Source organism: Helianthus annuus, chromosome 16 (genome assembly GCF_002127325.2).
Source record: "Helianthus annuus cultivar XRQ/B chromosome 16, HanXRQr2.0-SUNRISE, whole genome shotgun sequence".
Lineage (NCBI taxonomy): Eukaryota > Viridiplantae > Streptophyta > Magnoliopsida > Asterales > Asteraceae > Helianthus > Helianthus annuus.
In genome coordinates this window covers 13,555,845-13,627,933 of record NC_035448.2, presented here as the reverse complement: position 1 = coordinate 13,627,933, position 72,089 = coordinate 13,555,845, and the positions used below count along the sequence as shown (strand labels likewise).

The 72,089-nt window shown below is 36.0% G+C and overlaps 2 protein-coding genes and 3 long non-coding RNA genes across 55 annotated transcripts; 2 read left to right on the top strand and 3 right to left on the bottom strand.

Moving 5' to 3' along the window:
• Positions 1-4,317: 4,317 nt before the first annotated feature.
• LOC110916949 (formin-like protein 20) lies at positions 4,318-7,365 on the bottom strand. Its single transcript, XM_022161589.2, has 4 exons — positions 6,936-7,365; positions 6,153-6,853; positions 5,857-6,072; positions 4,318-5,775 (listed from the first exon to the last, which is right to left on the bottom strand). The coding sequence occupies exons 1-4, from the start codon at positions 7,006-7,008 to the stop codon at positions 4,546-4,548; spliced, it is 2,220 nt and encodes a 739-aa protein (XP_022017281.1). The 5' UTR covers positions 7,009-7,365; the 3' UTR covers positions 4,318-4,545.
• A 12,020-nt stretch (positions 7,366-19,385) lies between these two features.
• Positions 19,386-27,062, top strand: LOC110915779. Of its 50 annotated transcripts, none has more exons than XR_004884870.1 (17): positions 19,386-19,812; positions 20,013-20,109; positions 20,417-20,506; positions 20,624-20,897; positions 21,883-22,456; positions 22,562-22,630; positions 22,740-22,890; positions 23,180-23,258; positions 23,906-24,083; positions 24,849-24,909; positions 25,120-25,241; positions 25,340-25,568; positions 25,660-25,814; positions 26,163-26,236; positions 26,334-26,389; positions 26,539-26,740; positions 26,840-27,062. It is a non-coding gene; the product is annotated as an uncharacterized LOC110915779 (long non-coding RNA). The 50 variants fall into 50 exon arrangements; XR_004884872.1 differs by having other exon boundaries at positions 19,407-19,639; positions 19,748-19,812; positions 22,826-22,890; positions 26,539-27,062; XR_004884880.1 differs by having other exon boundaries at positions 20,028-20,109; positions 21,883-22,004; positions 22,120-22,151; ... (1 more) ...; positions 23,906-25,241; positions 26,539-27,062.
• A 25,109-nt stretch (positions 27,063-52,171) lies between these two features.
• LOC118488454 (putative formin-like protein 15b) lies at positions 52,172-53,420 on the bottom strand. Of its 2 annotated transcripts, XM_035986070.1 has the most exons (6): positions 53,339-53,420; positions 53,193-53,264; positions 52,989-53,105; positions 52,798-52,866; positions 52,655-52,721; positions 52,179-52,581 (listed from the first exon to the last, which is right to left on the bottom strand). In XM_035986070.1, the coding sequence occupies exons 1-6, from the start codon at positions 53,414-53,416 to the stop codon at positions 52,517-52,519; spliced, it is 468 nt and encodes a 155-aa protein (XP_035841963.1). In that variant the 5' UTR covers positions 53,417-53,420; the 3' UTR covers positions 52,179-52,516. The 2 variants fall into 2 exon arrangements, with proteins under 2 accessions (XP_035841962.1, XP_035841963.1); XM_035986069.1 differs by having other exon boundaries at positions 52,172-52,721.
• A 99-nt stretch (positions 53,421-53,519) lies between these two features.
• LOC118488456 lies at positions 53,520-55,655 on the bottom strand. Its single transcript, XR_004884833.1, has 3 exons — positions 55,573-55,655; positions 54,127-54,177; positions 53,520-53,589 (listed from the first exon to the last, which is right to left on the bottom strand). It is a non-coding gene; the product is annotated as an uncharacterized LOC118488456 (long non-coding RNA).
• Positions 55,656-69,899: 14,244 nt separating this feature from the next.
• Positions 69,900-70,324, top strand: LOC118488455. Its single transcript, XR_004884832.1, has 2 exons — positions 69,900-69,960; positions 70,036-70,324. It is a non-coding gene; the product is annotated as an uncharacterized LOC118488455 (long non-coding RNA).
• Positions 70,325-72,089: the final 1,765 nt, after the last annotated feature.

Below are 72,089 nucleotides of genomic sequence, written 5' to 3'. Positions count from 1 at the left end.
ACCAAAATGGACATAACTAAAAATTTATAAAGTTGGTGCATTAAAAAGTTTCTTATTTTGAGAGGTTAAAATAGTCATTTTTCCCTAAAAGCTTGTAGCTCCTTCTAAACGCTACTAGTAGTAGCGTTCAACCAAAAGCTTCATGCTCCTAACCTAAAAGCTTAAAGCTCCTTCAAACAAACAAGACTTTTTATTAAGTAGAAGCTTTTTCTTAAAAGCTTAAAGCTAGAAGCTCTTAAAAGCTCCTAAAAGCTCCATGCCAAACATACCCTTTATCGATTAAGAAACCCAATGGAGCATGGAGGTTATAGGCTACCAAGCTTTGAATGACATCAACGTTCTAATCATTTAGTGATAGATATAACATTTTTCTTGAGAACTCTAATTGTTTATTTACGTGCTTCAGCCGTGTGTCAAATATGTACTAAAAAAGAGTACGTGACCTCTACTAGCAAGTGGAGTTGAAGCGCTAAGGGCGTAAACAATCTAGAGTTTTCAGTATTTTCTATAAAGTCAAACTTTGATTCGTTTACTTAAGATTTGAATATATAGATGTATACTTTGCTATCATTGGGGTTGGTGGTCTAGTGGCAAGGCAAAGCCTTTTAACACATTTAAGTATGAGGTATTGGTTTCAAGTTTCACAACTAGTAAGAAATTCGCTGGTAAAAAAAAGATGTATACGTTGCTTTGCTTTTCTTGTAATATTTTGTATTCGTAGATGGGACAATATGCACAAAGTCAACCCTTCATGTGTGTGTCTGCGCAAGTTGACATTTCCTTACACATGATTAATAAAAACGATGCTTAAATCCAGCTATTTAGGGCAGGCGTTCCATGATGAAAAGTATCACGCGTGAAAACACCACCGTCACCCTCGACTATCACTCGTCGATTTTGTAACGCGTGAGAATTATCACGCCGTGAAGAATGGTAGGTGTTGTTTAATTTGTTGGGTTGGGAGGGTTTATTGTTTGTTGTTGTGAGTGATGACCATTTCCACTAAAAAAAGTTGTGAGTAATGAAATAATGGTTGATAAAATGGCTGAACTTGATTGGATGTTGTGAGTGATGAGTGAGTGATCACTGATCACCACCCCCTCCCCCCTTATAGCCTAAATTATTTGTGCATGGTTATCAAATCTCTATTACTAACCTAAGACATCGAATTTTGGTTCTTTTAACCAACAATGTTGGAAGCAATCTCATGTGCAGAACTTGTAGGTTACCTAATGAAATTGTGATATGAGGGTAGGTTACCTGATGAAATTGCGATGTGAGGGGAAAGTTAAGGCTCTATGTGTGCCATAATGCCAATTAGATGCTGTGATTAGTTATATGCACCTCTTTAATTTGGTAATATTTTGTTAAATTTCATCGGTATTCTAATATCATCACCTTTGCCATTAAAAAAAAATTGTCCTTATTAGTTCTTGGATATAAAACTAATAACAAGATATCACAAGCAGTCTCTCGTGAAAGGAGATGTTAATTTACCCGTTGAAGGTGGGACATGATGCCCAAAGTCAACGCCTAGATGCCATTATCATGTGATTGAATCCTTAAACAAATAGTTTATATCTACTTGTTATCTATACTCTAAACTAGTTAATAATAAGTGGTTCACTGGTTGTAATCTCTAGCTGTATTTGACTTCGGACGGTAATTAGAAAATGAATACTTATTAGTTATTCTTGATGGTGGCTTTATTTAATTACGGGCAATACCGTATGAAATGGTCTTTAAACCGTTGAATCTACATCACAAACTTTTGACAGGTAATTAGTTGTACCAGAATCTCATAGGTCTTTGGTTTATGGTCCTACCCCACTTATTTTTTTTTTTTTTTTTTTTAAGTTCATCAAGTTTTTGTAACATTTAGGGGATGTTTGGTAGCTTCTTAATGACCATTCAGATGCTACATCTTAATGGTTTAAAACCTCTGAATGAATAAGAGGTAACCTCAAGTCTGAATGGTTAAGAGGTAACCTCTGAATGGTAAATCATCACATGTCACATTCTTCTACCTTCTCATTGGTCAAATTCTTAATGGTTCCATTAAGAGGTAGCCTCTTAATGACCATTCAGAGGTTACCAAACACCCCCTTAATAAGATATAAAATAAAATCGTTAATATTAAAAAACAAACATTACATGACTTAAAAAAAACATAACCTAAAAAATTAAAAATCATAAGAATTCCATTTTTTCGCGATCTTTTCTTTTATTTTATGTAAAACCGGTCGGTCTTCAACCTGATACGAGTTGATATCGGTTGTCATTATCTCCCATTCTTTATATTCGTTCCTTTCTTGCTTCAATTGAACTCGTTCGTCCACTTCACGTTCCTTCGCTTTTACCTTTTGGGCTGTGACCTCGGTGTATGCTTTGAACTGGGCCATAAACTAGTCCATTTTGGAACCGCTCCCCGTTGCGGCTTGTTTTTTTGCAGCCGGTGCCTTTTTGGCTTTGTCCTGCTCGGGGGACGTGCCTCCTCTCGAACTTCGTACTCTTCTTCGTCAAATTCGTGCTCATCGTTTATATTTATTTGTCATCGTGCGTCTGAGCCCCCTGCACTATAACTTCCGGTCTCCGAGGTGTTTGTTCGTTTAGCAATTGCAATCTCGTTTGGAATCGACGCCCGCTTGTTATTGGTTCGCAAAACCTCCCATGCTCGTACGTGTGGGAAAACGACCCGATGCGTATCTTCGTATTTTCGCATCGCCTCATTAAAAACATCTTCGTCACTCATCCCACTACGACAATTACTAGTATATAAATTATTATATATCGTGGCAAATCGGTTCACGACCGGATGCATCTTTCGCCACTTTGAAGAGATGGAATCAAGATCGTTATAATGACCTTGTTCCATAATCGCAAGGAACTTTGATAATATTTCTTTCCAAAACCCATCACTGGTTTGGTTGTTATCTATATTTTTAGAATGTAACAAAAGTATATATTAAAAAATGTAAAATTTATATATTTTAGTAAAAAAATTTATATATTTTATCCACGCCTTCGCTAACGTTGCCTACTCGATCTTTGTCCACGGCTTCACACCCATGAGAAAGATCACTTTAATTGAATCTCTTTCCCTCTCCCAAATTTTGAGACCATCAATATCAATATCAAAAGACAATTTTTTTTTCAAAAAAAGAAAAAAAAATCAATATCAAAAGACAAATCATGTTATCGATTATCTAGTGGTCTAGTGATATAGTTTTTGTCCCTTAGTGGTGTGCGTGGGAGTTCAAATTATTACCGATAAAGATTGCTCTCCTAGAAATGGAGGTGCATAGAAAAACCGGTTTTAAAATTGGAACCGGTTTAAGGAGCTCGTTGTAAAAACTGGTTTGGAACCGTTAAAAGTCAAACCAACTTGTCAGGAATTTGGTTAAAATAGAAGGTGGTTTAGAACTGAATCAATGTTTTTACACTTAGACCATTGGGTATGGGGAGGATAGTCTCCAAAGGGACTATCCTCCACATAAGCGCCACGTAAGCATGCCAGCATGGGAGGAGGACCCTCCCTTGGAGACTATCCAAGGGTGTGGTGGATGCTCCTCCTCTATTTTTTTATTATTATTTATTTGATTTAATTAATTAATGAAAACAAAGTAAATAAAAATAAAAAAGTTACATTTAAATAAAACCTAAAAAAAAAACCTAAAGTTACATTTAAATAAAAAAAACACACCTAAACAAAACCTAGAGTTACATTTAAATTAAAAAAAAAAACACACTTAAAAAAAGCCTAAAGTTATATTTAAAAAAAACTACACTCCCCCACTCCATTTTTTCCTAATTTTTCCTTCATCATTTGTAAAATGAGACGGTCTTCCGGTGGACGAAAACGGGTGTGAACTTGAGTTGGGATTATTTGGGTTGTAGGGATCCATAATTTTTTTAAGGTTGGGAGAGGTTTTTTTTTATAAAAATGGGAGAAAAGTGGGAGTAGTTTGGTAAAAAAAAGTAGAGTGAAAAGGGGTTTAATTTATAGTGGTGGGGTGAATTTTTTTTTTTTTTTTAAATGGTTGCATGTTACCGTTGAGGGCCCACCCCATTCAAAAAGCTTGGCCCGTCTCCAATGTTACAATTCCGACGCAAGTGCCATGCCGGGCCCCAAGGGGGCGGTGTGCGACGTGGCTGGGGGGGGGGGGGGGGGGGGCTCTGCCGATTCCCATACCCAATGGTCTTACAAAACCAGTGTGGAATCTGAACCGGTTTTGACTTCTGTTGACTGGAACAGGTTTGTTTACCAAGAAAAATTTAAGCTAGAGACTTGGGCTCCCAACTAACTTTTTATACATATAGAATAAAATGTTGCAGCTTTTTTATTCTATATGTATCATATAAAACTGAACATTTTGTATCCTTTCATGATTTTTGAATTCAATCAGATTCTTGAAGTTTGAATTCGTTCTGCTGGTGTTACTTTTTGTATAGAGATCTATAAAAAAAAAAAAAAAAACAAAAAATAACACACTATGGAAAACTAGCGAATTACTGTTTCGCCTCAAGTCCATCTGTTGATATTTTTTATATGGCGGCTTCTGATCGAAATTCAAATTCCAATGCAGTCTCCAGCTTTTCTACAACATCTGCCATCTTTGGCCGTTCTTCACGAGATTTGTGCAAACACTGAAATGCGATGCATGAAAAAGTTTCCAAAGAAGTTGAGTCCATCGGTCTCGTCAGACCTTGGAAGACAATCTCATGTAATCGCTTTTGTTTGTAGGCTTTTTTCCACATAGGCACCAAAACATCTACCTGGCCGTTGCTATTATTAAAGCACAATTTTCCACATAAGACTTCGAATAAGACAACGCCAAAAGAGTATACGTCTGATTCTTTCGATAGGGTGAATGAATTCAAATATTGTGGGTCACAATACCCAGGGGTACCTACAATACTGCGGGTAATAACAACTGTGTGGCGCTGATTAGCTGGTCCTAATCTAGACAGTCCCATGTCCGAAACTTTAGCATTCCAATTGTCATCCAGGAGAATGTTTGCACTTTTTATATCCCGGTGAAGAACTCTTTGCTTTGTGCCCTTGTCATCATGAAGAAAACTTAGTCCTCTTGCAGCATCAACGCAAATCTTGATACGTTGCCCCCACGTAAGAAGATTGGAACTTAAATGACGATCAAGGCTTCCATTAGAGGCATACTCATACACAAGTATCTTTTCACCACCCTCGTCACAATATCCCAATAAAGAGATGAGATTCGCGTGCTTATAATCAGAAAGCATCATGATCTCCTTCAAGAACTCAGGCTCTCCCTGCCCATACTTTGGATCTAGACGCTTGAAAGCACACATGCTTTTTCCATTGGAGTGAGAAACTTCTCCTCGATACACCCTCCCAAATCCACCACTTCCAATTAATTTGTTTACACCAAAGTTGTCAGTGGCTGATTTTATATCTTCTAGTTGGATTTTAAGATGTTCAAACTCCTTCAGGAAGGGCCCCATTATTTGAGGAAATGGAGCTGCATATGTTGCAGGTGGGTGTGGGGGTGGAGATTGTGGAGGTGGGGGTGGGGGTGGGGGAGGAGATTGTGGAGATTGGTTTGCAACACCATCCAAACCAACCTCTAATTCATCAGATTCTTTTCTACTCAACTTCTTCCCTGCACTGTCTTCTTCCTCTTGGTTACTTATTACCCCTGCCAAGTTTTTTCTACTAAAAAGCTCTTCTACCTCGAAATACTCTTCATGCGTAGTGATCATAGATGGTAGTTCATCAACATTCGAAAAACATACCTGGTACAAGCATAAGTATGCATTCAACTTCTAGTGTTTACAAAGTAAGGATATATTCAGTGTGAAAAAAGAACAGCATACCTCTGCTCTAAAGTTCTTTGGTATCAGATCTCTTGCATCCCATATAATATCAACTTCGTCATGATTCAAAATAAGTACACCGTTTCTCACAAATGTTGTGTGAAACATTACTCTAAATATCCTTTCCTGACTAACGTGATCCAAATGCGCGCATTCAAGAACCACGTCTCCTTGTACACAGTGATGAATATCAATTTCCACCAGCTCACACTCTTCCTATAATCACAAGGGGGTGTTGAGTTTTGAAACTAATTAAAGTAAGATATATCTCTTAACTGCTTGGTAGAAAAACTTACTGATTGATAGTAGCGGTCTTGTTCTTCGGTTTTGGAGGATGTAAACAAAAGCTTAGATCCCTTATTGGCTGTTGTTGAAGATGAATCCTGACCATAGATTCGAATTACAGGTCTACAACCCTTTTCACCAAACAAAGGAAGGGATTTAAGTTTGATATGATCCAAAGTCAATGGTGTGTCTGAGGGCGACCAATCAGAACCTAGATTTCTCCGGGATATGTACTGAAGATACCTCAGTTGAGACGGTTGTGGATTGAAAGGTGTTAAAAGACGAAGCTCTCTAGGAGCTTGCTTATACACCATTTCAAGAGTCTTTTGCTCACCGCTATACTCTTTTCTGAATAAGAGAAGAGCAGCAAGCATAAATGCAAGCACGGGCCACGCGCCCATTTCACAATGCATGAGAAGCACGTTTTGCTGATCCGCTAAAGAGAGCCAGCTTTCACTAGATCTCAAAAAGTGATGGATCATTTCCAATGGTAACACCGGGCACCCTCCATACTGCCGAGGGTATTGCATTATCGTCATGTCGTATTGCGATAATATGTCTGATATTCGAGTCCTTCTGTCACCTTCTCTAAAGTTAAAAACCATGAAAGATGAATCAGGATAGTAGTCTTGTAGCTCGGCCACAATGCCACCCATGTAAACCTTGTACTCATCTTCTTCAAGTACGTCAGTCGAGAAACAGCAATCGAAAACTGCAAACGATTTTCGACAAGATCATCAGCTTTAAACAGAGATCAAAGCAAATTTATAACCTAAACATTAGTGGATACGTACCGTAAACCCTCTCGGAGATCTCAAACAGCCGATCCGGCGGTTTCCGGTAAAAGAACCGCTTAAACAGCGCCATTAAATCGCGCTGCTACACTCCAAACCGTAAATGCCGACTGTATAAACCCTAGATCGATTATTCCTCTTTCAAATCAACACCTACAAGTGTTTAATTTGAATCCAAAGAGTTTGAATTGGAAGTTGAATTGACGAACGTGATGAATTAGATCTTGAATGGCGATGACGTAAGGTTGAGAAATTGAGTGGAGTTAGGGTTTGTAGGAAGTTAGAATAGGTGAAGTAATGGAGATGAAAACATGATGAAAAGCCATGTGGTTGTTCTGCACATTTTATGATTTGGTTCACATGTGAGTTGAAAAAGGAAGGAAGGAAGAAGAATCGTAGAGAGAGATGAACCTTTTTCGAACAAGTGACATGCGATTAGGAAGGATATACACGTGGAATCTGAAGAGTGCAAATGGATATCATGGAGAGTATTCACATCCATACCATCATAATTTTTACCCTACAATCACTTTTAAAATATATTAGTTTAAGATCATGTGAATTTCGCAGGTAACTTAACACAAACATATAATATCTACTGATATTGTAACCCGTGTATGAACTATACCCGCTTGCAGGAACCCCCAATATTTCCGTTTCAATATTAGCAGCCTGATAAATTCATATATATCTAATTAGTGTCAATCAAATTATAGTTTTAAACCAGAAACTATAAAAAGATTATTAAAGCACCAAACAAAAGTTTAGAATGAAAAGGTAACATAAAACATGTCGGAATTAAATCACAACATACCACTATATTAAGTTCCCGTGTGTTGCACAGGTGGATCAACAACAAAATATATCATTTAACAATGTTTACATAAACCTTTTAACGAAATGAACGTTGAACTACTAATGTGACTATAAAACTTTACTGAATTGAAATAAATAAATACGACAAAAATAAAAGAAATGTTCCAATACTGACAAAAACAAATACGAAATAATCACAAGTGCTGCTTTAAACTTATCGTTTCAATTTATTCTTCACCAACAAATAACTCATAGCTTTGATTTCTTCCACAACTTTCACCAAAGACGCCACTTGAATAAAATCGTGTAACCCAAAAAAATCATGTGACCTGAAAGCATGGTCTAAGAAATTAATTCTTTTGTTTCAACAACAGTGACTATCAATTTTATTGTTTAATCGGTTTGATGAGGGTTGTGCTTATATTTCAAAGCATTTGCGGAAAGTATTATACGGAGACTAGGCCATTGCTTCCGCAAAATCAGAAGTCCCGGGGTAATACCCCAGATATCACTGAGTATAAAGACCTAGTATCTCAGAAAGAGGGACCTTTCAAACAAGATTTCAGGGGTTACCTATATATTCAAGAAGTTGTTACCCACAGAATAAGCAAGTTTGAAAATTTAGGTTTATATCTCGTCACAATTTACTAAATGTGTAAAAACCTACTGACATATCATTTTAATTTTTCAAATCTTTAGCATGTTGTGACAGTCCACTGATGTACTATCATTTCCTTTTTTTCACAACAAAACTCTTTTTATATTTTATCATGTTTTTGTATTTTTCAAATTTTCTAATGTTTTTGAATTTTCTGAAATTTTCTTACTCCCCCTAAAATGCAAACACATTAAAGAAAATTGAAAACAAACTATACAAATAAAGTGACAACCGATATCGAATCGCATTAATTCGCAATCCATTATGCATAAACAATCAGAATTCCCCCTCTCAACAAACTATTTTCTCATTTAGATTTCAAAACACTTAAGTTTGTTTTAAACTAAATGATTTTTCTGGAAAATAAGTTTGTTTTTACCACTTGTATGTTCACTTTGTAAGTTAGGGGTATGGTTCATCATATTGTTCATCAATCACTTGAAATGAAGATTACATCAAGTTCAACTCAATGACCTTGACGAATCCTTTGTATCACTTGTAAAAACATCCATAATATCTAACCATATGTAGGGATAAACCTCTACACAAATCGTTTTACCAACCAAGATGCCGATTCCTGCTTCTCAGTTACCAACCTGGAAGCTCCGGCGTAGTCCTTTAGCCTGTAAAATTTAAACTCATTCAAAATTTTTCAAACAATCTATTCAAAAACTAGAATGATGCCGATTCCTGATCCACGATTACAAACTTGGGATCTCTGGCGTACTCAGATGTTCAAGGGAAAAGAATTTCCACCCAAGTCTGACCAACCTTTGGTGTTTTTAGCTCTTTAAGCTCTTGTTCTGTTGGGTTAAAAGTTTCTTTTTTAGTTGCATAGAAATCTTTAACCCCTTTATCTTTCCCATTAAGCATTTTTCCAAAAATTTTCTTAACATTCCCATTGAATGTTTTCTCGACATCAAACTCATTTTTCTCGGAGTAAAACTCATCCGAGATCTCAATTTTTCCAACTTTCTTTTTAACTTCTTCAAATTTCGGTGATGGAAATTCATCATCATTTACTGAATTTTTTATCTCAACTTGTGGCTTTTCTGGCTTTGTGGAACCAGAATCATCACCGACTTTCTCACTAACCTTTTTAACAACCCACACTTGATTGTCTTTTGCTTTCTTTTCGTAAGCATTCTTTTTAGAACACTCACCAACCTCATAAGTTGAATTTTCAAAGATTTTAAGTTTATTGGTTGGTGGTTCAATATTAACAACATTTTCTTTCAATTTCTCAGAAACTCCCTGTTTTGTCTTGGCATTTTTCGGACAATTCCATGCAATGTGACCAGCTTCATTGCATTTGAAACAGGTGCGAGTTTCTCTTGGATGAAACACTCCAGTTCCATTCATTTTCTTCTCAGCAAGAAACATCTGATTTGATTGTCTCCAGAATGGTTTCTTCTGTTCATCCTCAGCACTTCCACCTGAAACAAATTCTGTTTTTGTTTAATTTTTCTCATTTTTATAATTTTCTGTGGAATAAAGCCTAAACCTTTCTTTTTGTAGCTACGATTTTGGTTTGGTTTCTTTTGAAAACCAGAACCAGAATTGTAACCCTTTTTCCTGTTTAAACGTTGTTGAACTCTTGAAGTGTGTTTTTTAGGTTTTCCAGTAAGATTTAAATCTTTTATTTCAGAAATATTAATTTCTGTCATTTTGAAAACCTTTTTGATCATGTCAAAACAAACACTTCTTATTGGAAACTCTTTGTCAGAGAATAATTTGTTCGAAACATTTAAAGTGTATGCAACTTCAAATGTTTCATCATCCAAATTTGCTTTTGATAACAAAAATTCTTTACTATAGGACCGTTTAACCGACGACTTTGGACTGTTGACTGACAAATCTGACCCTCCAGACTCAGACGTTGACTCGGACTCCTCATCAGTATCCAACACCTGATCGACCACCTTTTTGATTAACTCAGACTCATGATCAGTGTCAGACGAGGTAAACATAACGTCAATGTTTTCTGGTAATTCATCAGTTGTGTCGGTTTTTAGCTTTATATTGACTGCTTTTTCAAGTTGCTCCTCGTTTGGTTTTCTAGGAGAATACCCTCCCCAGATCGGAGGCGGACACTTGTTATAGCTAACAGTCGGTTTCTTACCACTATCTTTCTTCTTTGGCTCTTCATCCTTGAATGCTTCGAAACCTGCAACAGTTGGATAGATTCTATCAATGAGATAATCAGAACTAGAATAACTCTGTAATAAACGTCTGATTCTCTCATTCTCAATCTTTTCAGTTTCCAACTCTTGCTTCCACTTAGCACTCTCTTCGATGTAGAAATTGATAGCTTTCTGCTTTGACATCATTACAACATTCATCGTCGTCAAAGCATTCTCTCTTTCAGAGTTTGTCTTTTGAAGACCATTCACTGTTCGGTTCAAAACGTCATAAGATTCCTTAACATAGTTGAGATTGAACAGTAACCGCTCCTTTTTCTTCTCATATTCAGCTATCATCTCATCTTTAGTTGCACATGCTTTGCATGGTTCAAGACACTTTGTACAAGGCTTGATGACTTCAACAATCTTTTCAATTTCAACTATCTTTTTAGCTTCAATGATCTTTTCAGCTTCGATCACTTTCTCTGGTTCATTTGCAATCTCAACACTTTCCTCAGCAACACTTTCAGTCTTCATTTCCTGTTGTTCTTTGACAGCTCGTTTCTTCTTCAGTTTCTCCAAGCGATATGCGAAATAGAAATGGAAACTTTCAGGAGAAAGATGAGATTTTGCAATATTAATATGTTTCTCTTCCTCATCATCACTGCTATCATTTGTTGGTGATTGATCAAACTCTACAGATTTGTCAGAATTGTCATCCAAAGAACCAGTATCAGATGGAGTTTTATCAAATACAATTTCCTTTTCTGAACTATCATCACTTTGTACACTCTCATCTGAACTCTGTGAGTTTTCATCAACACTTTCTGATCTTTCATCAGATGCAACAGACTCTTTCTCCACATTTTTCACTATCTCACCAATAGACTTCATCCATGTGACAAACATGTCTGGTTCTTTAACAATCTTAGCAATGAATGCTTTGAACTCTCATTTTTCATCAATAAACATATCCCAGCTAAAGCCTTCAGGTAGTCTTTCATCATCTTGATCGACTGAGCATGCTTTGCTTTCAGGTGATATGTAATTGTTCCAATTAAAATCCACCTAACACGCTCTTTTGAATCCTCGATTCTTCTACCATGAGCCACCTGTGGTTCTTGCTATTGTTGCTGACCAACTTGCTGATAAATGGCTTTCCGGTAGTAATCGTCTTTTCCGAATGGATTCTGAGCTCCACTAGATTCCCTGTTCTTGCATTCCCGTTTGAAATGGCCTTTTTCCCTGCATCGAAAACAAGTAACTTTACATTTATCAAAACCTAAAGTAGACACATGTGCATCAAGAAAGTCATTTCTCCCAGTAATCAGCTTGAATTTTTCAGCACGCCTAAGAACACTAGCTAGACACCATTTGATATCCATTAATTCCATTTCTTCGGCGTCTATCTGATCGTAGTCCTCCTTTGTGAGCATAGGATTTCCGATACGACCTGCAAGTAGACCTTCATACGAGAGAAGCACAGATCCAAGTAATGCCATGTGATCTTTCGCGACTTCTTCCGAAAAATTTTGACCTTCTAGAAGATTCAATGCAATGTTGCACTGGATCACATAACCATTTCCAGTTTTTGTGATATGAGAATGAAAACTTGTAGTTGACTCTTTCGGATTAACACTCGGAAATGATGAGAATCCACTACTGCTTTTAGTTGAACTCTGATCAACCTTTTCTATAGAATCCCCAGCACTAAATGCAGTTTGGATTTTCGGACTTCTCTCAGCTTCTGGAACTAGAACACTGCCTTTGTAATACATCTTTACATCCTGTTGACCACTTGGACTATTTATCCTCGCGATCTTTTGCTATTCCAAATCCTGACTCTCAATCTTCTCAATAAACTGAGAAATCGTTAATCCATCATACACTCCGGTATTTTTCAAAATCATCAAATAGGTTCCCCACTCTTTCTGCGGTAACGCATCAGCTAATTTGTATACCCATTCTTCACGATCTTTTGGAATACTCAGCATTGACATGGATTGCACCAAGTGGCAGTATCGTTCAATCAGCTTCTTTGTGTCTACGCCTGGTAGACTACTGAACAGATCAAATTCTTTCTTGAGCATCGCTTTCTTGCTCTTAATCATGTTCTCACTACCCTCAAATTACACACGAAGAGCATCCCAAATCGATTTCGATGTTTTGTCATGCTGAAGCAGTATGAATATGTCTTCTTTAATTGCCTGCTGTAATAGACTGATCATCATTTTTTCAGCTTTGTACATATTTCGTTCTTGATCGGTAAACACTGATAACTCTTTGATAACCTGCAAAACTGTGCGTGGTAACATATATTTCTTTAGAATACGTTCCCACGATCTAAGATGATTTGCCTGCACCCAGTTCTCGAATCTGTCTTTCCACCCGTAGTATTCTTCGATACTCATCAGTTTCGGGGGTTTTTGTGTTGTTCCTGTCTCATTTTCTAAATTCATGGCTTGAGCAATGGAAGCCGGAGCAGTAGCGAACGCGTTGTAGAACTCTTCACTCATGATTACGTATCTCGTTTTTCAAAAACAGGTACTTTCGAGCGAAATTAACAGATAAATCCTCAGGAGCGAAATCCCTGATGGCAGATAGGAGCGAAATCACAACAATCAATTTGGAGCGAAATCTGATTTGGCAACTTGGACCGAAATTAGCACAAAGGTTTGGAGCGGAATCATTGAAGTTGCACCCTGGAGCGAAATCAGGATATTTGCAAGAGCGAAATCAGAAACTTGTAACTCTGGAGCGAAATTAGAAGGAACCTTGGAGCGAAATCAATAATTTTGCAGCTTGGAGCGAAATCACCCTGATATCTCGAGCGAAATCAGAAAGATCCATTTCGAGCGAAATCAATTCGGAGGTCAATTTTGTCCATTTTTAAGTCGAATTTAGATGTCAAACTTTCAGGGATTTGTTAATGTCCAATTATAGATAGTCTGTGAAATTTTGAACTGTTTTTGACCGTGAAATCTTTCTGAAATGATGAAAGAAGGTGTAGAAGAAAGAAATCTCAATGAAAGTTGGCTGTAAACTGCAGAACTACTCCAACTGGCTCTGATACCACTTGTAAGGATCGGTTCGGCGGACCCAAATGAGTCGTTCAGAGAGGTTCTGATCTATTTCAGGTGCGGAAAACAAGAAATAGACTTAGTAACAGCTTGTTCTTCACTTAATTAACTGATTGTATTGATTTGACGTTGATTACAATCGATTCTCACACCGGCAGCACTTCGGCATGGATTACAAGACAATTCATACTGATTTCGCTCCTGAGAACCCTATATATAGGGTTCTGATTTCGCCCGAGATGACATAAGACATTTGGAGCGAAATCTGAATGATGTGATTTCGCTCGAAAACACATAAAGACACTTTGGAGCGAAACCAGCTTTCTGTGAGCGAAATCAGACATCTAACACACTAAGACTTCCTATTTTCTCATAAAACGTGCCCTGATCTATACAATGAAATCTAAGACTCGATACAAGACGAAGTCGACAGATGTAGTGCACTAACACATCTGCTTTTGGCCACCTTTTTGTAAATTACTTTGTGGGTCAAAATATTTTACCAAAACCTCAAATGTTTTAAATAAACACTTAACCGCAATTGAGTATTTATGATTCTACAATTATTGGCGGTATGTTGGGGTTTTGTATACATTACTGAAAGACGTTACCATTGGACAAAGAGTTAGCCAATGAGTAATATGACCCACAAGTCAGGTGTTGACAGTACTAAATGAGTAATTGAGTAGATATAAACAAATGTAATTACTGATGCCCTCAATACTGTAAAGTTGTAAAACTGTTTTGATTAAACTGGGATGCACTCGCCAGTATTTCTTGCTGATAAAACCTTTTTAAACGCGTTTCAGGTAACTTAATGTGAAGCTAATAGAATCCAGCTGGAGAGCACTGAAGGCTTGGAAAAGTGGCTATAAAAGTTATCTAAATAAAAAGGAGATTTGTTTTTAATAAACAAGGGTTTATCCCTATAAATTCTATTGTAATGGAAACTTTGATTTATCCCATTTATTTGTTATAAAAAGTTTGGTGTTTTAACTTTGATAAAATATTTCCTAACTACGATCCCGAGGTCTCATTTCTGCTGTCAAATTAATAAAACACCGATACCACCTACTCTGCGCGCTCTTGCGGCGCTTGCCTCCCGGGGCAGGGGGTCGGGGGCTGCGACAAGTTTCTTTGCCACCTTGTGTTGATGCACTTTATGTCTGTAACTTGTATTTAATTTGATATTTATTTGTTTCGGTCATTGTGTAAACGTTTAACAATGTTTTGTGTTTGATTTTGTAAGAGTTGACCAAAGTCAAACGATATCCTCCTGTCGTTTGACTTGGCCGACTTGGCCAATCCTATGTAAACGACATGCACCAAACAACATGGAGGTGTTCTTTGGAAGTTGCAAACGACAAGTATATATGTATGTCGTTTGATTGTTATCAAACGACATCAAGGTGCCGTTTAGTTATAGACCAAACGAGATTTGTATTTGTATGTCGGTTGGTCATTGTTGGTATCGTTTGACACTGTTGGGTTTCAGTATATATACCTAGCAGTTGTCATTTAGAAGGTAACACCTATTATACAGTTTGAGAGCATCATTGTAAGCTAAGGGTGAGCACATTAACCACCATAACCAATAACCGACATAACCAAACCACTATTAACCTAACCGATAATCAACATAACCAATGGTTATGAAACTTTGTTTAACTGACCAATCGGTTATGGTGACGGTTATTAAGCTTTGGTTAACTGATCTAACAGAAACCAAACTGAACTTGTAATGTTAAGTGTATATAATGGATTTATGTTTTATATTAACCATATAGAAGTTTTTTTTATTAAGATAAAAGTATGTTGGTGACAAAATAATCTTGATGTGGATCCCTTTATATTGTAGAAAAATTGAGGTGTTATGGTTGTATTTTTTTTTTGTTGAAAATTATCTTATTAAAGATAATATCTCATCGGTAGTTTAACCAAAAACTATAGTCTTAGTTATCATATTAAAAAACACCCAAGTTAAATCCAAACCATGGACACCCCTATTTATTTCAAAGTTTGACTTATTAAATAACCAAAATTAACCAAAACCAAACCATATCCGACTTCATAACTGATTAGCCATAACCGAAGTTTGGTTATGGCTACGGTTAAGGAATTCCATAACCGGGCTGGCAATTATGGTTGTGGTTAATGGTAAAACCGAACCAAACCGACCCATGCACACCCCTATTGGAAACTTTGTGTTGAAAATCTGCAGAAATCAATATACGAGAACATTTGAGTATATCCATTTTGTTTATTGATATTATATTGCTTTAGTTTGGTGTGTTTACTTGGATTCCGCCCTTGTTTACACATTTACAACAAGAATCTCATTGTTCAAGATCAAAAACTGGATCTACAAGTGGTATCAGAGCATTAGGCTTGATTTCTTGTTGCAAACCAAGCATTTTTGGTGATTTGAGAGGTTTTTGAGTGATTATTGAAGAGTTATCGGACAAAAAACCTTAAAACTTGTTAAAAACTAAAAAACTAATTAAAGGGACCGTTAAATGGTGTTGTTTGAGGTTAATGGTGATTGCAAACTAGTTAAAAATGATGGAGACAATAAAAAACATGGTTTTTGTTGAGTTCAGAGCATAAAAACCATTTCACCATTATTTCCGGTGACCAAGCTCGCCGGAATACTCGTCGTGAAAAGTACAAGTATGTTTTGGAAGGTGATTGGTGTAGCAACACGTTTGAAATTATGCAAAAAGTTGTACTTTTTGTCTGCTTGTCGGCGCAAATGACATACACCTGCCAGTGAGGTATCGTTTGAACTTAAAACCAAACCACACATGCTTACATTTAACAATCTTCTCAAGTGACACCGCATTCCAACCAAACGACACACCCTGTGTCGCTTGGATAACATTCAAACTACAATACTCCTTGTTTTTTATTGTTCTCAAATGATACCATGTATCGTTTGCCTTGGAGTGTCGTTTGACCTCCAAGGGGTGTTTTTGGAATTTTAGGTTTGAAAATCTGGGTGTTGTTAGACCAGATTAGGTGTTTTTTTGACTTTGTCTTGTCTTTTGAACTTAGGAAATTTTCACAGTTTAAAAGATTGGACAAAATAGGTACGAATCCATGGATTGGGGAAATAACTTAAACCAAAGTAATCCTCCACAACAACAAAACATGCGTCTGTCGCAGCTTATTTACAATCGCTTATACCTTCAAATTATTCTCAACCACAAGTAAATCCGTCCAACACATCATGGGTTTAATCGCTCATACCCTCATAATCCACAATGATTTCTGCAAACCAGTGGTCGTTTGTTGCAAATCAAAACCAAACTATTCGAAACCTATTGATAAGTGAGAAAGAGATAGGTTGCAGCAACCGTCCTCCTAACCTTTTTCATCTATACGATTATTCAGGTTGGGCTGGTAGAATCAAAACTCACATTCTTGGACAAAATACCGACTTTTGACCTTGCTTTGTTTTTCCCTTTACCCAAGCACTTGAAGAAGCAGGATCGATATGTACCAAATGCAACATATAAATTGTATCAAATAAGTATATCATCAACCCTATTGTGTACTAATGTTGGAAAATGTGTGTTTCTTTGTATACTTTTGTTTTTCAGGACTGAAAGAGCTTAAATGAACAAAATGAGCAAATTAACAGCAAAAACTAGCACAAATACAAAAGAAGAGAAGTTAATACTTCATTCCGACCCTCCGAGCTTCACCCCAAGACCAAAAACAATAAATCAGAAGAAAAGCACGGGGTCGTGCTATCAAGGCATGGCGTCGTGCCCCACTCCAAATTCCATGAAGAAAAAGACAAAAAGAAGCAGACAAGAGACACAGGATCGTGTCCCATGGACACGGGCCGGGATCAACTCCCAGATATGCAAAATCTTCGATAGTACAACAAGTACAAGGCCAACAGGCCGTGTGCGCATACGGACTGACACAACTCATTAAATGAAGACAAAGAAGAAGGAGACACAGGGCAGTGCCCTCTAGGCGTGGGGCCATGGGAGGCGTCTGTTTCCAACCATAAATAGAGGTGCTTGGTTCAATCGCAATCCATCCCTTGGCAAACTGATGAATGTCGTGAGTATCATACAAAAACCTAAATAAATTAGATAGCTAGAGTAAGTAGGGTATCGAATCAGAGGAGTATGGCGCAAAGTGTTTGTTGATTAAGTATTAAAAGTCTAATTGCAGAAATGTAAAATCAATTGTTTGAGCGTTTGACTAAATTAAGAATTACTAACGAAAGTCTGTAACAATGAGGAACAAAATGGTTCCTCCGGATTTGAGAGTCAAAGTGAATTTCAATTATGCGTTCAATTGTAACAATCACATAGACATAAATAAATACAATTACTAGCATTAAATAAACTCTTGTTTTGGACCTTAAGATTTGGTTAGACTTGTTTTAAATATTTTTAATTTTATTTGGGATGAGTTTTCTAAAACCGGTTGGAGCCTTGCTCGTGATAAAATGTTATGCGCGAGCCAGAAGCTTTATAACAGTGGACCTTTGGCGTTGGGGTTTCCTTGGAATTGGTGACCGTTCGGATCACGAGCGTTGTCTGCAACCGCGGGTATGGGTGGTCTTTTGCCTATGAGTATACCCGGATGACCGGCCTTTGTTGGACGTTAAAAAACCAACTAAAATATCAAATATAAAGAGGGTTCAAATTCTATATGGTAGATTAGTTTGTGATTAAAAAAATACAATTATGTCACACTCCATTCTAAGACGGGGTGGTGTGACTGATAGATACACACTTAGTTAGGGGAAGTAAATGCATAATTTTTTTTATAATAACTCCAATTTCCTAGATTGCAAACATGTCTCTAAGTAATAGAATACATCTTAAAACGAAGTTAACTATTGCTGGTGAGCTGATGAAATATTCCATATAGTCTTGTTAAATACATTTTTATTTCTAATTAACTTGATCTACGAACCCAAACACATATATATGGTCAATGTTTCTGCGTTTCTTTCAACATGTAAATGGTAGAAGATGCACAAAGTCAACCCTCCATGTGTCTGTGTTTTTTGTGTCAGTTGATTCATCCTTTTCACATGATTTTATTTAATTGATGCATGTTTGATTCCAGCTATTATAGCATAAAATATTTGTGGGTTGTTATCAGGTCTCCTTTACTAACGTAAGAGCATTCACACCTCATTTTAAGTGGGTTCTATATATTATAAAAAATAGTTTGTGAGTAAAGAAAAAAATGTTAGTGTTCTATCTGTGTTTTTAGGGAGTCACTCTTCACCTATATTAATTTTTGAATATTTTTTTCATAGCGGATATGAGTGGAGTAGAGAGAAACGATAATGATAATTGATAAGAATGTAAAACAATATTATTTAACTGATAAAAAGAAAGAAAATGTAATGATCTTTAGTGTAAGTATAAAAATAGAGATATAGGAAGGGACGTGAATGCTATTTGTGGAAGCAATCAATATAATCTTTATCTTTAACATTTGAAGGTTTCCTCTATTTTGCATCTCCAACGTAATCTCTTTGTCTTCAAAATTTAGAGTTTTTTAAATAGTTATTCCCTAAATATAGAATTTCATAATATATTATTTTTATAAATGTTTGTGACTAAATAAGTGTTTGTAAGTGAAAAAAGAGATGAAAAATGAGATTTGGCAAGTTAAACAAAATCTAGAGAAAATGATATCTATGAGATGGATTTGGGCTATGTGTCCTTTGTCTTTGGCCATCTAGGCTGATGTGGCAATATGGCTTGGGAGGGAAATCAAAATTTGCTTTGTACATTCTCGATTCCAAGTAAAAAAGAAGCGGGATCCGGCTGAGGATGGATCGGACTTTGGGTCGTTACTGGATTCGTGTCTCATATCAAACACGCTTCTTCCTTTGCACAAACCCTAATTTTGATATCCATTTGTCTGGCCGTTTCACTCCAAATCTCAACGAAGACATCAATCTTTCATCATCGCAAACCCTAATCGCGATGTTTATCAACGAAGACATCAATCTTTCTTCCTTTTATCAATCTATTTAAGGTTTTCTTTTCTTCTACAGGTTTCTTTTTCGTTAGTGTTTCCTTCTGAACCAAGATGTTTCTTCTTCCTTTTATCTGCTTTCTCTCTGTCTCTGGTAATTCAAAAAAGGATGACGGCGATTCAAGCCGATTGGTGAAGATTTCACAAAATCAATGTCAGGTTCAGATTTACAGGTATACAAGTTTTTACGATTTAATTTTTGAGTTGGTTTACATGTTGATTTTAAAATCTTAAACCTAACATTGTCACCTTATGTAATATTTGGTGTTCTTGCTTATTGAGTTAGGACTTATTAAACCCAGGTATCGTGATTTTTAAGTTTAGGGTTTTTTAGTTTCGAAATTGATTGATGCTCAATAATTATGTGATTAAGAGATCTGGTCACAAGGGGGTTCGGCTTTGTGACCTTTGCTGAGGACGATGTTGCAGATCGTGTTTCAAGAAGGTCACACGAGATTTGTGGACAACAGGTAGTTAAAACCCTAACCTTCAATTTTGGTTAACTTCAGCAATATTTTGATGGTTAAAACCCTAACCTTCAATTTTGATGGTTAAAACCCTAACCTTCAAGAAACGAAAATATTTTGATGGTTAAAACCCTAACCTTCAATTTTGGTCTCATTCACTTTATTTTGTTTTTAGTTCTTTACATATTTTATTTGTATTGATATATGCATCGTGATTGTCTTCTTTCATACGTTCTCACACTCTACATTACATACAAATAATCTTTGGTTGATTCTATACTAAATATTCGATCGTGTTGTTTAATCACAGTTAGTCGCCGGTAGTGCTACTTCTTGATTTTTGTCTTAACTTAACTTCCCGTAAGCTACCTATTGCAGCTCATCACTGATACTTTATAAGGTATAACTAATAACTAATGTTGTTTTAAACTCATATCTTAGTACCGATGCATATCTTACAAAACCACACAAATCTTGAGTAATAATCTTGAGTAATTATTTTGTGAAATCATGTCAGGTGGGCGGGTGATCAAGAATGGGAAACGTGCGCACATGAAAATAGTGTTGGGTGGATGGAGATGGCTGAGCCGGTTATGAATCTTTGTACAAAAACTATTGATGGTTCTTATATTGAAAAGAAAGAAACTAGAATGGTTTGGTACTATGAAGATGTTGACAAAGATTTTGGGTCGGAACAGGCTAAGTAACTGTTGGACTATCTTGAAAACGTACTGTCTAACGAGGCTGTTGTGGTGAAAACACGTCAATACATTGTAGATGTTAAACCACAGGTATCCCTTTAAAACATTGTTTTCCATGTTTTTGTTGAATATCTTTCACTGTCTTTGTCCCTACCCATATATTTAGGCTTTTTTGATTTCATAAGTCAACCGGGTTCTTATTAGCTTTGTTGATGGTTCGAATAAGATCTGTGTAATCATTTGGTTAAATTTAAGGTGAATTTTTTTCCATTTTGCTTTTAAACTCTTTATTATTGAAATTATGCACATAAAAGGCATAAAAGACATATAGGATAGCGTTATTGATAACTAAAACTTCAACTGCACTCTGTGGTTTTTGTTTTAACTGGTTACATATTATAAGTTTTCATTTTGTTCATAATGTTCAACTGTTTATTGAAAGTATATTGCAAAAGGACAAGTTGAATGACTAAATGGGTCGTGTTCGTGGGATTAATCTAACATGAAACCCGACCCGTTAGCCCGACTTTCTTTTATTTATTACTATTCTAAGTTTGTAAATTAACAAAAAGAAAATATACAAATGGGTTTAGAACAATTCAGTTTAAACAATGAATATTGATGTTGATTTCTCTTTATTTATTCAAATCTATTAAAAATAACTCTATAGTGATTGAAAGGGGAAAATCCATATTTTAGCGATCTTATGTTAATAAAAGACAAATTAAATGACTAAAATGGGATAAAAGTGAAAGTTGGTATTTTACATGAATAGTTATTTTTATTGTATATGTAATTTGATACATTTTCTATGCGTTTTATATACATTTTTTACATGTTGACTTACTCATTCACAGTCTATAACTTGCCATTTTTTGCTTTTTTATTTGTTTATTTTATAGGATCTACCAATTATAACGGTAGATATGCACGAATAAAGGCTCCGTGCAGTTGAAGTCATGGACTTTGAATTTTGTCGTATTGAAGGCTTTATTTTATTTTATAAGGTGTTGGTGATGGGGATTCTAAGGGACAAGGATTTCATGCTTTTAAACAGTTTGTTACTGCAATGCAGGTGGTTAATTATAAGGTTAAAGATGATGGATTGGATGTGAATGCTCTTACATCCAGTATGATTGTGTGTGGGGACCTTCCAAGACCTACAAACGTCCCCAAATTTATGTCCACGCTTTCAGGGTAGTACAAATTCGTTATTTCTTACTGATTTGTGGTTACAACTATTTTTGTTGTTCTTTCTTTGTTGTTTTGGTATTTTCATGAAGTCACAGTCCAATATTTTTTTTCTTGACAGGTAAAATTCTGAGATTCTAACAGCTTTGTTATGTATGTTAAATTCTTCAATATCGTTCACAAACTTCCCATTTTCCATCTCTTTGGAAATTGCTGATGTAAACCAAGATTTTTTAGTGTTTTCATATTTTTCGCCTTTTGTTGTTGATTCGTTTGTAGGAAAAAACCTGATTTAGGCTATAGGTTTTTTTTCACTAACTGGTGTTGATTCTATTTTAGAACAATCTGATTTTAGGGTTTGTAATAAATGTGAACCTGATAACATTGAGGCTCCATAGCTAATGAAGTGGAAGACGCAGTATACGAGTGAGTTGGAGAAGAAGGTATACCCTGGACAGGTTTGTTGAACAAATATTTATGATTTGAAGACACATAATTACAATGTAAGGAATATTTTGTAAAAGTTATTAACTTTTTATTTTTATTCTTCCTTTGTGCAATAGATTGCACAGGCTGTATATGATGTTGAAGAGGCTACATTTATTGCGGTCCACATGATTCTAGAAAACAAGGTGAATGCATGTTTGGTACTTCCTGTTTATATAATCATGTTGCATTTGACACAAATAACCCAGTCTTAATTAGCCACTTTTCTTCGGTTGTACTTTTCTTCTGTTAAAGACAAATCTCCATGACAAATTTTGGTGTCAACATGAGGAAGCGAAAACCGGCACAAAACCTCTCATATATGTACTTTGATGATTCAGGGTAGTTACTGATCAGTCGTTGAACTTTTTTTAACACCGGCACAAAACCTCTCATATATGTAAAGGTTAGTTTGTTTTGGTCTTCTGTTTTTGTAAGCGTTTGATGTTTTGTACAAGCAATGAGGAGTTTTATTTGGGTTAACATGGGTTTTTTTTTAATTTCTTGCAACCAATAGTCTGCGTATACCTTTTGTGCCAACTTTAGTATCACTAATCATCACTCAAATTTATCAAATTTAGAACCACTGCAACAATGTGTCTATTTATTCAAGAATACCTATTTTAATTTGTTTATTAATTATTCTCAAAACCATGTTGATTATAACCGGTCATTAATTAATTGTATGGTTTCAGGTAGGGTGAAAGGGTGAAAAATCCCAACTACATGGAACAAGCACTGCAAGATTGTACCAAGGATGATTATCTTATTATGGTAAATCGAATGAATAATAACGAATTTTCCTGTTGATTAACATGACAATAAGTTACTTTATTATTTTAATCACACACCCACATTAAACTAAATGGGTTACTATTAGATAATTAGTTGAATGCGCTAAGCCCTTTTAAAGTAAATAATGTTCACTTTGTTTATACTTTTATTTGTTGTAAATTAAATATTTTGTTTTAAGAAGTTGAGAGTAAGTGCCATTAATATCTTTCAAGTCCTTTTATTATTTTTGTTATTGTGCATTTTCAGTTTTGAAAGTAACATGTTGATTGTGATTAAAAATTTATGGATTTAGTCAAGTAATTTTGATAGGAGATGCTATAGAATGAAGCTGATTTTGATTTTGTTTCATATAGTTCGTTCAATTTGAGATCTACGAATCAAATGCAAATTAGAGAGGAAAAAATTAGATCAATTTTACAAATTGATCATTAAATTGACGTGTTGCATAAAAAACTCATGATTTATGTAATATGTAATTTCTTTTATATTTCTTTTTATTCATAGACCTATAAAACTATGCATTTTATATGATACTCTGTATATTGTGGATACTCTTTTCATATGTATACTCTGTATATTGTGGATACTAGATGGGATTAAACTTTGGGTTGAAATATGTAATGAAGGAAACGACGATTGCGGCGTTTGCAAGAATGACGGTTGAAGATTCAAAAAAGTTGCTTGCTCCGGAATACTACCTGTCTTGGGTTGTTTTCTCACAGAGACAGAAGTTGAGTTTTATTTATTTTTCAGTTGAACTGGCTTAATGCTCATCTTACAAAGATCATGCCCTATGTTGACGAGGTCAGTTGATTGTATTGAATGGCTAATTTTATACTTTTGTTGTGTAACGTGTATCTGATTTAAATAGTCAGCTGTGATATGACAGGCAAAAGATTTTTTTTTTTTGGATTCGGCTGCCAATTGGTGTTGTTTTATGGGGTTGGTGGGTATATATTATATTAGTTCTTTAATCCTAACTTTGTATAGGTTAACCATGTCAACCCTGTATGGACCTGTTTACGTTCGAAACCTGCTGAGCACTTGAGCCCCATCTGTTTATTTCATGTCGGGTTTGTGTCCTGTTATGTGGTTCCACTGCTCGAAGTTGTCGTACTGTCACAGTGTTGTTAAGTGTTTGGTAATTTTTGATAGTTTGAGGATGAAATGTCCTGTTATGTGGTTCCACTGCTCGAAGTTGTCGTACTGTCACAGTGTTGTTAAGTGTTTGGTAATTTTTGATAGTTTGAGGATGAAATTTTATAAACTGAGGGTAAAATCATGGCATCTAAGTAATTTTACCCTACCCTATGGTAACAAGGTTTGTTGAATCCACTATAAAACCAATTATTGCCCCCCCAAACAATCACATAATCATAATTCATAAGCAACACTTTACTGTTGTGTAGTGGCTGTCTAATTTGGATGTAAATTTTGAAAGTAATCTTGAGTATTCATGTGTTGAAACATGGTGACTTTAGTGTTTGGATGCTACTTTTAGTGTAAATTCCTTTTGAGAACTGATTATTTTGGAATTCTGCTATTATGTGATTTTGGATTGTCCTATAGGGCAGCATCCGATCTTATAAAGGTTAATGTGGAGCCAATTCTTGAGCAATATAGACCAATGGTATTGTCTTCTCTGTCGTTTTCCAAGTTTACTCTTGGCACGGTCGCACCACAATTTACAGTTAAGGCTAGATGATGTTTTCACCGGTTGCCTATTCACAATTTTTAAATCTTTTATTTCAATTCACTGGTTATAGTGGCTAGGTAGTTTGATATTCTATTTTAAGATGATTTTACATATTCTTTGAATTCTAATTGGTTATGTTTTTAGGAGTTTCTATAATTGAAGGTGCAGATGAAGGAATAACTATGGAATTAGAGATGAATTGGGATGGGAACCCAAGTATAATACTTGATATCAAAACCATACTTGGAGTTGGATTGCCTGTGCAGGTACAGTTCGAGTATACCCTCATTTTTTATTAAATTATTTAATAAATAACAAACTTATAGCCTATTTTTAATGTTTTATAACTGGTTAAATGGGTCAGAGGCGTCTTGGAAGCAAAGCTGGATCTAGGTGGGCCTGCTGGTGTTTATAAATGGAGTAGGATTGTTGATCCGAAAGTGAATTGCTTCGTTTGGTATGTCTCGAGCGGTTGCATACCTACGACTATCGTTTGTAAGGAATGTGGCTAAACTTACGCTAAGATACACACAAAGTGCATAATCCTGAATTTATGCCCTAAACATGATTTGGGGTTGTTACATGTTAAAAAGGTAAAAAAAAAAAGAACACTTTTCATATGTGTACTCTGTATATTGTGGACACTAGATGTTATTAAACTTTGGGTTAAAATATGTAATGAAGGCAACGGCGATTGCGACTTTTGCGACAATGACGGTTGAAGATTCGAAAAAGTTGCTTGCTCCGGAATACTACCTGAATTGGGATGGGAACCCGAGTATAATGCTTGATATCAAAACCAGACTTGGAGTTGGATTGCCTGTGCAGGTACAGTTTAGGTAGGTATCTTTTTGCTATTATTAATCAAATTTTTTGTAATTTATATATAAAGTTAGTGCACTTTTACTAATCTTAAATTGATTTTTATTCAACACTTCAGTATGACGGTTTGGTTCTTAGCTATCATTTTCATGTCTTTTTTATCTTTGGAATGATTTTTCTATATAATTTCGTAGTTGCCATCTCGATTGTAATGAAAAATTAAAGTAGAATGTCTACTTTCAGTATGTTATATATGCAACTTAAAACTTTGCAAGAAGGAAAAAGTAAGCATTTTCTTGAAATTTATAAGTTAATTACGTATATATTTGTGCTAAAATATTGAAGTGTTTGTTGTATAACCGGAGATGAAGCTGCATGACCTGCTGAGCGAGGGCGATAAAGACTCGGAGTTGGATTCATCTGATCATGTAATCCAAAGGTATTAGTACAGCCTTTTCCAGAACATTGTGTATATTGACATGTTAAATAGTCGTAAATTGGTGGAGAGTCATTCTGAATGAATTTTTAATGCATAGATCCTGCTAATGGTTCGTAAACGGGTCAAAATAACAAGTTGTAGACACTTTGGCAGGTTAAAATTTTAACTCTTTAACAGTTTTATATCTTTTTTTAAATAGGTTGGTTTGTTGCCAACGGTTAGCCAGGTGACAGATCAACCCTGACCCGTTTAGTGCCAAATCTAACCCATTTATTTTGTGTCATGCTTTTTGTTTGCAAAAGGTGTGGTGTGGTTGAAGACACGTAGAAAAAAATGAAGCTGTGTATGCAGTTTTCTTAATGACGATTCTCAAGATGTGTAGAAACGAAAAGGTTTTAAGGGTATTAGGGCGACGCCGTGTAGAATGGTTGAAGATATCAACGAAGCCTCTTACCGGTGGATGATCAAAAGATCTAAGGTGGCGGGAATTGATCCGGGGAACAGGTACAATTTTGCTGATGGACTTTGATTACAACGATATTTATCAAAGAATCCACCGGTAGTAATTAAGTGACAATACTTGCAAATATTCTTTTTTGAAAGAGCGAAGACCGGATATTAAAGAACTTGGATAAAGTGACAATTGTGGAGGACCCTAATCCGAGCTTGCGTCTAATCTATCAACTATTTCTCCACCAAATTCCTGTATCAACACCGTTCAATAATATAATTTATTGTAAGACCACACGTGTACCTATATATTTATAATTTTTTATTGTAGTATCATTTTTTATACGTTTATATTGAAAAGGTATTTCATAACAAAGTTTATCTCAATGGCAGTAGATATTATATGTTTGTGTTAAGTCACTGTATCGCACTCATCTTATGCGGCTTTGCGTCGTTCTTCCATCACATGCCCTTTCAACAACAAACAAAAAATTTTCATGTTATCCGATTCTTTTCCTTCCAACCTCTCTTAAGAAATGTGTTTGTTAGCTGTTTTATACGAGACTAGGAGTTATATTTTATGTTATTCGTAACCCAGTATTAAAATCCAATTTGATTATGCATATCAAAATATATCGTGTTTGTGTGTTTCAAAGGTTGGTGACGGTGGTGGTGTTAAAGCCTTGGAGAGAATTCATGATAGTTTTTTAGTTTTTGGTACATGTTAAGTGTTATAATAAAGAACAGACACAACATTAATAAAGTTCTAATAATCTGTTATAATATATAAAAGTTTCTTTTTGTGTCGTGGGTCATTCAGCGAGGCAAGTTTCTGTCCCCGGTTCTTCCCCAAAGTTTCTGACCCTACTCGCAACCCTAATTAATGACTACAACTTTCAATTTAAAACAATTATAAAACAATTTTCTTCGCAACCCTAATGACTATAACTTTCATTCCAAAACAATTATAAAACAAGTTTTTGACATAATTCAATTAATATAAAGTAAATTTTCCTACCCGCGAATTTCGCGGGTGATAACCTAGTTAAGTTACATTATAGATGGTGATGGAGATTTTATTGGCCAGCTCACACAAACAAAATATAGTATGAAGTTAATTTTGAAAAGAGATGTTGGTTGTCCAAATGCCAAATATATTTGGCGCTTATAATAAGTCAAAACAGTTGAATTGGATGCGATTATTTCGATCAGCAAGCAAACTGTTGTCCAAACTACCCCCACTAACTTTTCTTTTCTAAAACTTCAAAAGGAAATTAAAAAAAAATATAAATATAACGAACTGTGTATGAGTGGGTAACATATTATATGCTATGCTGTACTAGTAAGCAAGAAACATGAAATAATCAACTTACCATGGTGATATAAATATAACGAACTGTGTATGAATGGGTAACATATCAGCGATGTATGGTTTTATAACCTTAAATCTAGCGTTGATAGATTGCCAAATTCTGAGGTTTTAGGTCTTTATACTATTATTTTATTTGGGGATATCAGGGTTGTGCTTCTCCTGCATGCAGATATATGTTGACCTAGCTAGGCCCAACCAAGATATCTAAAAAGAGCTAAAAATTGCTAAAAACCAAGAAATTCAAGAAGCTCTCCTAGAGAGTCATTCAAATGTGCAAAATTGTAGGTCCCGTTTTTCCGGTGGATCGATAACGAAAACCTATCCTTGTTTATCACAAATACGGTAACGGGTGCAGAATCCCCGTGACGGTGCAAACCAAACAAAGTTAACAAGAACACGATTTAACCAATGAAACACAATCTATTGATTAAACGGGATGAGAACGATACAAACATATACAAACAATGTTTATAGACTCTCTCTCAAAGTCACAGCTCTCGTCTCTCGTCCAGTTTCACACAGAAACTATGAGAGCTATTTATACTAAAACAAACACAGATAATGACGAAACGCACAAAGGACCCGGCGAAACTCCAAAGTCGACGAAACACATTGAGTTTCGTCGACATACATGTTGAACCTAGCTGTTTCGTCGTTTGTTATGGCCCAAATTGAAAGTCAAGGCCCAGTTCAAGAGTTACGGCCTAGATGTGTGTTGATTGGCCCAAGTGATTTCTGATCATCCAATTAGGCTGACCCATCATGCATGCTATACGTACACATGAAATCACAAATATTCAGATTGTAAGCTTATTCAACCATGTGACATCATCATGATGATGTCCTGATGTGTAAACGGGATTTATTCGCGGCTCTTCGTGCTTCGCGTGTCGAACTCTGGGACGCACGACGGAGGAATGTCGTGACGTCGGGCTTGAACCGGACCTAACCGAGTCGAAACGAAGTCGAACCGAGCCGAGTCGCGTCCACACAAAGTGTATCAACAAACTCCCCCTTGGACGCTACTCGTGATGGTTCGTCTTCTGTGATGGTTCGTCTTCTGTGTCTTTCATGTCGGAGGATCTTCAAAGTCTTCACGCGTCGTAAGAAGAAAGTGTATCAACAAACTCCCCTTTTCATTTAGGAAGTGTGTTAACAAACCCCCCTTAGAATGAACTCTCCTTTAAGTCATGCTCGTGAATCTTTTGATCTTTAATTCTTCAGATCTTTGTGGTGTTGATGAGTGGTCATCGGCAACTCTATCATCATAATCTTTTGAGTGCCTCCACGTCGTGTCTTCATTCCAAAGCTTGTCATCGAACATGTTCTCCTCGCCTTTAGCATCTGCACATGCAAGAAATCTAAACGCATAATGAGAACAACTGCTTGGAATATAGTTAACATTTAAACAAATGACACACGTGTGACCATATTTCAATCAACTACTGACCGACAACAGTTTGAAAGTTTAAAAATTGATCAATTTTAATCCTTTAACTTTCAAACCCTGTTAACTTCGACTGTTTATGAAGATGCAATCGTTTTCCAGCTTACGATCAGGATTTTGGGTAGGATAGACTCGAGTTCCAACATCGGTCAACCAAAAATAAACTAGAAGCAAAATCTTTTTGGATTTTATAAAGTTTATATTAAAACACACCTAAAATCTTTTTGGAATTTTTCATTTTTAAAATGTAAAGACGGAAAACAATAAATAAATATATACAGAGATGAAGAAACTAAAAACAGTAAAAAAATATTTACAGACATTCTTTTTGCGAGTTTCGAGGGTAAGAGAATCATATCAGTGTACGGTCATGTCAAAACGCTCTTTTTGTTCTATTAGTTAACATTTAGATAAGCATCCTATAACAATTATCGGTATTGTTGTCCACATAAGCTCAACTTATCAGATGTAATCAAGGCGAGGGGATACGTTAAGGTATTATTTATACTTACCGACCGGTGTTCATCCACACACGACACATTCCCGTATCAAGGTATGCACGAGAGTTCATCTTACCGGTGAGTATACCGTTTATCATCTGTTTGACCGTATATGATGTGAGATTCTCACTTATTTTGATTTGAAAACAAGCCCTATGTGATAGAATCACTTATTGATGAGGAACTTGATTTTCGATGCATGAGGGCACATGAGCAAGTCCGTGAACAGGTCAGTACTTTCGTACAACAGAGAGACGAACTTGACTCCCAGATAAATGTGATATATTATCACTAATTTGAGGGACATGTGATTGTTGATCACTAATTGAGGTCGAATGCAATATGTACACGTATGTATAGTATCATGGAAGATCTAGACTTGCGTCCCTGTTTTTTTCGGTAAAAGATACAACCATGATACCCAGATGATAAGCAGCATAAAGACCGAATATCTCAGAACCTCGGCAATCTCTCAAACGAAATTTTGGTACTAAGACCATATGCCAATGAATGGTTCCCACCTGGTCTTCAGTCGATTAAGATTTATATCACCATGCACACTTTAAAATGATTGTGAGCCTGCCGATACATCTTATATAGAGCTGCTTATCGTTTTTCATTTTAAGTTCAGTTTAAAGAAGTTTCAACAAACCACTGATGTACTATCATTTTCTCTTTTTCTCGCCAGGAAACTCATTTTTGGTTTTCTATTGTTTTTGTGTTTTTGAAATTTTTCGATGTTTTTGGATTTTTAAAATTTGGATCTACTCCCCCTAAAATCAACAAACTAAGATAAATTTTAAAAACACAAAGGTATTTACAAAAATGATTTTCCGATGTTGGTTAACTCATGTTTTACCTCAATGTCGTTTACCAAAATTAATTTTAATCAGAAATGATGTTATCGAATTTTGGAAAAAATAAGTTGGCACGTTGGTAATCGGTGCGGACCATGACAACATTGACGAGTTTCATAGTGAAACAATCACGTGTGAGGTGATATTCGAGTTCAACGTGTAAGGTCAAAGAGTGTTGTACAAGATGATAATAATTCATAAAGTAGCTTAAAAATCGACAAGTATAGGAGATATTAGAAATTTAAAACCGTATCCTGCAACTGGTTTGTGCATTGCAAGGAATCTGAGTGCTCTCCCAAACTGGATATCCAACCGGTGTGGATTTTAAGGTCGATTTGGCAGCTACTTCAATTAATCTGAGAAATCTCTTCACAGCAACAAGAACATAAACCTTTGGGTCCGGCTGGTCTTCTACATTGCACTAGCGAAGGTCTTTGTCTTTCTCCTTCAGAAGTAGTGTGCGGTTGTTCAATCCACGCCAAGGCATCCGCACACATTTTGATCTGAATCTATCCCTGGGACCCGATCAAAGCCTTTAACAATCACACTTTGAAATGATTTTTCATTTTGTCGAAGTTATCACTTTCTTTCAACAGACAACTCTGTTTCCCCTTTCTTTTTCTCTCCATCAAAGGCAACAATTTCTTCTGTCGCCTATCTTGTGCAAGGACGCTCCACTATCAACAATCCTATGATTATCGATAGTTCCTCCTGGAACTTCCTGCACACTCACTCAGAGATTAGTTGGAGAGGGGGACCCAAGCCTTCATAGACTTGGGTTGCCCCTGAGAATCAAGAAAAGTAATTTCAATTTCTTGAAGATTTTCAAACACAGCATCTCCCCCTGAACTTTCACCCGTTTTAGGTTTCCAAGTTTGTTTTTGTTTACCAGTTTGATTCTTATAAACAGATTTTGAAACTTCTGGTTTTAATGGTTGTGAAGAACTTGGTTCCCTTTTGATCATTTTGACTTCAGATTTTAAAGCCTTTTCAACAGCTTTAATGTTTTGACGTCGTTGTTTCGTTTCTTGTTCCTTAACAGTTCTTTTATCATGTTTTGGAGAAACATGACGACGTTGTGAGTGACCTTGTTCAGAAGGGGTTCTTTCAACAAAGTTTGGTTTGGGCGAGTTTGTGCAGTCTTTAATGATGTGCCCAAACTTCCCACATTTGAAGCAAATTCTCCTTTCAACAAACTTAGGAAAATTTGATCGACTAGCAGACGTCGAACCTGTAGAACCTGAGGTACTTGCTCTTTCATCACACCCATTTGTGTGTTGGGTGTAATTGTTATCGCTATTACGTTTCAAAATCTTGACTTGTTGTACAAAATCGGTGTTTGATTTGTTTTCAAAAGTCTCAATTTTATCTGTACCCTTTGATGCTACAAATTTGACAATACTGTTTTTCTTCTGATAACGAGCTCCCTTTGTTTCAAATTTTGATTTAGAAACGTTAGGCCTTTGAGCTCGTTGAACTGGTTGTTTGCCCTTAGCAGCAATAGGTTGTTGCTTTGTCGGTGATTTTTGATTTCCGAATTGTTTCCTGATTTCAGCTTTTGGAATTGGATCACATTGTGTTACCACAACTCCGGGGATGGTCTTTCCCAAAAATTTATTCGTGTTGTCTTCAAAAACTTTATCAATCAAGGATGGATTGACATTTTTAATTGGAAAATCATTGTCCGAATAAATTTTTGCATCACAGACCAAAGTATACAACACATTATTGCTCTTAACAGCAGACACACATTCCTTGTCATCTTTGACAGGATCTATCACTTGCTTGGCAACAGGTTGCACGACAGTAGTAGGAGGATCACAAAGAATATGATTCTCAATTGGAATTTCTACTCCCTTCGTCTCATCAAGTGATTCATCCTGGTCACTTACATCTGATTCATCATCTGAAGAATCATAGTCCTCAATGGTTGGAGGACTTTGATCTGAAGCACATGATGACTTTTCTTTGTTATCAGATGAGCCCTCCGATGAATTGTCCGGTTTGAACCCTAGGCCAGTAGTAATTCCTCATAATCAAGAGGCACACTAGGTTCATACCGAGGCATATCCTCTTCATCGGGCATTTTGGTATAGTTGTGTCTCAAAGGAGGTGGACACGCCTTATACCCAACGCCTTTTCTTTTCCCTTTTTGATGTTGAACGTCAATGATGTGATCAAGCACAAATCGGGAGTTAGAATAACTCTCTAATTTTTGCTTAATAGCATCATGCTTGCATTTGGCAATGGCTAGTTCCTTTTTGGTTTCCTCAATGATGTTAATGTAATCATTAATACTAACTTGTTTATGATAAACAACTTTGTTCACTTCGGAAACACTTTTCTTTAAGGTTTCAATAACAGATTTAAATTCCTTTTCGTTTCTAACTAGAGTCATATTTGCCTCTTTACACTTTGACAGTTCAACAACCAAACTCTGATTGTGACTATGAACCATTTCCGATTCACGTTTCAAATCAGCACATTAAAGTTTCATATCAGCACAATCACTACATATACTATGAGTTTCAGATCTTACCTGACTCGAAGAGGCTGAGACATTTGCCATAATGGCAGTTTGACAAGAAAAAGATCCATCTTCAGTGAGAATCTTCTCCATTTCTTTCGATGTAGCATCAACTTTCTTGATTAAGTCAGATTTTTGACATTTCATCTCCTTGACATCATTCGACAAACTATCACCTTCAGAATCAGTTCTTTCATTCAAATTCGATTCTTCATCCGAACTGCCACTATATCCTGAACTGTCATCATTTCCCGAAGATTCACCATCATTGACATTCTTGACAATTTCAGCATAAAATGCAGTTCTTGTTTGATCACCGTTTCCCAACTATATGGTCGGACCACAATCGAAACTTGGATCGAATTGAGGTTGTGTTGTGGAAAGTTGAGGTTGAGGTTGGGGTTTAGATTGCGAAAGATAAGCACTTTGATTGAACTGTGGAAACGGAGATGAGCTTGTATTTGATACAAACGCCGTTTGAAGCTTCGGTTGCTGAATGGAACTAGAACTAGCTGAAGGACCAAAACCCGGCAAATACATTTCTGTGTTTTGAGTAGGTGCAATCCTTTTAGCTTTCCGAATTTCCTCTTCGTTCTTGTGCTCCAACTTCTGAATGAATTCATAGATATTAACATTGACAGCATCTAGAACGCTCGTATGCTTTAAAAGCTCAATGAATGGGCTCCACTTTGGAGGTAGAGCATCAACAAACCGTGCTACCATTACCTGTTGAGATGTAAGAACACCAAAATAATACATTTTACTCATCAACTGATAATAACGAGTAGTTATATCATTTAGGGTTTCATTCTCTAAGAGATGAAATGATTCGAATTTCTTCTTCAACAGATCATGACGTGTCTTTCTAGTAGCTGCATATCCTTCTCCTCTCGCTACCAAAAGCTTCTGTATGTTTTGATTTTTATTCGACACCAAAGCCTATTTACTTGCACTTATGGATGGTTGAGGAAACATATTTCTTGCCCACGCGGCTGCGGAAGTTTGATCTTGACCTGGTTGTGGGTCCATACTCCAATCCCACGGACTTGTGCAACTCATGATTGGTGTATAGTAGTGAAAAATCTGGTCACACACTTAAAATACGCAGTTATGATTGATTTTCAAGGTTTCTTTTTAAAAATGACAAGTTTCGACGAAACACTGATGTCAATGAACGACGAAAATGATTTATATGACGAAACTGAATGAATTGCGACGAAACTGATATATATATATATATATATATATATATATATATATATATATATATATATATATATATATATATATATATATATATATATATATGACGAAACAGAATGATTTGCGACGAAACTGATATATATATGACGAAACAGAATGATTTGCGACGAAACTGATATATATATATATGACGAAACAGAATGATTTGCGACGAAACTGATATATATATGACGAAACAGAATGATTGTGATGACACTGATATATATGACGAAACAGAATGATTTGCAACGAAACTGATATGTGTGAAACTAGAGGTTTCGTCACTTGTTTGGTGAGATTTTTTTTTAGAAACCTTATCCTATCTCTGCTGACACAACACACCAAAATTCAACTTACCATACTTATCTTACCAAACAATCAACCCACCATGCCTTCACAAATCATTTTCAAACACAAAATATAATTTTTAATTCACAACAATTTGCACAGTGACTTCATAAGAGATCAAAAAGTGGAAAATATGAAGAACACATATGAACTCTTTGAATGTCTGATGAATATATGAGTTTTCCGGTGACCGATAAATTTCCGAACACAAGATTTGCTTAAAACTTTCAACAAAAACCTATTAGTAACATGTAAACATGAAAAATAATAAGGTTTTTGAACAAACTTTTAGCAAAACAACAAGATAAACACTGATTTTAGTGACTTTTTCCAGAAAATATATAAATTTTTAAAGAACAAAATATGAAAAATCACCAAAAACCACTTGATAAAAACCCAAACTTGTTTGGTTTTAAACAAGGATTAGAGCCAATGCTCTGATACCAATTGTAGGTCCCATTTTTTCGGTGGACCGATAACGAAAACCTATCCTTGTTTATCACAAACACGGTAACGGGTGCGGAATCCCTGTGACGGTGCAAACCAAACAAATTTAACAAGAACACGATTTAACCAATGAAACACAATTTATTGATTAAACGGGATGAGAACGATACAAACATATACAAACAACGTTTAAAGACTCTCTCTCAAAGTCACAGCTCTCGTCTCTCGTCTAGTTTCACACAGAAACTATGAGAGCTATTTATACCAAAACAGACACAGATAATGACGAAACGCGCAAAGGACCCGTCGAAACTCCAAAGTCGACGAAACACATTGAGTTTCGTCAACATACATGTTGAAACTAGCTGTTTCGTCGTTTGTTATGGCCCAAATTGAAAGTCAAAGCCCAATTCAAGAGTTACGGCCTAGATGTGTGTTGATTGGCCCAAGTGATTTCTGATCATCCAATTAGGCTGACGCATCATGCATGTTACACGTACACATGAAATCACAAATATTCAGATTGTAAGCTATTTCAACCATGTGACATCATCATGACATCATCATGATGATGTCATGATGATGTGTAAACGGGATTTGTTCGCGGCTCTCCGTGCTTCGCGTGTCGAACTCTGGGGCGCACGACGGAGGAATGTCGTGACGTCGGGCTTGAACCGGACCTAACCGAGTCGAAACCAAGTCAAACCGAGCCGAGTCGAACCGAGCCGAGTCGCGTCCACACAAAGTGTATCAACAAAAATGCATAAAACAAACCAATCTTTGGTACTTACCTTACCCTCGTTAGATATTTGTCCCTTTGCTATATGGAAGTACTGACCTGATCACTAATTATCTAACGTTGTAAAACAAAAGGGATGAATTCAATATACTCACCTAATACGATGAAACTTTGTGCATACTTTGATCGTGGGGTATGTCCTGAAGTGGGACACACTGTTGATACATATTTGTGGACGCGACTCGACGTCACGTAATTCGGTTTAGCAACGACTTTCCTTCGTCGTGTACAAGATCGAATATCGGGCCAAGAGAACAAAGGACTTGAACATTAGTCGTTGGGCTAAACAAATCAGGAATCCAAGTGCTTTGGGCTTCAACCTTCGACGAATCAAAGGAAACAAGGGATGGGCAGATTAGTTTGGCGAATCAACATTGGGCCCAAGCCCAATAATGGGGAAACACAATAGGGTCGACGAAACAAGGATGTTTCGTCGACTATCATCCCATTTCGTCAACCATGTTTGCATTTCATCGAGATAGTTTGTGATTCGCCAAGTCAGATGTGTTTCGTTGTGTCTGTGTGTATAAATAGACTGTCACTGGTCTTAGAACAATAGAGAACACAGAGAGCACATTGTAGAGAGCACACACACACACGAGAGTTTGAGAGAGTTTGCAAAATACATTTGTAAACATTGAACTTGTAACCGAACCTTTCATACGTATTAATACAGAGGTGTTAATCGGTGAATATTGTGTGTCGTGTATTTGCGTGTTCGATCTCGGTTTGCCTTTCCGGTTGGATTCCGCACAACCAGGTTGGTTTGTACACAAGGATTAGGCGACTAGATCCTCCTAGCCGGACCTACAAGTGGTAGGCTCTTCTCCTTGTTAAAACTGAGGTGTTCTTGGTGTTTTTCGTGTTTTTAAAATTCATATTTTTCTAGAAAAACATTTTGAAATCGGGTTTAATCTTGTGCTTTTGCTTTGTGTTTTGTTAAAAACCTTGTTTAATTGATGCTTACATGTTAAAATAGGTTTTTATTAAACATTATCAAGGAAAACCGCGTTTCGAAAATGTGTCGGGTTACCGGAAAACTCATATAGTTTGGCGGAAACTCATAGTGTTCTTGCAACCTTCAAAGTGTTCTTCATAGTTTCACAGTTTTTGATCTTTGAGGACTAGAAATGAAAGTTGTTTGTGTGTTGGAAAGTGGAAAAGGATTATAATATTGTTCACCATGCTTGTTTGGTGAAAGGGGCATGTCTTAGCCGAAAGCATGTTCCTGTTGTGTCAGTAGATAGGACTGAACCAAAAAGTTTACCAACCCTCTGCCACCTTTTTGACGTAACACAACTCAACGAAACAGGATTGTAGACAAAACAAGAATTTCAGTTTCATCATTTGTATATTCGGCGAATCAAAAGTTCTGTTTCGTCAACAACTTATAAAAAAAATCAGTTTCGTCAACCTAGTTCACATATCTATTTCGTCAAAGACCAAACTAATATACTGTTTCGCCGATTTCATTAGTGGGCATGTATATTGGGCTTTTAGCTTGTTTCGTCAAATATAGAAAAGCCCAAATAACTAGCTTCTGTTTCGTCAAGCCCTGTCAAGCTTCTGTTTCGTCAAGTTTAATATCCAAAGCAAAGTCCATTTCGTCAACTATAAGTGGGCTCCTTTTTCGTCAAAGCCCAAATCAAACCAAGTTAAATTCGTTTCGTTGACACCAGGGAGCCCAAGTATATTTGTTTCATTAATTAAAAGGCCTTCTGTGTTTCGTTGAATTAAAAGCCCAAAAGGACTTCTCTTGTTTCATCGAGATCAAAAAGCCCAAAAAGGCCCAAAAAGGCATTTCGTCAATCATCACATCTTTTTTTAAAACCTGTTTCACCAACTTGGAATTTTTAAAACCTGTTTCGTCAACTTGGAATTTTTAAACAGAAGGTTTTCCAAAGGGATTTAACTGTTATTTCTCAGGTGTTCATTCATAAACATCAACGATGAATCCGAGTTGGTGGGGTACTCCGGCTCTGGATGAGGGAAAGTATAGAAATACAAGTTTATCTCCCTCATGGGCCGAATCTCCCGTGTCCACGTCTTCGCAAGCGAATGCTATAACAACCGGTCAATGGGCTTTTGTATCAAATCAGACGCCCAGTATTCAAAGCATTTTATTGAGCGAGAGCGAAACCGGAAGCTTGAATCGGCCTCCAAAGTTGATGCATTTAAATGAATATCCGGGATGGGTTGATAGATTTCATACCTACGTTCTTGGTCAAAATACAGAATTGTGGATACGTTTCACCACAGATTTCGATCAAGCGATAGAAGTTGCCGCTTCATCTACTGCTACGTTTGCAGATCTTCCTGAAGATCAAAAGAAGACGTATGATCTGGAAAAGAAAGCATACGCCATTCTCACTCAGGCGTTAAGCAAAGATATTTACCATCAGTTTGTCAGTTTCAAGACAACGAAGAAATTGTGGGACGCGTTGAAGACCAGAGGGGTAGGGAATGAAATGAAGCAACACGTCAACTGCGACATGATCTACTCAAGAAAGAATTCGACGGCTTCACATGTATGGATAAGGAATCGTTGGGAGATATGACAAGCTGGTTTTATCATTTGCTTACAAAGTTGGGTAATTTTGGAGTAGTAACAACTCCAGCAGAGGTTGTGAAAAAGTTTGCAGATGCGTTGCCACCTCAATGGAATAGCTTTTTGGAAATTCTGAAGTATAATGGAGTTTTGGCTACGACACACATCAATGACTTTGTTCAGCTCTTGGAAAACAAAGATCATGAAGAAACCTTAAAGGCGAAAAGAGTTCCTGTACCACAAAATCCTGAAATGTATTATGGAACTTCCAGTACTTCTTCTGCAAAATCCATTGTGCCATGCAATCCTGATATGTACTATGGAACTTCTAGTTCTTCGTCTGCAAGACCCGGTTCACATGCTCCACTTCAAACGGCGTTTGTCACAAGCACCGATTTGTATGGCAATCAGATACAATTTCCTGTTAAGCCAGCTCCCACCACAGACTTGTATGGAAATCCACTACAACCACCTCCTCCTGCTCAACAACAAGCGTGTTATGGAAGTACATCATCTGCTAGTCAGCAATCAAAGCCAAATACAGTACGGCTCGACACTTCAAGCTTTTCAAAGGTCAGTGTAGAAGTAGCAAAGGAACACATGGAGCTGCTAAACACTTTAGTGAGTGCGTACTGTGGGTTAGTGGAAGGTCAGATTGGCAATATTAATCTGACACAAGAAGACTATCAGCAGATCGATAAGGAGGAGATGGAGATGATGGACATCAAGTGGGCCTTCGCCAGTGCTGTGAGGAGAGCAAAGGATTTCATGGAAAGAACTGGCAGAACCAGCTTGGAAAGCAAGAAAGACACCAAGTATGGGTTCGATAAGCAGGCTGTTAAGTGCTTTAATTGTGGTGAACATGGTCATTTCAAACGTGAATGTACGAGGCCATCTCAACATGGGAACCAGAATCCTTTCAGAGGCCAAGGAAACAGGGCAAATCAAAATCAAGTAAGGAACAACGAACGCACATTGGTGCCTGTTAACAACTCAAGTCAAGCAGGACCGTCAAATGCCAACCAGGCTCTTGTGATTCAAGTAGATGAAGGTTGTGACTGGTCAATCTAGTTAAGTGGTGATGCTCCGGATGGAACAGCGTGTTTTGCTGAAGTTGTGGAGGATTTAGTTCACACCAGTGGTGGAGAATCTTCCGCCAATGGTGGTGAATCTTCTGAGGATGAAGACTCTTCTGCTTACAGCAGGATTTCAGATGAAGAATCCTCGAGTTCAGGCGATGATCATGTGGGTGAGACATCAATCGCGTCAGTTGATGCAGATATTGATGAGCTTTTGGAGGAAGCTGCAGCAGGAACTGATAGAAGATCTATTTTAGTGGATCAAGCTGCTTATTCTTCGTCTTCTCTCCATTCAGCCTTTATGGCTAATGTCGACAGTTCATCAAGTCAGGTATGTGTCGATGAACCCACTGCTATTAATTGTGATAATTGTGATAGTTTGACTGTTAAGTGTGCTGAGTTAGAAGCAAACATGTCTGAGTTGCAAGGCAAACATGATGCTTTACAAGCTAGTTTGTTTGACTTGCAAGACAAACATGTTTCATTGAAGGATAAGTGGTGTGAATTGCAAAGCAAACACGAAGCTTTGCAAGAGAAATATGATGTGACATTCATCCACAATCAGAAATTAACTGTGGATCTTTCAAAATGCACTGAAGCCAACATGTTTTACGAAAACCATGAAAAAGAGTTTAAATCGGTAATTGAGAAATTAAAGAAAGATAAAACCGAGTTAACAAAAATGGTTTCCAGAAAACAAACTGACATTAATTTGTATATATCTCGCCTTGAGATAATGCAAAAGGAGATGGATTATGTGAAAACCGAAAGTGAGGCGATCCAACTTAAGCTAGACAGTTATTTAAGCTCTAGTTATGTGTTGGATCACATCATTGACGTTCAGAAAGAAAAACGGGATGTCACATGCATAGGCTAAAAGAAATGTCCACCACTTGTGGGACACAATTATGATGCAATGCTTGACGAGGAAGACAGAACTTTCTTTGAACCATCTGTCCCTCTAGATGTTAAGGAATTTGCAACAGGACTCGGATACAAGAAAGAAGTATCATCAGATTCAGATGCATCAGCAGATACATGTGTGTCTTCTGCTGAACTGAATCAGGATCCTCCTGTCATTATTGAGGATGTTGATACTTCTGATGATGAATCTGATGATGCTATCCTAGTAAAGTCTGATGCGGTAATCAAAGATGAGGACATGCCTCTTGAGAATTACATTCTATGTGATCCTCCTGCAAAACCCGCTAAGACTGTTGCAATAGAGTCCTCGTCTGCACAAGAGTCGGAGAGTGTGAACTTGCTGTACACTCTTGTTGGTGATAATAAAATCTATTCTGACAAAGATTTTCCTATTAAGAATGTTAATCAATCTTTAATAAGCAAAGTCTTTGAAAATTCGACAAGTAAGTTTTTGGGAAAGACAGGATCACGTGTTACAGTAACACAATGTCCTCCTATTCCAAAGGCCGAAGTTCGAAAACAATTTGGCAATAAGAAATTACCAACAGTGCAAAAACAGCAAAATCACACCAAGCAAAAAGGAAAATTACCGTCTCAAGGTCAAAAGAAGAACAAAAATGTGAACTTTGTGAAATCTAAGGGAACAGACAAAATCGAAACGTTTGAAAACAAATCTAATTTAGATTTTGTTAAGAAAGCAATCGTTCATGAAAGAAATGAACCAAGCAGTTCAAAACCTAGTACCTCAGGATCACAAAGTTCATCATCATCGGCAAGAGGATCACATGATACTTCGGGGTTTGTTGAACGAAGATCATGTTTTGAATGTGGTACAATTGGACATGTAATTCGAAACTGTCCATACCTTCATAAACAAAAAGGCAAAGTTGATGTTCCCCGTGACCAAACTGACCGTAAGCGATCTGTTTCTGTAAAACAAGATCCCCGCCTTGTAAAAGAAAGGGAAAAGAAACAGAAACGCCAACCGGTCAAGAAAATTGAAAAGGCAATTAAAACCGATGAGGTTAACAAAACATCTGTTTCTGTAAAACCAGACAATTCAAAAACTTCAGACAACCATGAAGTTAAAATTTTAAAGGAACAACACTGGTAAAACAAAACAGACCTGGAAACCAAAAACGGTTACTGAATCAGGGGGACCATCACAATTCACAAATCATCAAAGAAAAGAAGTAATTGTTGTTGATGAAAATGGAAGACCCAAGACCACAATGGCTTGGGTCCCCATCTCCGACTAATCAATTGAGTTCATGTGTAGGGTGTTCCAGGAGGAACTATTAGTAGTCATTGGATTGTTGATAGTGGGGCATCCAGGCACATGACAGGCGACATGAAGCTTCTCTACGACGTCAAATCTATTAGAGGAGGTTATGTTGCTTTTGCTGGAGATAAGGGTGGTTATATTACGGGTGAAGGAATGATATCCAACGGGATTGTCAGCTTTGACAAGATCAACTTCGTGCAACAACTTGATCACAATCTTCTCAGCGTTTCTCAAATCTGTGACAAGCAGTTCTCAGTACACTTTGATGCAAATGGATGTTATGTGCTGAAACCCGGCTTCAAGATCCCAAAAGAATGGATTCTCTTGTCTGCTCCAAGGATAAATGATTTGTGTGTCCTTGATATGAGCCAAGCTATTACTACGTCTGCACAAGCTACATGTTTCATTTCCAAAGCCACAGAAAAAGATTCAATTTCTTGGCACAGACGAATGGGTCACATTCACTTGCGCAAAATGAATCATTTGGTATCAAATGAATTGGTGAATGGTGTTCCTCTTAAAAATTTCCATCTTCAAGACGTCTGTGTTTCGTGCCAGAAAGGAAAACAAACGAAGAAGCGACACCCTACAAAGAAGATCAACACGGTGGCAGTTCCCCGTGAACGTTTGCACATGGATTTGTTCGGTCCTGTCAAGCACAAAAGTATTTGGAATGATCAATACTGCCTCGTGATAACTGATGATTATTCAAGATTTTCTTGGGTGGCGTTCATGGCACACAAGAGTGAAACTTTTGGTATTATCAAAAACTTGATCATTCAGATTGAGAATTTGTATAAATTGAAGGTTAGGCGGATACGTAGCGACAATGGTACTGAATTTAAAAATCATGCCATGGCGGAGTTTTGCACTTCAAAAGGTATTCTTCACGAATTTAGTGCTGCTTATACTCCTCAACAGAATGGCGTCGCTGAACGTAAGAACCGCACATTGATCGAGACTGCTAGGACTATGTTGGTAGAGTCGCAGTTGCCCATTCCATTCTGGAGTGAAGCTGTGGCTTCTGCATGTTATACATTGAACCGAGTCCTTACAGTCAAAAGGCACAACAAGACCTGTTATGAGCTTCTTCACAAACGGAAACCAGATTTGTCATATCTTGAACCGTTTGGAGCTCCGTGTACGATAATTGATCCTAATGGAAAGTTTGGGGCAAAAGCAATTGAGGGATACTTTCTTGGGTATGCCACCCCGAACTTACGAGTCTAAAATCTAGAGACAAAAAGGGTCGAGGAATGGTCTGAAGTCAGAGTACAAAGGCACACCTGGCCAGTCAAATGTCCTGGTCAGCCTTGGATGTTTGAGTACGATGACTTTTTCAATTCGATCAATGTTGAAGCCGTTGAAGAAAATGCTGCGGCAAGGATGTTTTTCGAGAGTGACAATGCAACAGTTTCACTGGTGGTTCGTCCAATTCTTGTCAATCAAGAACCATCTTCGGTGAACAACAATGCTCTCGACAATAAGGATTTTCACGATGCTGCCGAATTGAACGAATCTTCAGAGGATGATGAATTTCTAGATGCAGATCAAGAAGCTCCAACGACAGCAGTTCATGGCACTTCAGAGGGTACTCCTCCAGTGGATGCCACCAGAACAGCTGAAGCTACTGCATCATCCTCTTCGTCAATTCCGGGTATTGAATTGGTTGTTGATCTCAATCTCAACAATCTGGGTATAAATATTCCAGTTCGAGAAAATCCTGAAACAAGGATTCATAATACCCATCCTCAACAAAACATCATCGGAAATGTGCAAAGTGGCATTCAAACAAGAAACATGTTGCGGAACAACAACAATGGAGGCCTGTATGCAGCAATTCGAGAATCCGGGCAACAAAACGATTGGTCTTTCGCATGTTATGTCTCACAGGAAGAACCAAGAACTTGGAAAGAAGCAATGAAAGATAACTCATGGGTGGAAGCAATGCAGGAAGAATTGCAACAATTCTAGAAGTTTGGTGTCTGGAAACTCGTAGAGAAACCTGCTGGTTACAAGAAGATTGGTACCCATTGGGTGTTCAAATGCAAAAAGGATGACCGTGGAGTTGTTATCCGGAACAAAGCACGTTTAGTCGTTCAAGGTTTTCGTCAGATAGAAGGGATCGACTACAACGAAGTGTATGCACCAGTTGCACGTCTGGAAGCAATTCGGATCTTTCTAGCCTATGCGTCCTTCAAAGGATTCAAGCTTTATCAGATGAACGTGAAAAGTGCATTTTTACATGGTGTGGTAGAAGAAGAGGTGTACGTCGAACAGCCTCTAGGTTTTGAAGATCCTATCCATCCCGATCGGGTTTGGTTGCTCAACAAAGCTCTCTATGGTCTTCATCAAGCACCACGAGCTTGGTACACAACCTTATCTAATTATCTGCTGGAGAATGGTTTTCGCAGAGGTCTTATCGACTGTACTCTTTTCATCAAAGAACAAGATGGAGATCTTCTTCTGGTACAGGTATATGTTGATGATATTATTTTTGGTTCTACTAATGATGTCTTGTGTAGGAATTTCGAGCGTATTATGCAGGATAAATTCGAGATGAGTGCTATGGGGGAAATGACCTTCTTTTTGGGCCTACAAGTGCAACAAACGGAGTCTGGGATATTCATCCATCAGACTAAATATGTTGGTGACATCTTGAGCCGGTTCCAGATGTCTGATGCAACGCCCATTGGTACCCCATTGCCGCTAAATCACGGAATTACTCCAGACTTGAAGGGTGAAGCTGTTAGTCCCTCATACTACCGCGCGATGATCAGATCTCTTATGTACCTCACAGCATCAAGACCAGATATAATGTACCCAACGTGCCTGCTTGCCAGGTATCAAGTCAACCTGAAGGCCTCACATCTTGCAGCTGTCAAAAGAATTTTTCGTTATTTGAAGGGTTGCCCTGACACCGGTCTATGGTACCCTAGGGATAATAACTTTGACTTGATCGCTTTCAGTGATTCTGATTTTGGCGGGTGCAAAATCGACGACAAATCTACAACGGCTGGATGTCAGTTTTTGGGAAATCGCCTAGTCACATGGCAGTGCAAGAAGCAGACTTGTGTCGCTACTTCAACATGCGAAGCTGAATACATTGCTGCCTCAAGTTGTTGCTCCCAAGTCCTTTGGATCCAACAACAATTACGCCACTACGGTTTTGAATTCCTAACTACTCCTATTTACGTTGATAATTCTGCTGCCTTACAGATCACTAGAAATCCTGTGCAGCACTCAAAGACCAAACACATCGAAATCAAGTATCACTTCATACGTGATTGCTTTGAGAAAAGGCTAATCGATGTTGTTAAGGTCCACACCGATAACCAACGTGCCGACCTTTTTACCAAAGCATTTGACAAATCAAGATTAGACTTTTTATTATTGGTAAACGGCATTAAGGTCAAGCAAGAGTAAAACCAACATCGGAAAATCATTTTTGTAAATACCTTTGTGTTTTAAATTTGTCTTAGTTTATTGATTTTAGGGGGAGTAAATCCAAAATTTGAAAAATCCAAAAACATCGAAAAATTTCAAAAACATAAAAACAATAGAAAAACAAAAATGAGTTTCCTGGCGAGAAAAAGAGAAAATGATAGTACATCAGTGGTCTATCCAAACCTCTTTAAACCCTAAACTGAAAAACGATAAGCAGCTCTATATAAGATGTATCGGTAGGCTCACAATCATTTTAAAGTGTGCAGGGTGATATAAATATTAAATCGACTGAAGACCAGGTGGGAACCATTCATTGGCATATGGTCTTAGTACCGAAATTTCGTTTGATAGATTGCCGAGGTTCTGAGATATTCGGTCTTTATGCTGCTTATCATCTGGGTATCATGGTTGTATCTTTTACCGAAAAATAACGGGGACGCAAGTCTAGATCTTCCATGATACTATACATACGTGTACATATTGCATTCGACCTCAATAAGTGATCAACAATCACATGTCCAAACAAATAAGTGATAATATATCACATCTATCCGGGAGTCAAGTTCGTCTCTCTGCTGTACGAAAGTACTGACCTGTTCACGGACTTGCTCCTGTGCCCTCATGCATCGAAAATCAAGTTCCTCATCAATAAGTGATTCTATCACATAGGGCTTGTTTTCAAATCAAAATAAGTGAGAATCTCACATCATATACGGTCAAACAGATGATAATCGGTATACTCACCGGTAAGATGAACCCTCGTGCATACCTTGATACGGGAATGTGTCGTGATGTGGATGAACACCAGTCGGTAAGTATAAATCATACCTTAACGTATCCCCTCGCCATGATTACATCTGATAAGTTGAGCTTAAGTGGACAACAATACCGATAATTGTTATAGGATGCTTATCTTAATGTTAATTAATTGAACAACAAGAGCGTTTTGGTATGACCGTACACTGATATGATTCTCTTTCCCTCGAAACTCGCAAAAAGAATGTCTGTAAATATTTATTTACTACTTTCAGTCTTTACATTTGAAATATTCAAAAATTCCAAAAAGATTTTAGGTGCGTTTTAATATAAACTTTCTAAAAGCCAAAAAGATTTTATTTCTATGTTATTTTTGATCGTACGATGTTGGAGCTCGAGTCTTCGTTGCCTGAAACCTGAACGAAAACCGAATTGACTAAATCTTCATAAACGGTCGAAATTTGCAAGTTTTTGAAAGTTAGAATCTAAAAATGATTAATTTGTTAAACTTTCAAACTGTCGGACGATGTTTAATTGTGACATGGTCATTCGTGTGTCATTTGTTTATATTAACTATATTCCAGGCAGTTGTTCTCATTACGCGTTTAGATTTCTTGCATGTGCAGATTCTAAAGGCAAGGAGAACATGGTCGATGACAAGCTTCGGAATGAAGACATGACGTGAAGGCACTCAAATGATGAAGACGATCAAGTTGCCGCTGACCATCATCAACACCACAAGGATCTCAATTCATAAAGATCAAGTCATTCACGAGCATAACTCAAGGGGGAGCTTATGTTAAGGGGGAGTTTGTCAACACACTTCCTACATGAAACGGGTAGTTTGTTGATACACTTTCTGCTTTCAAGACATGAAGACTTCGAAGATCCTCCGACTTAGAAGACATCAAAGGTGAATCTCGCGAGTAGCGTCCAAGGGGGAGTTTGTTGATACTTATTTGTGGACGCGACTCGACGTCACGTAATTCGGTTTAGCAACGACTTTCCTTCATCGTGTACAAGATCGAATATCGGGCCAAGAGAACAAAGGACTTGAACCTTAGTCGTTGGGCTAAACAAATCAGGAATCCAAGTGCTTTGGGCTTCAACCTTCGACGAATCAAAGGAAACAAGGGATGGGCTGATCAGTTTGGCGAATCAACATTGGGCCCAAGCCCAATAATGGCGAAACACAATAGGGTCGACGAAACAAGGATGTTTCGTCGACTATCATCCCATTTCGTCAACCATGTTTGCATTTCGTCGAGATAGTTTGTGATTCACCAAGTCAGATGTGTTTCGTTGTGTCTGTCTGTATAAATAGACTGTCACTAGTCTTAGAACAATAGAGAACACATAGAGCACATTGGAGAGAGCACACACACACACGAGAGTTTGAGAGAGTTTGAAAAATACATTTATAAACATTGAACTTGTAACCGAACCTTTCATACGTATTAATACAGAGGTGTTAATCGGTGAATATTGTGTGTCGTGTATTTGCGTGTTCGATCTCGGTTTGCCTTTCCGATTGGATTCCGCACAACCGGGTTGGTTTGTACACAAGGACTAGGCGACTAGATCCTCCTAGCCGGACCTACAAGTGGTATCAGAGCCTTGGCTCTTCTCCTTGTTAAAACCGAGGTGTTCTTGGTGTTTTTTGGGTTTTTAAAATTCATATTTTTCTGGAAAAACATTTTGAGTTTCCTGGCGAGAAAAAGAGAAAATGATAGAAAAACAAAAATGAGTTTCCTGGCGAATAATTTCAAAAACACAAAAACAATAGAAAAACAAAAATGAGTTTCCTGGCGAGAAAAAGAGAAAATGATAGTACATCAGTGGTTTATCCAAACCTCTTTAAACCCTAAACTGAAAAACGATAAGCAGCTCTATATAAGATGTATCGGTAGGCTCACAATCATTTTAAAGTGTGCAGGGTGATATCAATCTTAAATCGACTGAAGACCAGGTGGGAACCATTCGTTGGCATATGGTCTTAGTACCGAAATTTCGTTTGATAGATTGCCGAGGTTCTGAGATATTCGGTCTTTATGCTGCTTATCATCTGGGTATCATGGTTGTATCTTTTACCGAAAAATAACGGGGACGCAAGTCTGGATCTTCCATGATACTATACATACGTGTACATATTGCATTCGACCTCAATAAGTGATCAACAATCACATGTCCAAACAAATAAGTGATAATATATCACATCTATCCGGGAGTCAAGTTCGTCTCTCTGCTGTACGAAAGTACTGACCTGTTCACGGACTTGCTCCTGTGCCCTCATGCATCGAAAATCAAGTTCCTCATCAATAAGTGATTCTATCACATAGGGCTAGTTTTCAAATCAAAATAAGTGAGAATCTCACATCATATACGGTCAAACAGATGATAATCGGTATACTCACCGGTAAGATGAACCCTCGTGCATACCTTGATATGGGAATGTGTCGTGATGTGGATGAACACCAGTCGGTAAGTATAAATCATACCTTAACGTATCCCCTCGCCATGATTACATCTGATAAGTTGAGCTTAAGTGGACAACAATACCGATAATTGTTATAGGATGCTTATCTTAATGTTAATTAATTGAACAACAAGAGCGTTTTGGTATGACCGAACACTGATATGATTCTCTTTCCCTCGAAACTCGCAAAAAGAATGTCTGTAAATATTTATTTACTACTTTCAGTCTTTACATTTGAAATATTCAAAAATTCCAAAAAGATTTTAGGTGTGTTTTAATATAAACTTTCTAAAAGCCAAAAAGATTTTATTTCTATGTTATTTTCGATCGTACGATGTTGGAGCTCGAGTCTTCGTTGCCTGAAACCTGAACGAAAACCGAATTGACTAAATCTTCATAAACGGTCGAAATTTGCAAGTTTTTGAAAGTTAGAATCTAAAAATGATTAATTTTTTAAACTTTCAAACTGTCGGACGGTGTTTGATTGTGACATGGTCATTCGTGTGTCATTTGTTTATATTAACTATATTCCAGGCAGTTGTGCTCATTACGTGCTTAGATTTCTTGCATGTGCAGATTCTAAAGGCAAGGAGAACATGGTCGATGACAAGCTTCGGAATGAAGACACGACGTGAAGACACTCAAATGATGAAGATGATCGAGTTGCCGCTGACCATCATCAACACCACAAGGATCTCAATTCATAAAGATCAAGTCATTCACGAGCATAACTCAAGGGGGAGCTTATGTTAAGGGGGAGTTTGTTAACACACTTCCTACATGAAACGGGTAGTTTATTGATACACTTTCTGCTTTCAAGACGTGAAGACTTCGAAGATCCTCCGACTTAGAAGACATCAAAGGCGAATCTCGCGAGTAGCGTCCAAGGGGGAGTTTGTTGATACATATTTGTGGACGTGACTTGACGTCACGTAATTCGGTTTAGCAACGACTTTCCTTCGTCGTGTACAAGATCGAATATCGGGCCAAGAGAACAAAGGACTTGAACATTAGTCGTTGGGCTAAACAAATCAGGAATCCAAGTGCTTTGGGCTTCAACCTTCGACGAATCAAAGGAAACAAGGGATGGGCTGATCAGTTTGGCGAATCAATATTGGGCCCAAGCCCAATAATGGCGAAACACAATAGGGTCGACGAAACAAGGATGTTTCGTCGACTATCATCCCATTTCGTCAACCATGTTTGCATTTCGTCGAGATAGTTTGTGATTCGCCAAGTCAGATGTGTTTCGTTGTGTCTGTGTGTATAAATAGACTGTCACTAGTCTTAGAACAATAGAGAACACAAAGAGCACATTGTAGAGAGCACACACACACACACGAGAGTTTGAGAGAGTTTGCAAAATACATTTGTAAACATTGAACTTGTAACCGAACCTTTCATACGTATTAATACAGAGGTGTTAATCGGTGAATATTATGTGTCGTGTATTTGCGTGTTCGATCTCGGTTTGCCTTTCCGGTTGGATTCCGCACAACCGGGTTGGTTTGTACACAAGGATTAGGCGACTAGATCCTCCTAGGCGGACCTACACACACTAGTACATCAGAATAATATTACCTTAACGTATCACCAGGTAAAGGTACTTGAAATGTTCATGTGTTTTGTTTAAATGGATAAACAATATTGTTAATCATCTTGAACTGTTTTTTACGAAAATAAATAAAGAATTAACTGCTAGTGTGAAACAGTTTGAGTCGGCTGATATTATCTTCTTGCACATGATTCTTACAAAAATAGAGTGTTTTATTTTCATTATTATTTATTTGCTTTCAAAAAAGTATAAATATCCAAAAAGATTTTCTTTTTCTTTAAAATTCTTACGTACGGAAAATGGTTGTTCACGGAGGAGTTGTTACCGAAAGGGGGTGCTGGTGTTAGAATTTGAGTTCTAAAGTTTTTTTTTCTCATCGTTGATTCTAGTGTGTTAGAAAATGTTTTGAGAGTTTGATGTTGCGTTGAAAAATTGCTTATCTGTAATACAGTTTTCAAATCTCTCAATTAATATAGTTTGTTAACTTGTGTTGAAAAATTCTTATAGTTTCTCGAGATGTTTTCTTGTATACAGATAGTTGAAATTTGTTCCTGTGAAGCAAAGTGAAGTTATACGTGATGAGTTGCCGTGAAGGTTAGTAAAGAGGAGTCTGATTGGATGCATGGTAGAAACATCCTTTCTACATTGGTAACAAAGTTTGAAGAGTGCTAACGATTTTGAAGATTTGGTGATTGGATGCATCAGCTTAGGGGGAGTCTGTTGCTGACAGAAGCTATTGAAGCTGAAGCTATCTAAAGACCAAAGACGATGAAAACATTATATGAAGAATGCAAGATGACTGAAGACGAAGTTGTTTTATGAAGCTATTGTCAAGGGGGAGTCCGTTGGTGCACATTTGTGACAACAGCTTTTAGATTTGGTCTTTGGATATCTTGTAATAAGTGAAACGATAAATGGTTAGCGGGTTTAGATTTGTATTAGTTAATTAATAGTGATTAGGCCAAACCAAACCCACATTGGGGGTGTGGGGGCGAATTGGGCTTTTTCCAATTCGAATCCCGTGTGGTGGAAACCCTAGCCCATGTTGCAAACTTGTGTTATATAAACAAGTCTTTGCATTGGGGTTAGGGTTAAGCACTTGAAATCAGATTACAAAGAGTTTAGAGAGAGAAAGAATTCGTGACATATAGTGGGACGAATTTGGGTGCTAGGATCTTAGGTTGATTGTTTTTCATAATCAATAAAGATCAGTTTGTTTGGTTTAAGTTTTTCTGTTTTTTACGCCTTTCTGTAACAATCTAATCTAGAGGATTCCACACTCTAAATTAGATAGATATCTTGTAAGATCCTTCGAGCTAAAGGGACCTACACTTACCTACTAACGTTACTAAAAAAATTGGTTTATTTGTTTCCTTATTTCTATTTTAGGAAAATCGCCCATTTGACATCAAAGGTATTCAAGGAGGAAGTGTACTTTTGTTAAGAGAAATTTTAGTTGGCTTTGAGTCAATGAGCCCATTCAATCCATGTATATAATTGTGTGCTGTTGGGAATATATTTGTGGGAATTAATATTAACTTTATTAATATTAGTATTGTCTATATAGGGTCATTGAAGTTCATCTAAGACACACCCTACTATATAACCTCTAATTTCTTACATGCAACCCTTGAGGCATGGGTCAACATGGTTAATGATTTCCAAAAGGGTTTTCTATCAACACATTTAGGAATACTTTTAATCTATGTGATTCATGTCATTCATGGTCACAATAATGTATAAAAGGCGACAATCTATCCTCAATGTTGGTCTTGGATTTACTATCAGAGTACAAATAACCATTGCAAGAAAACAATATAAACATGTGTAGAGTACAACCATTTTATGCACCGCATTTGCACAGGGATCACGTATTAGTTAAGAAGATTGGGGCCTGCTACAACACTTGAACTTAGAGCAACTGGTTATGTCAGCATACAATATCATTTTAATTATGTATTAATCATAATAGTTTTCAATATAAGTAATTTTCTCGAGTCGGAAGCAATCCCGGATGATAAGATAGTACGTAACTAAAAAAGGTATCCAACTCCATTTCCATATAAACAGGCTTTACAGTTTGGTTCACTTCAAGTGTGGTTGTGGCTAGCATCGGGCTGGCACCCGCCCAACCCTTTGACAAGATCTTGCGAAGAATAAATTCCATTCAAACTCCTGCCTTTTCAACATTGTTTGGAGCTTTCTTTTTTTATTGTTTAGCCTATTTGAAGTTCTCTTCATGAGCTTTTCGAAATAGCCTCACAAAGTTAAAAAGGGTCTGAGTAACTGCAAACCATAAAAAAATCCACGTCGATTAATTTATAGAAATAAGTCAAACCTATTATAGTGTATATGTTACCTTGCTCAAAAGGGTATCGACTAGGGTCTTCACCGAAATATAGGGATAATGCATCAGCATTTCTACCCTGCAATAATAAGAGAGTGAATTTTGTGAAGGGAAAAAGAAGATTATGTCCATATAAAAAGGCTCTTGATTCTTACCACTTGAGAATACAAATTTATTAAATGTCGCACTTCTAACTCAGCAGAGTCCATGAACACTTTTGATATCTGTAAGTTAAAACAAAAAAACAATTAAAAATAAAATTTTGACAACATTTATAGTCTGAAAAATGCAACGAAAAGGATCTTTTTTCCTTCTTTTGAACAAGTTGTGTGAGATGTTTACTAACATTATGGAAAACTTCAGATACAGGGCCATCATTTGCAGATGCAACAAGTTCTTGTTCAACCCTTTCCAGTCCCTTACTGATTGCTTGCATTTCATTTGCCAAATACTTCAATTGTATCTGCAATTTAAGAGTTTTTGTTCATCGTATACTTTACCAAGAATAAACGGTGATTAAATTCCAGGAAAATAGGTGAACAATGTGAACCTTAGATGCAGACTCAAGACTAACAAGATCCACATGAAAATCTAAAAGTTCTGGTAACTTACAGGCGAGAACCTGTAAAATAGTGATATATTCCTCAGATACGAAAGATGTATAGAAAGAAATACTTACCCATAAACGACTTATACCTTGCACAGATAATGCATTAAAGTCATCTCGCTGTTAGAAGCCCGTATATCACCGAATTCCAAAAGACTGTCCAGCATGAAACCGACTGCAGGCCCCACATAATTTGAATAGAACCGAATGTGAAGTATTCATAAAATATAGTATCCAATGATTCAGTTTTGTTCTTACCTCTATCAGTTCCTTGATTGAATGTCTTCCACAAATAAAAACTTCTCTTGATGATTTCTCTCAATTTAACAGACTTCCTGACCTAATATCAGAAAGAGGATTATATATTAAAATAAATATGTAGGAGCATTCTTATTGGAATCTCTAAAACCACATTTTCTATAAACTACAGACGAAAAAGTATAGTTTTGTGTATTTTGTGTTCTACATTGGAGTCTCTAAAATGAAGAAAACAATTTGATAGTACATTCCTAAACATAGAGATTATTATACATCTCTAATAGCATTCACATTGGTTCCTTAACCCCATTGCTAAATTACATTAAAAATCATAATTTTTTCTCCTTCTTTTTCAATTAAATAATATTTTTTATACATTTATGATTACCTTTTATCTCTCATCCACTCACAACTACTTTAAAAAAATATTAAAAAATTAACAAAGGTGAATAGTGTTCCCGTGTATTTACAGATGAATAGCAACATATTCTCTCTTCTTTACTCACAATCACTCAAAATCATTGGTTATAATATAAATACCACACTCACAAATTTATAAGGGAACCATTGTGAATGCTCTCGGGATTACCAACAGTGTCAACTTTTATAAAAAAAGTACCTCAGTAGTTGCGCTATTGACAGTTTTCAAACCCTGGTTTAGCTTCGAAACCTGAAAGAAAGGTCAAAATGAGATTATTGTTATAACATTAATAATATAAAAAATAGAAAAAATAAAAGTATTTATTATGTGACTAGAAAGCTACCCGCGTGATGCAATGAGGAAAACAGATAACGATAATCACGTAACATATTAAAAAGCTATAGCAATACCATACTCAAATTAAAGAGAATAAACTACTCGTTTTTATTATGGTGTATTTTTTTAGTATTAACGTATGAAAAATGTTAAGGGTGTTTAAAAATCGTAGGTAGTTGATTTAAAAATCAACAATATGTTTTAAGGGATTATAACATATGATTAAGAGTTGTAATTACGATTGTGAACTCAACCAATTCAGTTTTCAACCTTAAACCATATACGATCAACTATATAAACTGAAAATACTTTTTTAAGTGATTTAAATAGTACTTTTTTAATGTTTCGAACCATATAGTATAGAAACAATAAATGTTTTTGTTTATTTTCGCTAAATTTTGCTACGTTTAAGAGATTATTATTTTCAGGCAAAGATTTTGGTGAACTTTGGGAAGAGGGTCGGTTGGCATCGTCTTTTGGATTATCTTGCAAAGACCATGTGTAAGGAGCAGATTAAGAACTTTGACTCTTAGGTCAAACAAGTCAATTTTTAACTCCATATTGATTTGAAATGTTAAACTTTTGAAAATCTTTAGGTATAATTTCAGTGCTCAAACGAGTAGTTTCAAAGCTAACTTTTTTGGGGTTTTGTTCTCTTGAGTCTATTTATCCTCTAAAATAAACATATGGTTTTCTCACATCTCACCCTCTCCGGACCCTATCAAAAAATTTGAATGGGTATAGTTGTTGGTAGAGTGAAAGTAGAGAGAAACAAAAATAAATCATGAAAAAAAAAATTAGCTTGATTGAAATCTCCTACAAATCGTGTAATAAAGAAAAATGTAAATACATATTTTTTTATTCATCTGTGATTGTTTTTTTTTTTTTTTTTTTGAAATGAAATATTCTATGAATAATGCTTATGCACAAAATTACTAGAGTGATTGCGGATCAAATGAAATCATTATAAGCAGCATAACAAGTATTAGTTACAAAAGGCCTATAGCCGATCTCAAGGTATAATAAAAAGAAGCATACCTTAAGGCTATTTGAGTGGCCGGGCTGGGTGAGAATGACTTTACGTTAAAATTTTGTTTCAATCAATTGTGAATTGAAGTTTAGAGTATTTTATTTGTTAAACCACGTGTACACGCGGGATCTAACTTAGTTAATTTTTAACTGAATTTATGTAGTTTTGATAGGTTTTACATATAACTTAGATATGTAACAGCTCTATATTCATTTTCCCTCTGTACATTTTATAATATAGGACAGATTAGAACACAGAATGCATGCCATAAAAATTACCTGGGCGTTGAATTGTATTTTGAACAAAAAAACTCGTAACTTTGATTCCATACGTGGCACCTTCATGAGCTCCAGGAAGAACTAAGAGATAATTTGTTTGAAAAAGAACAAAGAACAAGTAAAGAGGTGACATACAAATTATCAAAAAATGGTAATCCATTATTTGGCTACCAACCTGTTCACACTCGCCTAACATCTCCTTATCACCTGTATAACTCTGGACAGTTGCAATGGACAAACATAAATACATAAATAGATAACAAAAGGTAAAAGATATAATAAATATTCATTGCAACAAAAATGCACCTTCCTCACCCACAAAAATGTCCCATCACAGGATCTAGATGTAGTAACTTTAACCACTTTACATATCAACTATTCAATTTGATGGGTATAAAAATGATAATAACTAACTTTACGGGATTTTTTTAATGCATAAGCTCCTGAAACCTTTTATTTAAAAGTTTAATGATTATTGAGATAGTATGAATTTAGCAATCATATTGCATATTGTAAATTGGTGATGATACATAAGGGGGAGCGGGGCACCCTCGGTGACCCCGTGCGGGGACCAATTTTGCTGAGCGGGGCGGTGCCGCCATCCAGGCGGGGAGCCAAATCGGGGACCAATTTCGGGAAGGAGGCACCGAAGAAGGAAGGAGAGAGAAGGTGGGCCACCCTTTTTTTCAACCAATGAAAACTTTTTTTTTTTAATATAAAAACAATTCCCCTAAGAGGGGTGCACCCCGTACGTTTTTGGACAAGAGAGAAGTTATAGAGGAGAAATGAGATGGCAACGTATGATTGGGTTACAAAAAGTTTCCCCTCACCTTATTAGGGGTGCCCCCTTCACCATAATAAAAAGTGAAAATGGAGAAAAGGTGTCTTGGATTGACCTGGCCTAACCTGATTCACTTCAAACTTCACCAAAATAAACTCACATGTTTTGACCCATTATATAATCCTACATACTCGTGTATATTGCAACCTCTAATAATACATCATATATATATATATATATATATATATATATATATATATATATATATATATATATATATATATAGGGTTGGGCTATATAGAAAACCCTAAATATTTAGTAAACCTGGGAAACTCAAAGCTCCCGACTTTTTTTTTTTTTTTGAAAAAAATAACACATGTAATATACATGTTTTTAAGAGTTTTGGGCCAAAAAAATCAAAAAAGCGCCGAAGGGTTTTTTTTTTTAAAAAAAAAACAAATTTCAGCAACTTTCAGCATTTTTTGTCTAACACATGTTAGTCAACGAAGTTTTTGGAACTTGTTTATTAAAAAAAAAAAAAAAGTACTCGGCGCTTTTTTGTTTTTTTTTTTGGCCCAAAACTCTTAAAAACATGTATATTACATGTGTTATTTTTTTAAAAAAAAATAAAGTCGGGAGCTTTGAGTTTCCAGAGTTTCCTAAGAATAATAGGGTTTTCTATCTAGCATTACCCTATATATATATATATATATATATATAGGGTAGGAGTTGGCTACAAAGTCTATTTTTCCTACAAAGTGTAAAAAGTCCAAAAACATCATCATGTCAACCATAAAACACACTCAAAACCTACAAATAATAAAGCGAAGATTACTACTAAAACGCCATATTTGTGGGTTTTGGGTTGTGTTTTGGATGATAAGTCTTTGATTAACGAATGACTAAAAGTAGTGTGTTTTATGTTGATTATCATGTTGTGTTTTATATTCATAGTTCTACGATGACGTGTTTGAAGTTTTTATGGACTATTAGAGTTTGGATATTGTGTTTTAGTGATCTTCACTCAGTTATTTGTGGGTTTTGAGTGTGTTTTATGGCTGAAATTGTGGTGTTTTATGACTTTGTACACTTTGTAGGAAAAATGGACTTTGTAGCCGAACCTCACCCTATATATATATATATATATATATATATATATATATATATATATATATATATATATATATATATATATATATAAGGTATATATAAGGAGAGTATTATGAGAAAACTACATATAAATGAGAAAACTAGAAAAGTAACTAAAAAAAGCTAAAAAACATACCTATTTCTTTTTTTCAATTTTTTATAAAAAAATCGCTTGTTTTTATATATAATTTTTTTTTTGTTGTACTGTACATGTGCATTATATGTGTACTACACATGTGCACTATATCCGTAATAGTGCACATGTGGAAAACAACAAAAGAAAATTATTTTTTATTTTATTTATTTATTTATTTTTTGAAAATTTTTTTCCATTCATAAAAACCTGCGATTTTTTTATAAAATTTAAAAAAAAAATTGGTATGTTTTTAGGCTTTTTTAGTTAGTTTTTTGGTTTTCTTATTTAAACTAGTTTTCTCATGATCCATCCCCTATATATATATATATATATATATATATATATATATTGTAACACCCCAAAAACGGGTTTGGTAATTAACCCATGTTAAAACTAAAAGACGGGTAAAGTACCGTTAGTGGTAAGAGTAACCCGGTGAATATTAGGATTTTAAATAAATAAACCTAACATTAAATGAAAGTAGTATAAAGGTTTTTGCTGAAATAAAGTTTATAGAAACCCCGACTTAATGGGACTTAAAATAAACTTAGTCATAAATATTCCTGAACCCGCTAAGTTAACTAGGAATATTAAACCTAGTTAATAAGTGGGAATATTGTTAAAAATAAGTAGGTTATGGCCTACTTAATAACGAACCAAACATGAGGGGTTAAAGTGGGATAACTAGAAAAGTTATTTAACTAAATAAAACACAAGCACACACACAAGTGTGTGTTCTGGATCGACCTCAGGAAAGCTCCCATGGAGCTCAACCCTAAACTTCAACAAAACCCTCAAATTGGAGGATCAAACAAGGGTCAAATTCAGATTTGAACACATAGAAACGGTCACCAAGTCAAGGGGATCGTAAGGTATGTCGAATTTCTAACATTCTTGAAGTTGTAAAAATTGGATAATCATCCTAATCGCGAATTAGGCATGGATTTGAGAAGCTATGGCTAGATTAGTGATGTATATTTGCTTAGGAACAAAACCCTAAGTGAAAATCATACATAACATGCTAGGGATTGAATGATTGAACGATTTACCACACTAGGTTAAGTGGGTTTTAATCATATGATGAATTTGATGATATGATTGTGATTAGGATCATCATGCATGTTAGTAATCGGATATAATTAAACAATTTGCAAGTTTAAGTATTTGATCATGAGTGATAGTGGTGAATTTTGATGTTAATCTTGGTAAAAAATAACTAGTTATGAACTAGTTGCAAATGTGTAAAAATGTATGCACATTAGGTGTTTGTTAAAATGCCTAAGTGAAAACTAAAGTGTTGAAATTAGAGCGAAAACGCGCATTTGAATGATATGGTGATTACGCGTAATATGAAGTGAGAAGGGTTCTAAATATAATGTTGATTTAGGCTTAATGTAGTGAACCTTGTGATTTAAAGTGGTTAACTTTAATAAGCTAAGTTAACTAATCATGAAGTCGAATAGTAGTTTCGACGTATGAAATAAGTGAGATGGAATAGTCATGAATGATTATGACTAATCTAACCATCTTACAATTTACAATGATAGTTTGACGATTAACAAGCTAGGTGAAAGCTTGGGAACAAAGCGGGTCAAACGAAGAAAGAATGAAGGAAAGGCATAATTCGGAGGTAAGGTAAGTATAGCTTACACTAGTCTTATATTTTAGAATATTCTCTTATTGTATTAGTTACGAATAAGATAAATACATAATTGAGGTATGAAGTTCCGGCGTGTAAACGTACGGGACAAGATAGTCGCGCATGTCAAGAAATCATGTTGATGGTTTAAAAGGAGCTAAATCAGTAATTCGATCATTTTATGACAAATGGAAAATGAAACTTTTGAATGGGTACCTTATAGGGTAAACCAAAACAAACAACATGGGTAAAATGGTAAATTGGTCACGCGTTGACCATAACCTTTGGTTTTGAAAGGCAATGTATGACTTAAGCAATGATAGGCTAAAAAGCGTTAAGAAACGATTAATAAATGAAATGACCGCACGGTGTGAACCGGAGCGAGTCATATAGATGAGATGGTAATAAACATCATCTCGCCAACATAATCGGTCACTTAGACCAAATAGGTCAAAAGGTGAAGATATCACTTTTTGACAATAACGACTAATGATCATTGTCGAGTTATATTATTTCAGGAGTAAGTGTCAAATGGTATTAGCAACGCTATGGATTAGCGGTTATAAAAGCAAGGTATTTAAAAACGGGTCAATATATTGATCCGCGTCAGGTATGTGAAAAAGGGTAACACTCATTTCGAATATGTGGTTCAATGAGTATTAAAAGATGTCAAAATAAACATTTGGTTGGTTGATAAGTAAACCGAATGTTTGAATAATGAACGTTGCGTTTGGAAAGCTTAGTGACTTTTCAAACAAAAAAATCATAGGTTAAAAGAGGGGTTATGGGTCAAATATACTTTCAAAAGTCCTTCATCGTAAATGAATGGCTAAACGGACTAAAACGCCCTTATAAGCTAAATTGGACAAACTACCTTTAAAGGTAGTTTTGAAACGAGTTTTACGATCAAGTAAGTAATTGAAATAAGTATAAAGACGCAAAAGATGTAAACCTTTGGTCAAATGACTCTATGTGAGTCTTTATCGTAAATTTAGTAATCCGACGAGAAAAACTCGGATTATATAGATTTCCCCCTTAAGTCCACCACAAATAAGTTTGTGGTGGAAGATCACTTGATAAGAAATGTTGTATGTTAATGCTAGAAACGAATGAGAGCGTTTCATGATCAAAATATGCATAAATACCCTTACCGATCAAAATACGCATATGAGCGTAAACGGGTTTAAGATACGTATGAGACCCGTAACTTGAACGTAATGTGATAGGAATTATAGAAGTTATGAATATCATGAGAACAAGGACCAAATAAACATGTTCGATGTTTAAATTATGAACGGGTCAAAATTTGGCAAAAGGGTAATAAGCCGAAGACAGAAAAGTCTTAAATTTTATCAAGCCGAATGTCGGATTTCAATTCCGTATGATGGAGAATCAAATTTCAAACATGTAGGAAGAAACAGTAGGTCAGACGGGTGAGCGGTCCGAAAGATACGAAAGATTTCGTGTCAAATTACGACAAAATGGAAAAGCTGGATACAGAGTCCACCGTAAATTACGGTGCCACCGTAATTTACGGTGGAGCTGATAGGGTTACGGTGATGATCTACTGTTGTACGGTAGAAGAATTTGAACATAGGGGCCACCGTAACTTACGGTGCCACCGTAAGTTACGGTGGAGATTATTTTCAAATTCTTGTTTTCTTTTCTTTTGTAATTCGGTTGTTTACCGGACTTGTTTGGATACGATTTAATTCCCGTATGACTAAAGCATTTCATGTTTATGAAATGTAGGTACTCCTTGGATGCCGGAAGACGATCAAGCTTATCGAAGAACCGAACACGATATAGTTACATGCTTCCGCACTTTGCCACGTTGTATATTTTAAACAACGAATTCGATCACGTTTTGTAGAATAGCTTATGAATTGTAAAAGTTTTAATTTACTCGGAATTTCCTAAGGATACTTAACACTAAATACATGTCTGTATTCGTAATTTATACGAAAACCTTTAAAATAATAACTAGGGTGTTACATATATATATATATATATATATATATATATATATATATATATATATATATATATATATATATATATATATACGGTAAGATTCATGCGAGAACCACCCTTATTGCGAGAACCGCGAGAACCAATGTGAACACAAAATAAAATCTAAAAGAAATCAAAAAAACACTCAAAAGTTTTTTTTTTTATTTTTTTTAATATTTTTCTTTAAAAAATCGCTATATTTCGTTACCGTAAAAAAAAAAACATTTTTTTTCGACTAACAGTTATCCATGCACATGTGCATATGTATCATTACTTCGACAAATTCGGTAATACGTTATCAGGAATAGACAATTGCACTTTAATTTACAATACCATTAGTAATACACTACTTTTTACATTACCAATATTCAAAATGCACATGTGCATCATTAGGTATAACCATGATATAACGTGTTTTGGTACAAAAAGTTTGTGATTTTGAATGGAGAAGTAGGCCCATATACATGTTTTTTGGTTAGTTATATCTAGTGGTTGATGATTTAGTTATAGTTGTCAATTTATGATGTAATATGTTGATTGGATGGTGTAAATGGTGTTTACATACATTTAATAAAGTGAAAATATCGTTAATGGTATTGTATTATGGATGGGAGGATGTAATGGTATTGTATTATGGATGGTAGGAGGTAATGGTAGTGTATTATGGATGGGATGATAGATGAAAGGGAAAGTGTATTCAAAGTGGTGTACCAAAACAACTTATTTCATGTTGATACATATAATGCACATGTGCATTTCTAATATTGGTAATGTAAAAAGTAGTGTATTACATATGGTAGTGTAAATGAAAGTGCAATTGTCTAATATATGTAATGAATTACGGAATTTGTCAAAGAAATGACAGAAACGCACATGTGCATGCTTGTGTATTATGGATGGAATGATAGATGAAAGAGAAAGTAGTGTACCAAAACACCTTATTTCCTGTTGATACATATAGATGCACATGTGCATTTCGATAAAAAGAAAAGTTGTACTGCACATATGCATTAATGCGAAAAAGTCAAAACCTCCAAAAACCTAACACTAAAAGCTAATCCTAAAACTAAACCTCAAAAAAACCTAATCCTAATTCTTAGCCTCCAAAAAAACCTAATAAAAGCTAAACTAAACTTAAAAGCTAACTGTAATCATATAATGCACATGCGCAGTATATCCATATAATGCACATGCGCAGTACAACTTTTTTTTTGAAAAAAAAAAAGTTTTGTCTATACATAAAATGTAGTGATTTTTTGTAAAAAAAAAATTGTAAAAGAAAATTGGTATATATTTTTAGGCTTTTTTAGTTAGCTTTTAGGTTTTCTCATTTGTATGTAGTTATATATATGATAAGGATCATTTATGAACCACCCTTTATTGCGAAAACCGCGAGAGACAATGTGAACACAACAAAAAAAAATACCTAAAAAATCTAAAAAGCACACAATTTTTTTTAATATTTATTATACAAAAATCACTACTTTTCGTTATTATTTTTTTTAAATTTAAAAAAAATGGATATTAAAAATAACGAATTTTGGATAAACAATATTAAAAAAAAAGTGTATTTTTTAGATATTTTGGGGGTTTGGTTTTTAACATTTAGCTTGGGTGAGGGTGGGGTGTTTAGGTTTTTTTTTTGTTTTTTTTTTTTTTTGGGGGGGGGGGGTTAGGTTTTTTTAGGTTTTTAGTGGTGTAGTGGGTTCATTTTGTTGTGTTCACATTGGTTCTGACATTAAAGGTGGTACTCGTATGAACCCTACCTTTTATATATATATATATATATAGAGAGAGAGAGAGAGAGCGAGATAGAGAGAGAGAGAGAGAAAGTATATCGTACATTACGGGTTAACGTACTTCACGTACGAGACAACGTGCGCGATTTGTTCTATAACATGCGTGATTAATGTTTTCAATATGCGTGATTATTGTGTTTCAACATTCGTGATTTTGGATTTTTTAGTTATAAAGTGCGTGATTTTCAAATAAACGTGCGTAATAACCTGTCGTACGTGATGTACGTTAAGCCGTAATATACGTTAACCTTTCTCTCTCTCTCTCTGTATATATATATATATATATATATATATATATATATATATATATATATATATATATATATATAGTGTGAGGTTCATTGGGAAACACTAAAAAAGTGGGGAACCGGGGAACACTCTTAAAAATTTAACTTAACATGTTAAAAATTAATTTTTTAAACATCTTTTTCGACGCTTCTCCTTATATATACTTGTCGAAGCATTTTTAATTAAAAAAATCAAAACTAAAAATATTAAAAAAAACGATTAAAAAAAGGCTAAAAAATTTTTTTTAGAAAAAATAAATTTTTTATTCGACTAACTTCTCCTCTTTTTAATAAAGAAATGCGCTGAAAAAATTTTTAAAATTTTTTTTTAACATGTTAAGTTAATTATATAAGATATAACTGTTTTTTAAACATTTTTTTATATTTTTAGTTTTTGGCTTTTTTTATTAAAAATATTTCTACTTGTATTTATAAGAAAAAGCGCTGAAAAAAATTTAGAAAATTTTTTTTTAACATGTTAAGTTAATTTTTAAGAGTGTTCCCCCGTTCCCCACTTTTTTAGTGTTCCCCAATGAACCCTCCCCTATATATATATATATATATATATATATATATATATATATATATATATATATATATATATATATATATATATATATATATATATAGGGGGCTGCTAGAATGAGAACCACCCCGAGTTGTAAGAACCGCGAGAACTACACCCCACGGAGCGCCGTTCGCCGCGATTTTTTTTTACAAGTAGATGTGTGCATTATAAACACGGCCGTAAAAAAATCACGGCGAACGGCGCTCCGCGGAGTGTACTTTTTTACAACTCAAGTTTGGTGTTTTTTAATTTTTTTTCTTTTTTCTTTTTTTTTTCACCAAACTTGAGGTGTAAAAAAGTACACCCCACGGAGCGCCGTTCGCCGTGATTTTTTACGGCCGTGTTTATAATGCACACATCTACTTGTAAAAAAAAAATCGCGGCGAACGGCGCTCCGTGGGGTGTAGTTCTCGCGGTTCTTACAACTCGAGGTGGTTCTCATTCTAGCGGCTATATATATATATATATATATATATATATATATATATATATATATATCTATACTACTTTAATAAGGATATGTGAAGGACAAGATGGTAATTGAACAAGGTGTTGAAAAAACACTTAATGCACAATGTACAACTGTTAAGGCACAAGAAAACACAAACCCTTTTACCCTTTACAAGGGTATACATCTGCCGTCCAAATGTTTTACTTTCTCACACGGATCAACATCGGGACCGTCCATTTGACTTCACACGGATCACCATATGCTTTCTCTCTCAATGCTCACACATCTCACAAAACAACATCAGATCTTCTTCTCTCTCTCTTCTCTCTCTCTTCTCGGCGATCTAGGGTTTCATGAGATCTATCACCAGATCCGTTTGAATCTATCACCAGATCCGTTTCATGAGCAGATCTAGGGTTTCATGAGATCTATCACAAGCTTTATCTGGCAAGGGATCCGTTTGATGTTCTGATGTTGTTGCAATGAGTGTTATATATCTTACCATGTTCTTTTGTGATTCTTACTTTTCTGGTGAAGCGGTTGACGGATGTTCGAACGACGAAATCTGAGGTTTACGAAGGATTTTCGCATGTGTTTTGTGATGAATCGACTCAGGTTAGGTTTATCTTTAATCTTGATGTGGATTTGTTAGTAGATAGATGCGGTTATTTCAAATTAGGTTGAAAGTTTTGTGATATTTGAATTTGTATTTTGGGTGATGATAGTTAGGTTAATTTCAGATATGACATAGTGAAAGGATAAATTGTTTTTGTAGTTTTGATTTTACTTTGTTCTGTTATATTTTGATCTTTTCCTTCATTTTTGGGACTGATATGTGTCATGGTTTTGTGAAAATCTGAGGTTTACGAAGGATTTTCGCATGTGTTTTGTGATGAATCGACTCAGGTTAGGTTCTAAATGTTGATTTATCTTTAATCTTGATGTGGATTTGTTAGTAGATAGATGCGGTTATTTCAAATTATGTTGAAAGTTTTGTGATATTTGAATTTGTATTTTTGGTGATGATAGTTAGGTTAATTTCAGATATGACATAGTGAAAGGATAAATTGTTTTTGTAGTTTTGATTTTACTTTATTCTGTTATATTTTGATCTTTTCCTTCATTTTTGGGACTGATAAGTGTCATGGTTGTGTGATAATTATGATATTTAGGTCATTTAGATATGGAATAGTGAAAAGATAGATTGTTATGTATTTTTGATTTTAGTTTGTTCTGTGGGATGCTCGATGAGCAGATCTAGGGTTTCATGAGATGTATCACGAGCTTTATCTGGCAAGGGATCCACAGATTTGAACAAGGGATCCGTTTGATGTGGATTTGTTAGTAGATGCGGTTATTTCCTACATCCGATGTTTTAGTTAGGATTTACCTTTTTAATTTTTTTTATGTTTACTTGTTTGTTTATATGTCACATGCAGATTAGTAAGACAAAGGTGTTTCTAAGGGCCGGACAGATGGCAGAGTTTGATGGTTGTCGGACTAAGGTCCTAAGTTATACGACCTAGATGGCTTGGATAAGCTGAGCCTGTGAGGGTATGATGCATAAGCTGAGCCTATGAGGCTATGATGCATAAGCTGAGCCTGTCGACTCTATGATGCATAAGCTGAGCTTGTGTTCTTAATATGTCTGAACTGAAACTGTTAAGGCTATGATGCATAAGCTGAGCCTGTGAGGTTACATATGTGTTTCTTGTGCTTAAAACACTTGTACATCATGCTTTAAAGGTTGTTTAAGTTTAGTGGAAAATTACTCTTGTACATCATGCTTTAAAGCGGGGTTACATAACACAATAGACTGTGATGATGATTGTATTTTGAGGGTACATAGAAGATCCGAGTAGCATCTTGACGGGGCAATATCCAGGTTGCATAGTTCTCACTTTGCAACCGTGTGTTGCAGCCATGGCTTTACCCGTAGTTGTGTTCATCTCTCAATTACATGTCTGAGTCTTCCAGTTGTAAAAGTATTATCACAGATTCACAGATCTAAAAGTACATGTCTGAAAGACAGATGTTGATTTATCTTTAATCTTGATGTGGATTTGTTAGTAGATGCGGTTATTTCAAATTAGGTTGAAAGTTTTGTGATATTTGAATTTGTATTTTTGGTGATGATAGTTAGGTTAATTTCAGATATGACATAGTGAAAGGATAAATTGTTTTTGTAGTTTTGATTTTACTTTATTCTGTTATATTTTGATCTTTTCCTTCATTTTTGGGACTGATAAGTGTCATGGTTTTGTGAAAATCTGAGGTTTACGAAGGATTTTCGCATGTGTTTTGTGATGAATCGACTCAGGTTAGGTTCTAAATGTTGATTTATCTTTAAGGCTATGATGCATAAGCTGAGCCTGTGAGGTTACATATGTGTTTCTTGTGCTTAAAACACTTGTACATCATGCTTTAAAGGTTGTTTAAGTTTAGTGGAAAATTACTCTTGTACATCATGCTTTAAAGCGGGGTTACATAACACAATAGACTGTGATGATGATTGTATTTTGAGGGTACATAGAAGATCCGAGTAGCATCTTGGCGGGGCAATATCCAGGTTGCATAGTTCTCACTTTGCAACCGTGTGTTGCAGCCATGGCTTTACCCGTAGTTGTGTTCATCTCTCAATTACATGTCTGAGTCTTCCAGTTGTAAAAGTATTATCACAGATTCACAGATCTAAAAGTACATGTCTGAAAGACAGCTTGCTTGCTGCAGTCTCTATAAAGTACTATACGATATATCACTTGGATGTTTCCCAAGTGTTCTATGATGCATAAGCTGAGCCTGTGAGGCTATGATGCATAATAGACTGTGATGATGATCCAGGACAAGATGGTAATTGAACATCCGTCAAGCTCTTCCTCACTGTGATGATGATCAATGGAGAAGATCTGATGTTGTTTTGTGAGATGTGTGAGCATTGAGAGACAAAGCATATGGTGATCCGTGTGAAGTCAAATGGACGGTCCCGATGTTGATCCGTGTGAGAAAGTTAAACAACCTTTAAAGCATGATGTACATCATGCTTTAAAGGTTGTTTAAGTTTAGTGGAAAATTACTCTTGTACATCATGCTTTAAAGCGGGGTTACATAACATAATAGACTGTGATGATGATTGTATGTTGAGGGTACATAGAAGATCCGAGTAGCATCTTGGCGGGGCAATATCCAGGTTGCATAGTTCTCACTTTGCAACCGTGTGTTGCAGCCATGGCTTTACCCGTAGTTGTGTTCATCTCTCAATTTATCCGTGTGAGAAAGTAAAACATTTGGACGGCAGATGTATACCCTTGTAAAGGGTAAAAGGGTTTGTGTTTTCTTGTGCCTTAACAGTTGTACATTGTGCATTAAGTGTTTTTTCAACACCTTGTTCAATTACCATCTTGTCCTTCACATATGTTTGACGGATGTTCGAAGGACGAAAGCTGAGGTTTACGAAGGATTTTCGCATGTGTTTTGTGATGAATCGACTCAGGTTAGGTTCTAAATGTTGATTTATCTTTAATCTTGATGTGGATTTGTTAGTAGATGCGGTTATTTCAAATTAGGTTGAAAGTTTTGTGATATTTGAATTTGTATTTTTGGTGATGATAGTTAGGTTAATTTCAGATATGACATAGTGAAAGGATAAATTGTTTTTGTAGTTTTGATTTTACTTTGTTCTGTTATATTTTGATCTTTTCCTTTAATTTTGGGACTGATAAGTGTCATGGTTTTGTGATAATTATGATATTTAGGTCATTTTTGGGGATGATAAGTGTTGTAGTTCAATGAAAATTATGATAGTTAGGTCAATTTTAGATATGGAATAGTGAAAAGATAGATTGTTATGTACTTTTGATTTTAGTTTGTTCTGTGGGATGTTTTGATATACTTTTTCATTTCCCAAGTGTTCTATGATGCATAAGCTGAGCCTGTGAGGCTATGATGCATAAGCTGAGCCTGTGAGGCTATGATGCATAAGCTGAGCCTGTCGACTCTATGATGCATAAGCTGAGCTTTGTTCTTAATATGTCTGAACTGAAACTGTTAAGGCTATGATGCATAAGCTGAGCCTGTGAGGTTACATATGTGTTTCTTGTGCTTAAAACACTTGTACATCATGCTTTAAAGGTTGTTTAAGTTTAGTGGAAAATTACTCTTGTACATCATGCTTTAAAGCGGGGTTACATAACACAATAGACTGTGATGATGATTGTATTTTGAGGGTACATAGAAGATCCGAGTAGCATCTTGGCGGGGCAATATCCAGGTTGCATAGTTCTCACTTTGCAACCGTGTGTTGCAGCCATGGCTTTACCCGTAGTTGTGTTCATCTCTCAATTACATGTCTGATTCTTTCAGTTGAGTGTAGTTGAGAGTTTGTAAAGTGTGAGTAGAGTGTAGATATCTCTGAATTATTTATAGAGACTGAAGCAAGCATGCTGTCTTTCAAGCATGGTGTCTTTCAAACAGTGTATGGAAGAGTGTTGATATATTATAGAGACTGCAGCAAGCAAGCTGTCTTTCACACAAAATTAAAGTGTTGCTTTTTCCTGAACTGAATTTAATTAGTTATACCTTTGGTTAACGACTGTCACGATCACTATTATTACAGAACAAGCTCACTCCGATCTTCTGGCAGCCGGAGAAAGTGTATCTGCTTGGAGAGTCTCGGAATCGGCTTTAGTGACGCTGAACGCTGCTTCATTAGAATAAAGGTTTTTATATTTGCAACTTGACAAAATGTGATTTATATTAAATTTATTTTAAGTTAATAGTGTACTGGTTATAACTAATATCAAATCTTTACTAATACTTGATTTCTTTTTATGATGGTTGACTTTGCGAGAACTAACGGAGCTTGTGTTCTTAATATGTCTGAACTGAAAGTGTTTGAGGCTATGATGCATAAGCTGAGTCTGTCAGGTTACATATTTGTTTCTTGTGCTTAAAACACGTGTACATCATGCTTTAAAGGTTGTTTAAGTTTAGTGGCAAATTACTCTTGTTGTGTACTCCGGATTTTGTGTTCTTAATCTGTCTGAACTGAAAGTGTTTGAGGCTGTGATGCGAAAGCTGAGCTTGTGTTCTTAATCTGTCTGAACTAAAAGTGTTGAGTCTATGATGCATAAGCTGAGCTTGTGTTCTTAATCTGTCTGAAGTAAAAGTGTTTTGAGGCTGTGATGCAAAAACTGAGCCTGTGTAATCTATCTGAACTGAAAGTGTTTGAGGCTGTGATGCAAAAACTGAGCCTGTGCAAGGTTCGCTCGGTCCAACAACTCAAGCAAATGTTTTCTTTGCATTTTAGGGGGAACATGTGTGCTTCTCTCCCAGGGCATACAAAACACAGGTTATTGGCGGCAACCCGCCATATTTAACATATAAAAAAACTTTATATGTTAAATTTGGCGGGCTTCCGCCAACAACCTGTGTCTTGTATGCCCTGTGGAGAGAAGCACCCATCTTCCCCCTAAAAAACATAGAAAACATTTGCTTGAGTTGTTGGACCGAGCGAACCTTGCATAATGCGTCAAGGGAAACTATTGGTCGAGCGAGACATTTGTTCAGGTATCCTTATTTCATGATAAAATGATTATGAATAGCTGTGCATAAACTAATCGCAAGTTTGTTTGGTATATGCAGGGTAATAGGGAACAGCAGTGTTCAGCACTGTGTCATTCTTGCTTGGTGCCATCACCTCAGTTGTCTCTGGCTTACCATCCGTGTACTTTACTAAAATTTGATCGGTGCAGTGAGCATGCGAGCGCAACAAGTGCAGCCGCAGCGGCGCGGTGAGGGCAGCCGCAACGAGCGCAGCGGCATGGCTAATAAAAAAATAAAAAAACTGCCACCTCTAAGTAGATATGTATCAGAATGTACAAATTCATATTTATTGTTTTGTTTATGCGTTTAATCGTTTGATTAACGACTCGATTGATTTGTTTGTAACCATTTGTCTGTAAACGAACTTATTTATCTTACTTTAATTTTTGTATTAAGCATCATCTATCGCGCCTTTGCTGACTGACTTTTATAGATCACTACTTTAGGGAGAATGAACAATTATCCAAATATGGAGATACTAAATCTGCTCGAGGTATGATGCTGGTTGAACTTAAGAAACTAATTGAAGGAAATCCTTTATTTTGTGACAAATTTCAGTTCCAAACCTTAGGAATTCAAGATTAAGGACTCTTACAAACCTAAGACTGTTTGGGAAATTTTTGACTATGTTTTGTACATCTTACAATATAGTAGTTAATGTTAGTTATTTGTGAATTTGTATCACAATTTGAACCAACAAAAGCCTAGGTAGTCCGTCTATTTCAGGTAACATAACTAGAATCAAACAATTTTCTTTGTTTTCTCCTGAGTCGCACAATAACCACCAAACGCCATCACGAAACCACCAATCGCCGCAAATCGCTGATTCTCGCCGCTGAAGAAGGCCTCAACCGACCATCACATTCTGCTACACTACCACCATCGTCGTCACAAGCCACATTGGAAACTACATCCCCGTAGATAGCCCTAAACTCACCAACTTAAGTGATACCACTCCCGCCGCATCGCGCGGGTAAGTGACTAGTATATATATATATATATATATATATATATATAATAAAACATTTGAATGATACCTTCAGAAGCTCCATCTCTTCTTTTGTAGGACAGAACTTGATAAGATTCTTTATTTGATCACTATCTAAGATTGATTCATCCATAGCTAAAGCTGCAGCCTGCAGATGCCATGTAAACCTGATTTTATTTGACTCATTGGCATGCAACTAATAGTGTAAAAACACTGCCATTTATCCATAATAAATTTGGAGCTATAATGAAAAATTAAAAACAACATAATGTCGAATTTTTTTTCTACGGGAAGATATATTTTGTAGGAAGAAGCTAGTGGATTGAAAAGAAAGTGTTATAAAATGCATACAAGACCCAATGAGCAAAAGAAACGATCAAGGTGTATGGATGTTAGTGCATTTTGGTGAGTCCATTGTTGTTCGAATATGCTTGGTGTAGTCGTGTGTTGAATTGTGTAATTGAGGCAAATGATTAGGCCAATTATTTGGGGATGTAAGCAATTGAACTTAATGTTTAAAGTGATTGGCCTTAAGGTTTACCCATTACTATAAATACCTAATCATTTGCATTTCATTTAACCTCTTAGAACTCTAGTGTCAAACCCTTGAGGTTTAGAGTGTGTGTAGGTTTGAGAGGAGATCAAGATGTGATCTCCAATGCTTAAATTGTCAATGTCAACTCTTTCGGTATCAATGAATCTGTGTCAGTTCCGTTTACGTTTATCTACCGAATTTGTTTACTTATCTCAAACCTAGGTTTCTATCAAATTCAGTCAGATCCTATAGAAATCAAGAACTTTCAATTGGTATTGGTATGAGAGTTGGTAGTGGAGCTAATACACCTAAGCAGTGTTATTAGATTGCCGTGCTCGTGTTTTTTAATTGATTTTGGTGAATATGAAGAAATTTTGAAAAACTGTGGCTTTTGTCCATCACCAAGTTTTGGTTTATTTTTGATCTAAAGGTGGTTTAAAGTCAAAATTGATTGGTTAGGGTTTTGGCTCTTGCGATTCTAAGTATATTGATCGGTTCATTGTCTAATTCGGTCGAGTTTTTGAGCAAAATCAATTTTTAGATCGTATTTTCCCAACACCTGTTCATCGT

Excerpts from the sequence above, each read along its gene's own strand:
- LOC110916949 (XM_022161589.2), bottom strand. The coding sequence starts at position 7,008 with ATGGCGCTGTTTAAGCGGTTCTTTTACCGGAAACCGCCGGATCGGCTG. Across the intron at positions 6,854-6,935 it reads GATCTCCGAGAGGGTTTACG|TTTTCGATTGCTGTTTCTCG; the intron begins GTACGTATCCAC and ends AATCGTTTGCAG. Across the intron at positions 6,073-6,152 it reads AAGACCGCTACTATCAATCA|GAAGAGTGTGAGCTGGTGGA; the intron begins GTAAGTTTTTCT and ends TTGTGATTATAG.
- LOC118488454 (XM_035986069.1), bottom strand. The coding sequence starts at position 53,416 with ATGCTGGACAGTCTTTTGGAATTCGGTGATATACGGGCTTCTAACAGC. Across the intron at positions 53,265-53,338 it reads TAATGCATTATCTGTGCAAG|GTTCTCGCCTGTAAGTTACC; the intron begins GTATAAGTCGTT and ends ACTATTTTACAG. Across the intron at positions 53,106-53,192 it reads GTCTTGAGTCTGCATCTAAG|ATACAATTGAAGTATTTGGC; the intron begins GTTCACATTGTT and ends CTTAAATTGCAG.